The 72,089-nt window shown below is 36.5% G+C and overlaps 2 protein-coding genes across 3 annotated transcripts; one reads left to right on the top strand and one right to left on the bottom strand.

Moving 5' to 3' along the window:
• The first annotated feature begins 11,388 nt into the window (after positions 1-11,388).
• Positions 11,389-24,162, top strand: LOC110707719 (dolichyl-diphosphooligosaccharide--protein glycosyltransferase subunit STT3A). The gene is made up of 23 exons (XM_021885758.1): positions 11,389-11,627; positions 11,794-11,856; positions 13,940-13,995; positions 14,112-14,183; positions 14,322-14,427; positions 14,553-14,603; positions 15,674-15,769; positions 15,941-16,000; positions 16,079-16,192; positions 17,000-17,086; positions 17,864-17,967; positions 18,976-19,071; positions 20,039-20,159; positions 20,302-20,382; positions 20,473-20,604; positions 20,697-20,945; positions 21,548-21,691; positions 22,412-22,598; positions 22,692-22,789; positions 23,006-23,085; positions 23,189-23,276; positions 23,517-23,606; positions 23,689-24,162. Exons 1-23 carry the CDS (start codon positions 11,511-11,513, stop codon positions 23,746-23,748), a joined length of 2,352 nt encoding a protein of 783 aa, XP_021741450.1. The 5' UTR covers positions 11,389-11,510; the 3' UTR covers positions 23,749-24,162.
• Positions 24,163-24,383: 221 nt separating this feature from the next.
• On the bottom strand, positions 24,384-29,050 carry LOC110707718. 2 transcript variants are annotated; one of them, XM_021885757.1, is made up of 5 exons: positions 28,347-29,050; positions 27,115-27,936; positions 26,221-26,679; positions 25,925-26,114; positions 24,384-25,827 (listed from the first exon to the last, which is right to left on the bottom strand). In XM_021885757.1, exons 1-5 carry the CDS (start codon positions 28,755-28,757, stop codon positions 24,914-24,916), a joined length of 2,796 nt encoding a protein of 931 aa, XP_021741449.1. In that variant the 5' UTR covers positions 28,758-29,050; the 3' UTR covers positions 24,384-24,913. The 2 variants fall into 2 exon arrangements, with proteins under 2 accessions (XP_021741449.1, XP_021741448.1); XM_021885756.1 differs by having other exon boundaries at positions 27,115-27,984; positions 28,347-29,048.
• Positions 29,051-72,089: the final 43,039 nt, after the last annotated feature.

Here is a 72,089-nt window from a genome sequence, read left to right on the forward strand (position 1 = left end):
GTCTAAATATCCTACATTATCATAACGGATTATATGAATGTATTTATTAACATTCAAGTAAAAATGTTATCTTAAAATTGTATCAACCATTTGGGCATCGCCCGGACACAAAACTATCATATCATTAATAAATAAAGCCGGTCTCGCAGCCACACCACGAGACAGCGACATTTGACATTCCAATTATTCGTCAAGTGTCAAGCCACGTAGGCGAAAACTAGGTATTATTGTGACATATATGATGCTAAATAAGCGAATTTTGGATATAAATAAAGGGGAGTTTTTTTCCGAGTTTTTAGAGAGCCACGTAGGATAAAATTTTCTTAAAGCGCCATGTAATAAGATTATAAATTTTTGTGATACCAATTAAATAAGAGATTATAAATTCTTTTAGAATTAAATAATTCAATTGACAAATAAGCAAAATTAGCGAATGAGATCTTAAAATTTAAATTAATTTATTAAATATAATATTTTATCTTTTGAAATAAGGAATTTTATCTAAATATATATTGAATGAAAAGAAATTCACAATTTATTTTAAAATAAAAATATTAAATGATATACTACGTACAACGAATAAAATAACCAATTTAATCACATAAATACCAAAAATATCTGTTTTAAAAAATACAAATAAACTGTGTATCACACGGGTTTCATCTAGTATATATATATAAAGGGAAGTTTTTTCCTGAGTTTTTAGAAAGCCACGTGGGATAAAAGTTTCTTAAGGCACCATGTAGGATTAAATTTTTTAGTTATAGCCAATCAAATAAGAGATTTGTAAATTCTTTTAGAATAAAACAATTCAAATGCCACGTAAGCAAAATTGGCGAATGAGATTTTAAAGTTTAAACTAATTAAATATAAAATCTTATCTTTTGAGATTAGGAATTTTAATATATGATGAATGAGATAAATTCACAATTTATTTTAAAATAAAAATATTAAATGATATACTATGTACAACGAATAAAATAACAAGCAAATTTTATCACATAAATACAAAAAATATTTATTTTAAAAAATACAATCAAACCGTGCATCGCACGGGCTTCATCTAGTGAAACTTAATTATAATCAAATACTCAATATTTTTTTTTTTTTTTGCATGAATAGCCCTTTAAATAATAGTCTAACATAGATAAGTTTTAAGAGCCATAAATATATTTTAGAATGCTAAAATAAATAAGATAATTAAACCTCCTTATAACAAAAGATAAAAGCATCCTAGAAAAGATATAAGACTTTAAATTATCTTAAATCAAGTTTCACAACCCTATCTAAAGTTTCTACTAACCTAAAATGAAATAATATAGCTAGAGAAATATGTCCCAAATCTTTAACAAGCAATAAAACTTATTTTAAATCAAAAATTCAAAATTGATTTTTCTTTTGCACGAATAGCCCTTTAAATAATAGGCTAGCAAATATAAGTTTTAAGACTCATAGATACATTAGAATGCTAAAACAAATTAGATACTCAAACCTCTTAATAACAAAAGATAAGAGCATCCTAGAAAAAGATATAAGACTTTAAATTATCTAGAATAAAATTGAAGAATGATACTTGCTCCCTAAGCAAAAAGACACGGCTAATAACATAATTAAATAAGAAATAAATCTAACATACTTGTTTATAAAAAAAAATAAAAAAATAAAAACCTAAAACCTTGTAACTCAAATCTAGACTCTCTTAGACTTAAAAGAAAGTACCTAAAATCTCGAAGAACAGTTCGATAATGCTCGGTATGCATCAAATGACTAAAGAAAGTCTAAGTAGAGTGAGCCTTCAAATATTATAAAAGTTAAACCGTACCCGAAATAAGGTTCTGTTCACTTCATCTTGAAAAGGAAAAATATTTTCAATTAATATCAATTCAGTTTACTAATTTTAATTCTGTAAAATTAATTTTAGTTCAGTAAATGAGTTCAGCAAAAAAAAAAAAAAAAAAAAAAAAAAAAAAAATCGAAGTAAGCAAGGCCTAAGTAAAAATCGAACAAGTATTAGGCCATGTCTAGTTCACCTTATTTTTGTTGAATAGAAATTATTTTTACTGAACAAAAATTATTTTTTAAAATTGAAATTCTTTTTATTAATTATTTACGGGGTTTTTTAAACACCGCCCTCGAATCTCCAGTTAACGCCCACAAAATAAAATTCATTTTACGAATTTACCCTCATGTATAAGTAGAAATTCACCATCTCAAACATAATATCTAACTTACCCTTACTCCTTCTTCTCTCTCTAAACCACCACCACCATAAGTGAAGTTATTTTATTGCACTTCATAATCTTAACCATCATTCTTATATATACTGACATTACCCCTTATAGAAGTTCTTTGGTCGTTTTAATTTTCCACCACCACCTACTTTTACTAATCACCACCTACTTTTACCACCACCACCCCGTAGATCTACCTGATTTTCACGCGAAAATACTGAGGAGGATAAGGGGAAAGCCGTCGGAGGAGGCAAGGTTTTTTTACTTTTTTTTTTTATTTATTTTCTGGTATGGGCTGAAACGCCCTTTTTTCCGGAAAACTAAGGCGAAAACGCCTAGATATTTCGAACCACCACTGGATGTTTGAAATTTCTAGGCGTTTCACCCCAAATGCCCAGAAATTTCGAATGTCCAATGGTGGTTTGAAATTTCTAGGCGTTTCCGCCATGGTGGTTCGAAATATCTAGGAGCAACAATTACAGGTAGAAGCAATTTGCAAAATGTCATTGATAATTTTCCCAAAATCTGAAGGGTCAAAAATCCCCTTCTTCAGAGCATGAAACACCTTCTCTTAATACTTTAAAAAAGCATTTACATCTTAATACTTTAAACAAGAATGTCATTCAAAGAATCACTTTAAACAAGCATTTACATCTTAATACGAGCCCACATCATCCAAAAATTTGCACATCCCTCATTTTTTAATTGTTCTTAGTTTTTGTGCTATTGTTGTTGTTATTATTGTTGTTGTTTTTATTATTTTTGTTATTATTGTTGGTGTTGTTATTATTATAATTGTCATTGTTACTTCTTATTATTATAGTTGTTCTTATTGTGTTAGTTTTGTTGCTATTATTATTATTACTATCAAATTTTTGTAGACGCTGAAAGTGGTAAGTTGAGGTAAATTTAATTTTTTAATAACAAGGGAACAACGTAATTTCAGATTATAAATGCGGGTGTTAGCTGGAGATTTGAGGGCGATGTTTAGCGTTTCACTTTACGTAATTTTATTAAATTGAAATTATTTTTATTAATTATCGAATACTCTATAATCTAATATCATGTCATATCACTAATAAATAATGTTGGTCTCGCAGCCAGATCACGAGACAACGACACTTGGCATTCCAGTTATTCGCCAAGTGTTGGCCACGTAGGCGACAAATTGGAATTATTATGACACATATGATGCTAAGTAAATGATTTTTGGACAGATTTTTTAAGATAAAAATGTTGTATACAATTTTATTATCGCTATACTTCTAATATTTCATATATAATACAAAAGTAATCACAACTTTTAATAAATATCCTATAACTCGGTTTTATTTCCATCGAAAAATTCGTTTCAAAAAGTTCTTTAAAATAAGATCCATTTATAATATATTTAATTTAGTTAAAATAATAGAGAATCAGTAAAAATAAGTTTTAATTTGTAAAAATAATTTTGGTTTGGTAAAAATATTTTAAGTTCAGTAAAATTAATTTAAGTTTAATAGCAATAATTTTAAGTCAATAATAACATAGACATCTATTTACAAACAAAACTACAAAAAGTACACTATTCTATAAATAAGCGATAGGATATCGTATGTCTAAATATCCTGCATTATCAAAATGGATTACAAGACCGTATTAATGAACGTTTAAGCCAAAAAGTTTATCCTAAATTTTATCAACAATCCGAGCATCGCCCTGGCACAAAACTAAAAAATATTATTTAATTAAATATTAAAAAATCTATCCAAAATTCGCTTACTTAGCATCATACGTGTTACAATAACACCTATTTGTAAAAAAATAAAAATAAAAAAATTTATTGAAACGCATTTTAAGTGATCGCCTATCATATCATATCATATCACTAATATATAAAGTTGGTCTCCTAGGCCACATGATAGCGACACTTGGTATTCCAGTTTTTCGCCAAGTGTTGCGCCACGTAGGCGAAAAATAGATATTATTGTGACACATATGGTACCAAGTAAGTGAATTTTGGTTTTTTATTTAAGATAAATATGTTGTATAGAGTTTTATTATCAATATACTTCTAATTCTTCATGTATACAAAATTAATCATAACGTTTAATAAAAATCATATAAATCGATTCTATTTTTGTCATAAAATTCGTTTTAAAAAGTTCTTTAAAATAAGATCCATTAATAATATATTTAATTTTTTTAAAAAAAAATAATAGAGAATTAGTAAAAAATAACAATTTAAGTTCAATAAAAATAATTTCAAGTCAATAATAACATAGATATTCACAAACTAAACTACAAAAAGTACACTATTATTTAATTAAATAAGCGATATGACATCGTATGTCTAAATATCCTACATTATCAATAGGGATTGTAAGGACCGTATTTAACATTCAAGTAAAAAAGTTTAGGAAAATTTGTCCAAAATAACACGACCTTTGGGCGGTCTTCCAGAAATAACACCACCTTTGGATTATTCCATAATAACACCACCTTTGGGGTGTATCTTCCAAAAATGGTACAAAAATATCAGTAACCGGCTGTTGTAGGTAAAATGGCTGACGTGTCTCTCTCTTTTGCCATGTCTTTCATTTCCCCCCTTAATGAAGCCTACGTGGAATTAAATTCCACACCTAACTCTGTCTCCCTCTTAATTTCATTTCCCTCCCTTATTTCACTCTCTTTCCTTCTGTCTCAACTATAATTTCATAATTCATTTCCAAAATTCACTTCAAAAAATCAAAATTCATTTCGAAAATTCAACACCAATTATTGAGAATAGCATTGAAGTGAAGAGAAGATAGAAAAAGTTGCGATCTTTGGTTCCCTAAATGCGCAGTGATACTAAGAAAGGTACCCGTTTTTTCCCCTCTGTTGAGTTTGAATTATGATTGTTGAGTGGATTTTATGCATTTTAATTTGAATATGAAGTGATATATGTTGTTCGTATGCTGAATTATGTTGTTAATTGTAGAAGTAGGGCTAATAATTAGGTTGATTGGTTGTAGTTGTTGATTTTGGTAGTGAATTACATATTTAATGGCTAGGGTTAATTACTTGTAATGACTTTTTGTTTGGAATGTAATTGTGCTGTTTAATTCTAGGGTGTGCAATGACTGATTTTTTTTCGTATGGTGACTGTTCGATTCTGGTATGGGGGTCAATTTAAGCATGTTCGTAATGGTGAAATGGTGTATAAGGGTGGGGGTTGTACTAACTTTGATATATACCCAGATGAACTTTGTTACTGGGAGTTACTTGAATTTGGTAGTAAGTGTGGCCTTCTTATGTGGATGATTTGTTTTACCAAATTCCTGGGTTGAATCTGGAGAAAGGTTTGAGAAAAAATGAAGGGGATGATGAGGTGCTAAAGATGGGTAAGTTAGCTATTGAAAATAGGGGTATTGTTGTGTATGCAATTCAATATGAGATTGACCTCCCTGTGCACCTACATAAGCACCCTATTGTTAGTACAGTCACCAAACAAGGTGAGAGAAATGTGGGAGAAGGTGAACAAACTGGAGCTGATGTGAGCAACCGAAGCCAGAAAGGTAGTTGTGTGTTGAATGTTGTCCCAAGTGAAACTGATAAGAGCAAATCTACCCAATCCAAAACAACAGACAAAGTACTTGAAAAACCCCCACCCAAAGTGAACAAAAGAAAAAAAGTCACCCCTAAGAAGGGACCACAGACAAAGGTGGTCACACCCCCTTTGAATGAAAAAGATGCTTCCACATCATCAAAAAAAGCATCTACCACATCAGCAAAAAAAGCATCTGACCTTCCCCATAAAAAAACTAGATCTACAAGTACCTATTCCCTTAGTTACAACCAGATCACTGACCCGACAACCACATTTAAACCCCAACAACCAGATACTAGTAAAAAAGAACATGTACCCCCCTTGAAAATCACTTCTGAAACTCAAAACCTAACCCAAAACCAGTCTCTTCACCTTTCTCAATTCCCATCCTTAGAATTTGTTTCTACTGGTGAGTTGCCTGAGGTTGACACATATTTCAATGAGGATTTTGAATGGGAGGATGACAGACCAGACAGCCCTTTGAAATGGAAGGAATTAGTGGGTGATGGTGAGTCTAGTGATGAGGGTGATCCAACATATGATCCTGGGTATCAGAAGTTTTGTGAGGGTTGGGAGTTTGATGATGATGAAGATGATGTTGAGTTTGAGGTAGATGGGAGCAGAGAGAAAGAGAAGGAAGGTGATTTTAGTCTATCTGACATAGATCTAGAAGGTGAAGATCTAGAAAAGACTGATTTCATTAATGCTGAATCTGATGAGAGTGATGATGAGCTTAAAGAAGCAAGGGATAGAGTGAAGAATTGCAATTCAAGGTTACTTGAAATAGTTCAGCAGTTGCAAGAAAAAGTTTGTAAGGAGAAGCCATTTGATGAAGAGACACCAAGGGATGTTAACTTAAGTGACTGTGAAGAGGATGAAGACATTCACACACCTACTGATAGTGGTGATGAATTAGAGGGGCAAAAGGGGGAGTTAGTGAGGCCACACACTGATTTCAGTAAGTTTGAATGGAAGGTTGGTCAGAGGTTTGCTAATGCCAGTGACATTAAGGATGTTGTCACTAAGTATGCTGTGATGCAGGGCAGGGATCTAAAGTACACCGTGAGCTGGAAAAACAGGCAGAGGTTGGGAGTGAAATGTGTTGGTGAATGTCCTTTTTATTTATATTTTTCTGTGCATTCTAGAGATGCAACTTGGCTAGTGAAGAGGGTAGTTGAATCTCACACATGCCATAAGAACATGAATAGTAACAGGCAGTTGAAGTCTAGTTGGGTGGCTAAGCAGTTGCTTGATGTGTTCAAAGCAAGGCCACATTGGCCAGCTAAAGAGGTTGTAGAGACTGTAAGGAGGGCTTACAGAATGATTGTGACTAGAGTCTTTGCATACAAAGTGAAATATCATGCACACAAGATGCTACATGGCTCTATGAAAGAACACTATATGAAGGTGGAGAGGTACTTGAAGGCACTGCAGGAAGCAAGTCATGACACTGTGTTGGAGTTGGTAGTTGCTCCACAACCTCACACTTCTACCCAAATGTTCAGTAGGTTGTTCACTTGCTTTGATGGAGTTAAGCAAGGGTGGAAAGCAGGGTGTAGGAGAGTGATATGTGTGGATGCTGCCTTTTTAAAGACCTTTCTTGGGGGTCAGATCTTGACAGCAGTTTCCAGGGATCCCAATGAGCAAATGTTCCCCATTTGTTGGGCTGTTGTGGAAGGGGAGAACAACCTTTCCTGGGAATGGTTCTTTAATCACTTGAAAAATTGCCTTGATTGGGAGAAGGTGAAGGGATTGCTATAATTTCAGATGAGCATCAGGTATAAGTCTTTACTGTTACTAATTTCTTATTTGATTTCATGCTCATGATTGATATTAACTGTGTTTTTTTGTTTTTGTACATAGGCTATATTACATGCTGTCACTGCTGTTCTTCCTAAGGCTGAACATAGGCACTGTGCCAGGCATATTTTTGCCCTCTGGCACAGATTTTACAAGGGAGATGAGATGAAGCTGTTGTTCTGGAAGATAGCAAAGGCCTATAACCAAGCTGATTTCAATGAAGCCATGGATGAGTTGACTCAAATCAATGAAGAGGCTGCCCTTGCATTAAGGAGGTATAATCCTAACTTCTTTTGTAGGGCATTCCTAGAGGCAGGCATAAAAACTGATGCCATTACTAACAATATGGCAGAAACCTTTAATGCTTACATCATCAATGCTAGGACTAAACACTTAATATACATGTTAGAGGAAATTAGGGTAGCATTGATGCAGAGGTTAGTGAGAAAAAGACAAGAAATGGAAAAATGGATTTCTATGCTATGCCCTAGGATACAAGCTAGGTTAGAAAAGGAGAAGGAGAAAGCTAGTGAATGTGATGTGTTTCCTTCCTCTGTGAGTCAATTTAATGTTAGATATTACTTGGATCAGCTGAATGTAGATTTAGTTGCTAGAACTTGTAGCTGTAGAAAATGGAATATGGTAAGCATACCTTGTTGTCATGCCATAGCTTGCATTTATTTTGTAAACAAAGAACCCGAGGCTTTTGTTGATGACTATTACAAAGCGGAGACTTATAAGAAGGCCTACGGTGGTTGTATACCTCCATGTGAAGGAGAGAGGTATTGGCCAAGAGTTACATGCAATTTGGACCCCCCTCCTATCAAGATAGGTCCTGGTAGGCCAAGAAAGAACAGAATTAAGCACCCTCTTGAGAATCCTAAGAAGCCAGGGTCATTGAGTAGGGCAGGGATTGAAATGACTTGTACCATATGCAAAAAGAAGGGTCATAACAAAAGAGGCTGCCAAGACAAGGATTCTGTTGTACCTGATGAACCACCAACCAAGAAAGACACCACCATCTTCTGATGCAACCTCCACCCTAACACAGATTGCTTCATCTTCAACTCCTGCAACACACTCTGCCCACCATACTGCTACTGCACAGCCAAGTCAGCTAGGCAGGGGTGGTAGAATGATTGTTGGAGGTCAAGGTGCTAGAAGTGTTGGTCAAAGCAGCACTAGAGCAAGAGGCTCAGGTGGTAGAGGAAGGGGAAGAGCAGGAGCTAACTCTGAGTCTGCCACTGGAAGTACTGCAGAACAGGGAGCAGAAAGAGGAAGAGGAAGGAGGGTAGCAGGGACTGAATTTTCTGGTGATGGTGCAGGACAGGGGAGAGGGAGAGCTACAGGTAGGGGAAGAGGAAAAATTCAAGCATCAGTTGGATTTGGTGTGTTGTTTGCTGATGATGGAACCCCAATTGTTAGAATCAGTACCTTTCTTTTTTGTGTTGTTTGCTGAGCATTTTGTGTTGCTTTTTTCACACTTGTACATATTGTACAGATTGTTATTAATTTGTTATTTATGTGGCAGGCTTCAAGTACAAGAGCAAAAACAAGATTTGTCTCCCAGTTGTGATGTATTTTGCAGCAGTGAAGCATCATGAGATCTTCTGTTGAGGTCTCTCTTTTGGAAAGTTAGATATGCTGTTGGACTAAGTCTGTAATTTCTAAGACAGTTATTTGTAATATTTTAGCACTTAAACAATGTTTCTGGAGTTAAATTATGTTCAACATTATATGAATAGTGGGATGTGTTTGTGCATTTTGTAACAGTTGCAGGCATTTAAATGATGTTATGAATGTTAATGTCTCATTTTGTGGTGTATAATTTGTGCAATTTAGCAACTTAAATAACTGTTGTTGCAATTTACCCTAATTCCGTTTGTGCAATTTGAAACAATTTGTGCAAATAAATGCTTTTTATTTCTCCATTAAACAGTGAACATCCATTACATTACAATCTCATACAAAATCCTCATTTCTTCCCTAATCAATTAAGAAAAAAATACAATAGCAAACAACATCCAAGAAAACATTAATGCTAAGTACAATGTTTTTTCATTCCTACCACACTTCATTAACTCAATCCTCATTTCAACTATTTCATTCTTCAACTCTTTGCTTTCTTCCTCCAATTTTCCTTTCTTTAACTGCAATTTCTTTATTTTCTCATGTGCGATTTTTTGTTCAACCTGTAACTCACTAATTATGGTTTCCTTTTCCGACAACTTTAGCTCATAATCTTCCATCTCACTCTGCTCATTCACCCACCTGAAAAAATCGCCCTGAGTGTCCTACACATACATAACGTGAATTAGTAAGTAACAACAATAAACAACCCCATTGGTAAGTAAAATTACTTCTCAATCACAACTTACTGGCCACATAGGGCAGCCATAGAACTTCATCCCCAAATTAGGGCCTTTTCTCACAGTCTTAATCAAAGCTTCATTCCCACAATTGCAACGAATTTTCGAATTATCTTCCCTTTTTATGCTTGAGGATGAACCTGATGGGTTCGAAATTGACCTTCTTGCAGCCATTGATTTTTTTTTGGAAGAGCAGAGATATTGAGGAAGAAGAAGGAGGAACGAAAATAGAGAGAGTAAGAACAGAGAGGGTAGGGGGTTTAATTATAAAGGGGGTGGGTTAATTTTGTAACGGGTATAATTCCACGTAGGCTTCATTAAGGGGGAAATGAAAGACACGTCAGCCATTTTACCTACAGCAGCCAGTTACTGATATTTTTGTACCATTTTTGGAAGATACACCCCAAAGGTGGTGTTATTATGGAATAATCCAAAGGTGGTGTTATTTCTGGAAGACAGCCCAAAGGTCGTGTTATTTTGGGCAAATTTTCCAAAAGTTTATACTAAAATATTATCAACAATCTGGGTATCGCCCGGGCACAAAACTAGTATATATAAAAAGGGGAGTTTTTTCCCAAGATTTTAGAGCACCACGTAGGATTTTAATTTTTAAAAAATTATTAGAGCACCACATAGGATTAATATTTTTAAAACGCTACAATATCATTATGCTACGTAAGATAAGTTTTTTTAAAGCGCTACGTAGGATTTTAATAAAAAAAGCGTCATGTAGGATTAAAATTTTTAAAACGCTACAATACGATTATTCCACGTAACATAAGTTTTTTTTAAACGCTACGTAGGATTATAATAATAAATTAAAAAATTTATTAGAGCAACATAAAAGATTATTATTTTTAAACAATTATCATGAATAAAATTAAATAATTTATTTGGGTGATTAATGGAACCAACATTATGATAAAATTTTACAAAATTTAAATAAAGGAGAGTTTTTCCAAATATTTTATAGTATCACATAGAAAAATATTATATTTTAGCCAATGTAAAAAGGAATTGCAATTTATTTTAGATGTAAAATTTTATATTAATTATAATAATAGTCAACACATTTTTCGTGTGACTGACCATATTGTGTGCCTGCCTAAAATATATCAAAACACTGACCGGGTAACCCCTGACTGTCCGAGTAACCCCTATCGATCGAGTAGCCCTTGACCAACTGACAACCGAGTAACCCCTGACCAAGTAATCGGACTACATAATGTGACCAGCTACATATGAAAGTTTGTGAAATAAAATAAAAATTTCAAGTAGTAAGTAATCGAATATCACAAAATTTAGAAGATAAATATATATTTAATAAAATATTTTATTTGAAAAATACAAACAAACCGTGAATCGCACGGGTTTCATCTATTTTTTTTTAGGCAGATGAACCGGCCTTATTTGGGGTTTGGAGGTCTTGAAGTCTACTCATCAGGTCTTCTCATGAAAATCATCAAACTACTAGAACTCTAGTCAGTCACCCAAAACCTCTGCGCAAAATCTCTCTCTCGAGCTCCAATACTCTCGTCAATGGCGGACACTGAAACCGCCAATGGATCGTCTCTGCGAAACGCCTTCGGAAATGTGCTTGCTGTTTTCATCCTAATCTTGATCGGAGTTCTCGCTTTCTCGATCCGTCTTTTCTCTGTAATTTCTTCTTCTTCCTTCCTTTTAGATCTATTCGTAATTTAGGTCTTCAAATTCGCTTTTTTCAAGCATAGATTTGGTGAATTCTGGTTTAATTTGATTATATATACGAGTATATGTTATTCTCAAATGCAATTTGGTATAATGTGTTTTTTGTGTTTTGCAGGTTATCAAATATGAAAGCGTCATTCATGAGTTTGATCCTTATTTCAATTATCGAGTTACTCAGGTTTTTGATCTTACTTTTGTGCTGATTTTCATGGCACTATAATGTTTTTGTAGATTTCTGTCTTTTTTTGAGTGTTTTTTTTTAATTGGATTTGAGACTTGTTGAATCTTTCTTGGTTTATGCATTTATAAGTTGAACGAATCATGAAAGATGCTTAAATTATGCAAGTTAGGTCATTCGTTGCCCGATTTTTGGCAGATAGCTATTAGGAAGTGTGTTATGCATGTATGCTTCTTAATTATATCAGTTAAGGGAGTAATTGACATTTTATAGAGATAATTAGTGGGAATAAGGCTGTAGTGATTTTTATAATTGTGTTTCTTTCAATGCTGAGTTTTGCAAGTTACGGAGTAGGTTACTAGACTAGATAACCAGATTTTCCGCTGATAGCAATTAAAAATTGTATCATGCATGTACGCGACTAAAATTATATTAGTCCATAGGTTAATTGTAATGCCTTCGTGGAAGCTAGGCATCAGTAATGCTGTGATGCTAAAATTTTCTTTCTTTCTTTCTTGCTGACGGGTTGAGCCTTTACTGAAACTAATATTCTGTAAGTGATTACATGACTCAGATTTTTCATGTTATCAATGTGGATCCTGTTCATCTTGCTCTGTAGCAGATTTTGTTGCTGGGGCTGCTTTTAGTGCGGATGTTGTTTATCTACCTTTTTTTTTTTTTTTTTTTTTTCTTGAATAGTGTAGGTTATTTTGAAATACAAATTTGGGTGCCAAGCTTTAGTGCTCTCTCAGGAATATCATGATATCCTCAATAGATTAACTTTTAGGTCTTGCTCATATTGATTACTATCTTAAGGGTCCATTTGGTTTAACTTATTATAACTTATTTTGACTTATATTAAACAAACTAAGTTCAAACAAGTTTAGTTTAAACAAAATAAGTTAGTGCTACTACAGGGAAATAATACGAGTTCTGCCAAGATACTATAAGTTCAGGTAAGCTGACGATAAGTTCAGAAATTTTATGAAAAGTTAAAGATAAGCTCATATATATTCAGATAAGTTCTATTAATTTAATTTCTTACAAAGTAAGCTAGAACAAAATAGAGTCTTAGCTGTCAAATTATTGATTTAGTTGATAAGATGTCTAAAGATCTGTGTCTGAAATAGTCACTGGACGAGCTATAAGCTAATTTATGATTTATCATAATTCAACTCTAAGTTTTAGTTAATACACAATCTTTGTTTCTCCGGTCATGATATTTGCCTAGCTCCTTTGTTAACCGAAGCAGTGAACTAAAGGATTCAATCTTAACTGCAATGCTCCAGTGTGTGTGATGAAAGACACATTAACTGAAGTTAGAAACATGTATGACATGATATATTTAATTGTTCCAAGTCTCTGCAACCTACAAGCTTTCATTTTGGAAGGACTATAACAATGACAAATAATATATCCAATAGTCTAATAATTTGTGAACTTTCTATGTTTTATTGAGTAGAAGAGCATCTGACTCCCTTGAAATCTATCATGTGGACACTTATATATAGACATATAGTGCAATATATGAATTTTGTTTTGTTGTTATTTGTACCGTTTATTTAATTCAAATATGTTAGATTTGACTTTGGGGGTACTTGGCTTATATATCTTAGTGACTTTTTTTACCTGTGGTTGCCCATTTATTTTTAGTTATTAAAACCTTTGTGTTGTTTGTGGGTTGTGAGAAATGAACTAATCATATGTTTATGAAATACATGAGGAGATGGGACGATGTTTAAACTGATAATGATCACTGAATTTTTGCTGAGAAGCTAGCCATATATTCTATTGAATGAAAGCAGAATGGGAGAGTGTGACTCCAATTGTCAAAGGATAATACATTTTCTGATAATGCATAATGCATTTCAGTTCTATCAACTTAACCTTGTTTGTCTAAGGTAGTGCAATATCACTGTAGTCTACACCTTGTTTGTTACGGTGTTAATCTATATGTTCTAGACCTCTCATATAGTGTCCTCTTTGTCCTCTTTTTTCTATTAATGATATCTTTTATAGTATGTGATATTGTGAATGGCTGAAAGCTGATGTCTTACACTGTCAATGAATGGCAAATTTTCAGTTTCTCACAAAGAATGGCATATATGACTTTTGGAACTGGTTTGACGACAGAACCTGGTAATTGCTGTTATAATTGGCTAACCAATATATATAAATTCATTTATTTATTTGCCTTTTCCTTTTGGATTTGTACGGGATGTTCTAAAATATTTAATGTGATTATCCCCTTTCAGGTACCCACTGGGTCGTGTGATTGGTGGAACCGTTTATCCTGGATTAACACTGACGGCAGGTACCATGTGGTGGTAAGATTTCCATTTTTTAATCAAACTGATTCACTGAATCATGTAATCTCTGTTTATATTCTACTATTTCTGTTTCTAGTAATTTTTTTTAGTTCTTGACCTGAGAGAAAAGGAATTAACACTGTTTTGTGTTGATAGGTTGCTGCATTCTGTGAACATCCCTTTGTCTGTGGAGACTGTCTGTGTGTTTACTGCACCGGTATTTTCTGCTTTTGCATCATGGGCAACCTATTTTCTCACAAAGGTCAGTTTTTTTTCATTATCCTTAACTAATATTGTACTGTTGTTCCTCCTCCTTCTACCCTAATATAAGTGAGAGGACCTTATTATTTATTTAACTGGTTAACATTGAATAATATGATCTTTCAGGAAGTGAAGGGCCCGGGTGCAGGGTTAACAGCTGCATTACTATTGGGCATGGTAAGCCTAGGATTTTTATGTCTAATTTGTTTCATATGGCAATTATATCTACTTCATCTATTGTTTTCTTATTTTTGTACATTTTTCTGAACTAATTAGCATACTTGTATCATTCTTATGTGCATATTAGTATGTTGTTCACCATTTGATTTTGTTTAAGGAATTTGAATAGCTCCAACATACGGACTCTTAATATGCATAAAATTCGTAAAGCCGCTGTCATTTCTTTATTTTTTTGAAAGTTAATGTTTTTGTTCAATGTTCCTAATTTTGCTTAGTAAGTTTGGGAAACTTTCTTCAAATTCTCAAAAAAGTGAACCCAGTATTACTAGAACCAAATTCAGAATTGCTTAGGACAATGCAAAGAACTATGAATATGTAAATGGCATAGGCCCCTCTTGATTTATACATTGAGAAACCATTTTGGTGAAAATATATATTTTTCTGTTATCGATTTGTAGTCAGCACTTATGAATTCTTTACGTTTTTATGTTTTGAGAAAACTTCTTGAAACCATAGGTGTCTGAAAGAGAGACTCTATGGCTTTGTTCTTTTCACCTGGTTTCTTTATCAATTAAACTGATTGGAACTACTATGTTTTTATGTCAATTTTGCTAAATAAAACTGATTGGAACTACAATCTTTTAGTCCTCAAAACTCAAAAGGTAGGTTTCAACATAAATTTACTCCCAGGAATTAAAACTTTCAGAGATACCCTGTCTTTGTTAAGAGTTCAGACAATACTTCTTTGAAATCAGGAATTCTAGCTCAGACTACTGGAAGAATTGGATACATTCTTTTCATTTCTTGAGGGCAGAGTTTTAAGTAGGTAATGTGTAGAAATATAAAGAGGAAACCCTTGTTCATCTTATGTTGGATTTATTCAATTACTCGTAACCAAAAGACGAATTATAGTTTATAGCCCATGTAGAAAACCCAGAACAGAAAGGTACAGGTTTAGCTCGAGGCTGCTTTGTCCTGTATGAAAAGCATATGATGAATTTCAATTGTTGTTTTTTCATTGCTACTTCTGTTTCAGTTAAATACTTATTCACTCAGTTCTTTTGCAGGTTCCATCCTATATATCTCGATCTGTGGCTGGCAGCTATGACAATGAAGCCGTAGCTATTTTTGCATTGATTTTTACCTTCTATCTTTATGTCAAAGTAAGTTTTGAGCCCAACTTCTCTTCGCGATTTTTTTATTTTTATTTTTATTATTCTATCTGGTTTTCTCTTCGTTAATTAGTTAAGGCTTCAAACTCATCTAGCTTGGCAATCTTGGTATATATATATTTTTTTTAGTGGGTTAACATTGGCCAAACTTTTTGAGTGCAGACTTTGAACACCGGCTCTCTGTTTTATGCAACTTTGAATGCCATAGCATACTTCTATATGGTAGGTTTCCTGTGACCTGTCTTGATCGTTGCTTTTTCAATTGAGCTCTTTGATGTAAGTTATACTCTGTTTCTTTAGGTTTGCTCGTGGGGAGGGTACACCTTCATAATTAATCTAATTCCCATGCACGTGCTCCTTTGCATTGTTACTGGTCGATATTCTAACAGACTATATATTGCATATGCTCCTCTGGTAAGCATCTCCAACATTGTTGCTTTTGTTTATGTAATACCTACAGTTTAACTTGCAAAGTTTTAAAGTTGCCAGTTTGCAACTTTTTACTGATGGAATGATGTGCTGGATTTTTCATTCTGTTTTGTGTGAAAAGAAAGAATGTTAATTTGGTGTGATGTATTATAATGCTCCTGATGAGAAGTGAAGATTGAAGAGGGTACTTGAGTAGAAAAAAAAAAAGACTTGTAACATCATTTTACGGATAAGGAAGGCTGCCTCTATCTATTTGAAATTTCTTTGCTAATAGACTGACATTTGTTTTGTTCATGCTGTGTTTCTGTCTGTATACTTGCTTTTAATTACTCTTTATCTGTTGTTCTTGTAAAATTGCATAAAATTATTTCTCTTGCACAAATCATGTGACAAACACCTGAGAAGAACTTGAATATTCTTTTAGCATCAAGTAGCGTATCAACCAAGCCAATCAGTTTATATACTCTAAACCATTTTATTAGATCTCCTTGCTGTCTAAATTTAATCCAACAGAGCAAATTATTCTTTACATTTTGACCATGAAATGGGCTTAGCTTATTAAAAGGACTCAGGACTGCACTTTTAATATGGTGTGAAGTAGCAGATTCTTGTTGATATCATATTAAGGGTGAGTTAGAATAGCCTTTAAGGTTGTGTATATTTAACCCCTCTAATTCATCAAGATGGGAGCCTCTTTTGAGTCATTTGGTTGATGTTGCATTTTTTATCTTAAATTTTGTTCATGTGTATTATTTTAGAGTAAATTGGTTGTTTGAAACATCATGAATGCAGGTTGTGTTGGGCACATTGTTAGCTGCATTGGTTCCTGTTGTTGGTTTCAATGCTGTCTTGACATCAGAACATTTTGCATCATTTTTGGTAAGCTTTATATTGATGCTTACCCTTTGGTTTCTTTTTCCTGCTATACAGCGGCACAGCATACCAAGTGAATGTCCATCAGGTCTATAATTACTTCAAGCAATTAGCAGATGTTTATATGAATTATTTTCTTTCAGAAAGTGATATGGTTTTCATTTTTATTTTTGGGGACTTCCTTTTGCCTATCTATGTTGACAAACCCCCCCTGTGTCGAACCCACTTGAATAGTGGCTGGGCAGGTGAGGATTTACACAGAACCCAACTAGGCAACTACCCCAAGGCTCTAATTAGTGACGCGTTTAGTTTGAAGTTTGAACTGCCAACTGTGAAGTAAATTTAGAAAATTGCACAACTAAGTACTACCTATGGCTGTCAAGTAGAGTAACTATGAATATAGTTTGGTAGTAGAGAAAAAAAAAAGACAATATCACCTAGTACAGGTCTCACCTAAGCAGGATGTGAGATGTTTGAGTTGTATGCAAATTTAGTACAGGTCTCACCCAAACAGGATGTTAAGTGGTTGAGTTTTAATCATTGTAGTTCCTAATTTCCTATAGAGTTGAAAGTAGGATATTTCTTGCTATCAATAATTTCTAATGCATACGCACCAATCATCAATTATTTAAGATTTGTTGTATGAAGTCGTAAAAAAATTGATATGTATGACTGTATGGGTTGAAATGTTATTCATAGGCTTTTTTATCATAGAAAACCAGTCTTCTAAACTCATACCTCCATTTTCTTTTGGGATGTCTGATTCATGAAAGATGACTGCAGGTGTTCATTATTCTCCATGTGGTCGCACTTGTGTATTACATCAAGGGAATCCTTTCTCCTCAGATGTTCAAAGTTGCTGTGACTCTTGTAGTAACTGGTGGCCTGTAAGCAATCCCTTTTTTTATGCTTCTTGTTATGTTCACCAAGTTATAAGCTTAAATTATGAGCTTCCTTAAACACTTATTTTAGTCACATAAAAGAGGGGATCTGACACAATAAAATTTCAGTTCTGTTGTATTAACTCTTTTTAGTTGGTTTCTTAAGGGGAAACCATTACCCTCTTTTTTCATAATCATCTAGATTGAATCACGAGAAATTCATGCTGAATTGCTGGTGTTCTTTCTTCGTGTATTTTTCCTCAATCTCTAGCTAGGGAACCCCTCAATGAACCCGATTATATACCCTTTTTTTAGCTTCTTGAGTCTATTTCTTAGTTCAAGATCCCTCTTAGAGAATTAGTAGATATGTTCCGCCCCGAATGAGAATTGGCTAGGGTTATGAAATTTTAATCTAGAATCTGTTGATCGAGTCGATTCCATGATTATAAGTTCATGTACCACTAGCAACCACGATATGCTCTAGGAACAACTGAGCCTTAACTTGGGTATTTTAGGGGGTTGGCCAGCATTAAATTGTGTATTCTTGGGGGTTGGCCTGTCTCATGTATTCAGTAGGAGCTGTGCACTAGCCGCTAGGAAGATCAAACTTTACCTTTGAATAAAAAAAACACTTCTTGGCATTGATTGAGCTACTTGTCAAGCTTGTTGTAAAAGAGTGAGTAGACCTGTTTAGCTCTGTTTACCCATCACTGTAATTACTTGAAAACCTAACCACCACTTCATAAATACGAACAAATTAGCTGGTATTTTTTTTAGTATCAACATGTAATGCGTGGTAAATTGTTAATGACAACCTTGCATGTTCTAATGACCAAGTAGTAGTATACTTTTCCACTCATCATCCTGGATCTGTAACACGGAAGGCCCGTAGACGGTGTCATTGTACCGAATTACGCATATTTTTCCCATTATAATCGAACTTTCAACCCATTATGCTATTTTGTTTTATCTTCTAAGTTTTAACGGATTGAACAAGTATATTTGCTGTTTCAGGGCAGTTTGTTTTGCTGTAGCAGCTATACTTATTGCGCTCGTGGCTTCTAGCCCAACGATGGGATGGAGTGGGCGAAGTCTAAGTCTCCTTGATCCGTATGCAACTATCCCTGCTATATTCTTTTATTGTTTAACTGATAGTTCCTTGAATATTATATGCAGATGTTTTTCTCTCCGCTACCTTTTTATATGGTTTGTGTAAATAGCCAATAATTGAAGAAAATATTGATTAAATGGGGGCTAGTGAAGGTAAATTGAGTATCTTTTCTTGACGTGTTTCTTCATCCTAAATGTGGAAAGGATAATAATGGATTTAGAGTATTTAGGACTAATTTGTGGGATACATTCTTCTTCTCTTTTCTTCCATCCTTGAACCTGTATATTAAGTGCCTTATGCGGCCTGCTGTACTTTTAACATGACATCTGCACTGAAGCTTGAACCCCTAATGGTGCGGTAGTTATACATGCTAGACTGCTAGAGTGGAGGGATGGAAGCCCTTTGTCTTTTATAATTGGTAATATATACACCCAAGGGATTAAATCAGGAAGCTTTCCATAAAAGGTCTTTTCACTTTTAACTCCTCCATAAGTCTGAAGTCTTTTTTATTGTGGAGAACTAACTCTCGTCAGTCATATCTATGGATGATCATTCTCTTAGGATGATGGCTCTATCACTTCTCCTCGATAGAATGATCCTGAACCCACATACTTGTCATATGATTGGTAATATATGATCCTGAACCCACATACTTGTCATATGATGGCTCTATGGATGATCATTTGTCGTTTATGATTGGTAATATATATATCACAAGAAGTATATATGACCTGTGGAACCCACATACTTGTCATATGGAGTATTTAGATATTGGACACACTCAAATATGGCCTATTGATTTTTAATGTTGTGATGTTTCCATTTTATTGGAGTCCAGATTTTCTTCTGAGCATAGACAATTGTTCACTTAATGCTTCTTCTCTCTAAGATTTCTGGTTATAAATGCTGATTATGACATTCCTTTTGTTTTTGCTTTGTTTTTGGGGGTTGGGTGGAAAACTACAGAACTTATGCAAGCAAATACATACCGATCATTGCTAGTGTTAGTGAACATCAACCGCCTACATGGCCATCTTACTTCATGGACATCAATGTATTGGCATTCTTGGTTCCCGCTGGAATTATTGTAAGTTGTATTTGTATTATTTTTTTCTGCAATTAATTCTTAGTGATCCCCTTGAGCTCTCTCTCTCTCTCTCTCTCTCTCTCTCTCTCTCACATCATTGTGAAATCTTCCACTTTTCTGTAACGGTCTATGTTTCTTGTAGGCTTGTTTTTCACCGCTGTCTGATGCAAGCTCGTTTGTAGTCCTCTACATTGTGATGTCAGTATACTTTTCAGGTGTTATGGTGAGAAAATTAGCAAGAAGTTTGACTCTGTTTTTTCATCGGTAATTGTTTTAGTCCCTGATTGTTCACATTTTTTTCATCTGGATATAGGTGCGCCTTATGCTAGTACTTGCTCCGGCGGCGTGCATAATGTCTGGTATTGCTCTGTCGGAAGCTTTTGATGTTTTTGCTCGGTCTATCAAATTTCAGTTGCCTGCATTGTTAGAAACTCCCCCTGATGAGGTGGCTATGAGAATTTTTAAACATTCAAACCATTTGAATTACTTTTTATTCATCTGCAGGCTAAATTTAATTGTTTTGTGTTAACTGTCAAGGCAGGAGAAGTGAGTTCTGGCAATGCTGAGATACAAAACAATGTGGCAAAAACGGATAAAAATGAAGATGCCACAAAAGAGCGGCCTTCGAAAAAGGGAAAGAAGAAGGAAAAGGACAAGGACAAGGACAAGGAAGTTTCTGGGAGGGTTTCCTTGAGGTCCCGTGTTGAGAGAAGGCTTCTTGTTTTACCCTTTGAAGCATCTCTAATTGCCTTGTTCTTAACTGTCTTGCTAGGTGGTTTTTATGTGGTATGGTTACTTTCCTTAATTATCCTATTGATTATCATCTGCACCTTCATCACAATTCTTTTTACTGGCAGAAAATATGTTTGCAACTTGTGTCACTGACTTCATTACCTAAATTAATGACACATTTGGTAATCTTATATTTTGGGTTTCAGCATTACCCTTCCATCCAAGTGAATTCTGAATAAAAGGAACCTTTTTTTTTTTTTTTCCCCTAGTTCTTGCCATAATAAAAATTATTGATTACTTATTGATGGCTGTGAAAATTATTTTAACACATCACATAACTTACAGTAAATTTTTATTTAGGGAGTTTAGCTTTAGCTTTGAGGGAATTGTTTAGAGGCTCCAGATCAAGAGATGGTTAGCATGAGATTCTTTTGTTTACTGAACCAGTCATTGCAAATAGGTTTGTGGAATTTAAAAATGGGCTCATATGGTCATGGATGCATCTGCTGCATTGCATTTCAGTTTTATTCTGTTTACCAACCTCTGATGGCTTTGTCATGATTATTTTTACCCATTCTCCAGCATCTTTCTGTTTTGTTTTGATTTGTTTGAGTTGGTCTAGTGTATTGCTGGTTAAATGTTTGAGTGTTTTGTAGGTACACTGTGTTTGGGCGGCAGCAGAGGCATACTCAGCGCCATCTATTGTTTTGACATCTCATACACATGATGGTCTGCATGTTTTTGATGATTTCAGGGAGGCATATGCTTGGTTAAGCCACAACACTGAGGTGGATGATAAAGTGAGTGGTGTATTGTCTTCATATGATCTTTGATCACTTTGATGTTACCTTTATATTCTACCTTATAAATTCATGTTGTATGGAAAGGAATTCAATTATTATAACAATGTGATATTAGGTTTGATCTTTTGCATGTGCTTGTTAAAGTTTGGTATACTGATGTTGTTGATTTATGGTCTCTTATCAGCTTACTGTGGTCTCTTCTGTTATTACTTCATAACTGTAAGCTTTGATCAAACCAATACTATCTTAGAAACCTACTTCATACATATTCCAAGTAGTTTGTCAGCCTTTGGTTGAAGATGAATAGTAGTTTATGCAAATATCTTTTATCTGAATCAAAAGCTGGTAATCACTAAAATATAAGAGAGGCCATTCATTGCTGTATTTTAGTTATCTCAATAATTCCATGTACATTTTCTAGATAAGGGGATAAAATCCTAATAGACATATCCTTCCTGACCCCTCAATTATTCACGACCAATTATTATGAACACTTTTCAAATTGATTGCAGTAGTGCTTGGAAGACTTCATGAATTTTGTTAGCAAAATTTGTGCGATTGTGTTTGCTCATCTGTATGATCCCTCCTCTTCTGTAATTGATTAATATATGTGTCTCTGTCTGGTCTAATATTTAACAAGGGAAGTATGTAAATTATATCATAACTTGGATTCCAATTGTTAGAAGAAACAAAATCCTAACAAAAACTTCTCTGCAGGTGGCATCTTGGTGGGACTATGGATACCAAACAACAGCCATGGCCAACCGTACTGTCATTGTTGATAATAACACCTGGAATAATACTCACATTGCCACTGTTGGAACTGCTATGTCTTCTCCGGAAAAGGCAGCATGGGAAATTTATAACTCTTTGGATGTTAAATATGTCCTCGTTGTATTTGGAGGTTAGTTTGCTACTTACTGCTGTTTCTTTAATAATATTTTTTTTGGTCATCGAAAAAAGAACGGACCTAGAATTGAGATTTTATTGTGCATAGGTCTTGTGGGCTACCCCAGTGACGATATCAATAAATTCTTATGGATGGTTCGCATAGGAGGTGGTGTATTTCCTCATATTAAGGAACCTGATTATCTGGTAAGAACTTTACATTAATTCTAGCATTTAGTAAATCTAACCTAGCTAGTCTTTAACTCTATATTGTCTTCTATACGATGATCTCTCTTTTTGGGTAATTCATCCATCCTCGTTATCTGAGTAAGATGCAGATGCTCTATTGTTCATGGTTGCTTACTTTTTTTGTCGTTTACATTCCTCATTTCGCTAAATATAAAAATTTGTGCTGCTGTACAGAGAGATGGTCAGTATCGGATTGACTCTCAGGCAACACCAACGATGCTTAATAGTTTAATGTACAAGCTTTCATACTACAGGTTAGGGTTAAGTTGATCTTGAATAATTTTTCTGATATCTCTGTTGCCTCTAACCTTTTCTATTTCTTTTCTACAATCTTAAAACTTATTTTGCCTTATTCAGATTTGTAGAAACAGATGGGAAAGGATATGACAGAGTTAGGAGGACTGAAATTGGAAAGAAGCATTTCAAGCTTACTCATTTTGAGGAGGTACTGTAATCTTATGCTATTGTACATTGTATATTTTAGGGAGTACTGTAATTCAGTGACAAGGGTACCAAGAACTCAAGTAGCCCCTTACCCCCTCCCATAACCACAAAAGCTACATAATAAAAACAGGTTGAGAATTTTACAATAAAAACAGATTTTGCTTGCCATATTACCGATTATTTCTGATTGTCCAATCCTTCAAAACTGAGGATGTTGTCTGGGTATTTTGTGTATCTCTAGGCATTTACATCTCATCACTGGATGGTACGAATTTATAAATTGAAGCCCCCAAAGAACAGATTAAGAGGAAAGATCAAGAAATCGAAATCGGTAACTTCCTTCAACCATTTCTTTTTACCTTGCTGGCCAACGAAAATTTTGTTCTCACTAACGGTATTCTTGCTTTTGGCAGAAAACAAGCTCAGCTAGCTCAAAAAGAAGCAGCACTGCCAAAAGGAATCCATGGCAGTAACTTCTTTTCTATTCCTTGTTGCATACTTATAGAGTAGGGAAGTCTTAGGTCACTCAATTGTAACCCATAGGGCTTCTAGAGAGAAATCATAGAGCATTGATTGAATCAGAGAAATAGTTACCTACGACGCTTAGTCCTCCCCCCTCGCTTTTAGCAGTTACTTATTTACTTCATGAAGGGGAGAAGGCTGCTCCAATATTCTACTCTGGTTGCGTGATTGTGGTGTTTTTGGCATGGTAATGGAAATGTGTAACAGCCTGTACTAAATAGTAGACCATTGAGAGAGATTCTTAGTAATTTACACAGATAGTTGTTTTTTGCAGCTAAAATGATCCTGTTCCAATTTTGAATTTTAGTTGCATGGCTAATTTTCACTCTTTTATATGAGCTCATTGACGCAGAATAAGAATGCTATTCTATTTCAGTAACAGAACTTCAACTGAATAAATCAACTTTTTAATTTCTCTTAACTTCACCCGCTGACTTGCATCCGTTCAGGCTGTTTGCGTATATTTTACTTGTAGAACCATGGTGAGTTAAAATAATCAAATGCTACGAATAAATTTTCAAAAAAAAAAAAAAAAAAAAAAGTTCAAACTACCCAAACAAAAGTGAATTTCAGAAACTGCAATTCTTCTAAGATCAACTTTGTCCAATATAATAGTCCAATCTTTAAAATTTTCACATTTTACAGAAACAATAGTGTGGTTAAACAAGGTACATTATACAGTTTACATAGTGCTCGTAGATAGACAAAATATTTATTCTGTAATCGTCTCGTGCTGCATTTCACCTCTGGGAATCGGAACAATTTATTCAAGCAGTAGAACTCAAAAAATGACAACTTGTGTATATATATATCATGCCACTACACTTGGACAAGTATCTCCAGGAAAAAAACATGAATACAAACATTTATTCTAAACCACCCCACTTACAAAAATAGAGCTATAATTATTTACATGTGTCAATAAATAATAAAAAAATAATCAACAAACATTATTAGCACAAAATTATTTCAACTGTGTATCCTCGGCAACTTACTGTAAGCTCTGATTAGCAATCCAGGCTGACTTGTATTATGTGGTAAGAATAAAGTTTCCGCCCATAAAGATAGTTGGAAAACTTACAAGGCAAACCCAGATTCTGCAGTTGTTAGGGCAGTTTAACTCAGTTTTGTGGGCAAACCATAGGTTTTCTTGAGAAACTTTGCTGCCACTTCATCATCACGGTGACAAAGTATTCTTAGAAGTGTATTTGGCTCGCTTACATCCCATTCCCCGGTAGTTGGGGGCATAGGTAGTCTGGATTTGGCAGAAGGGCCGTAGGTCTCTGTAACTGCTTGCTTGAATTGCTCAATCAAGGACTCAGTGTCCATGCGGAGGAGAGGAAGGATAGTTTTCAAGGTTGTTGCAAACCTGTCGATCACTTCAGAAGGCAAACCATCCCCGTTGGACCAAAACAAATCACGGAGGGACTTGAAATCCTCTTCAATTATGACGGAATCTTGTTGAGTGAAAGCGCGAGAAGGGCCTCCAGCAAGCAAAACTAACAAAAATCCTTCATATGAAGCTTTCATAACCTCGGTGATGAGACGGGTTCTTACTCTATCATGCACTGTTGTTGCAATAGTTTCTAAGTACTGCTCGAGTTCCTGAAGGAAAGGCTCAATTCTAGAAGACGAAGCCTCACCAGCATATAAACTGTCCCATAAAACATGGTTCAGCTCATGGAAAACAATTTTGTAGCTGGTTATTTCGCAAAGCTGATGGATCGCTTCAAAAGAAGCAGCGATGGATAGTTCGAACTTTGTCCCTAACCCTTTATAGTCAGTAGATCCTGAATTTTTTAGATAGGTAATGGTCTTTTTCTCCAAAGCATCAACTCCAGAGCGGATACACTGCATTGAGTTGATGCGGACACATAACTGTGATACCCCACAAAGATCTCCCACATTTGTATTTCCAACCTGTGATCTTCTCATGGAAATTTGGGACTTTTCCTTCTTCTTGAAAAACTTAGAACCAGCTGAACACCTCGTTAAGCCAGGCAAGGTAGGCATGAAATTTTTCCGAGTCCCTGCAGGTGAAAATGGAAATGAGAAGTCTGGGTTGCAGATAGTTATGCAAATGATCACCATACAAGCATAAGAGGACTATAATTCTTTATGACTTACCACAACCAGATTTGGCCTTCAGTATATAATGCTGTAGGCATCTGTCCAGACTGATAGTCAGATCAGTAATCAGGGCAGGCTGCATAGGTATTGGTAACAGGAAGAATGCTTCCAAAGTTTCATCCACAATACGGAGAACTTCAATAACAGAGGGGGCAACTCGCTCCTTATTTGCTTGTACATTCCACACCTATAGAAAAGAATAAGCCATTAAGGTTATTTTAACATGAGAAATTGAAAATGAAAACTTTTCGGGATTTGGGGGGGGGGGGGGTGGGGGGAGGGTGGTCATGTACCTCCTGTTTAAGATAGTTGTCAACCCATTCTTTCAGCCGGTCAACTCTGGTCCTTATCCATGATTTCACCAATGTCCCTATTACAGCTTCTGTGTCGTAGGGAGGCATTTCCTTTATTATTGACTTCCCACCGTCGTCACTTTCCACAGCATCTTCCACTGCAACTTGTACAAGTTGCTTTTCCAGCCTATCAGCAGCTAGGAGTACTTGAACAGCATCAGGTGTCAACTCACTGATGCGAGCAACAAATTGCTTCAGCTCATTGGCAAAGCAACCATGAAGAGTTGCAACAGCTATACCGGCCGAAAGAGGGTTCCATCTTTTAAATATAGGGCTGTAAATCTCCTTTTCATTTAGTGCCAAATCAGTGACTTCTTGTGCAAGGAGTGAAAGAACAGGTATTGGATTTTGCTGATTTTTCTTAGATGACTGCTTGCTCAAGTTGATCTTCTCCATTTTCTGTGTCATAAGATAACACACTCTATATTCAGTGTAATGGAATGAAAATATGTAAAGAAAAGAAATAGAAATGTTAAAAGACCTAGCCTAAAACATGGCAAGATATAAGAAATTTAATGTACCGGTAGCCACAGGGTGAGACTCTCCTCATGCGAGGAAAAAACCATAAGAGAAATCCATTATTTAGACTACCAACAGACGAGAGATGCAAAATAAACAGATTAATTTGAATTTTTTTTCTGCAGACAATTACATCTTCAAAATTGTAATCACAAATGTTTACTTCTACTGTTAAGTTTTAGTTTAAGCGCAGACTTTCCAACAACTCAGTGTCTCAGACTTATTGGTTGGCAGCAATTGACTAGGTCAGGCAAGAACTTATGCAGATAAGCTGGCTTTATGTCAGATATATAAAAAGAAGTTCTAAGTGTTAACCTGAGCGAAAGCAGTCCGAATAGATGATCTGATGTAGGTTTCAACCCTGTCATGAGCCACATTAACTTCTTTCTTCTTCTTCTTGCGATACTCATGAGAGATATCCTCTACCAGTATTTTAGCTGAAATAACCGCCAAAGTAGCAACACTTTGCATCAACTCAATGTTATTACTGCCAAAAGTATCATGGTAAGTCAGCAACTGCTTCTCTGCCCAACCCAAAATTGCACTTAATGAAGAACTCAAAACCTTGGAATAGTCGAGATCTTTCATAGTCTTGGCATCATTTTCAACTTCTATTAAAAGATTGCTCGCTGCAAACAAGAGGTCATCCTCAATTTCACCTGTCTCCACATAACGATGAAACAGAACCCACAAAAAGCAAATGTTATGCAGTTCTTGATTCATCCCAAGTATCACCCAAGTCTTCTTAATCAATTCCAATACCTCGTCTACATCTTCAATAATAGAAGTCTCATCATCTACATCAAAACAAGCCTCTAAAAGCACCTGATATATCTGAAGATTCAACGGGAATCCATCTGCCCAATGGCACATATTTGAAGCCTGATCATCAAAGGATCTGCATGCAAGAGTCATTACAACATTTCGAAGTACCTGCATAAACTCGCTATTCTTTCCCGTTTCTAAAGGCTTCTCCGAGGCCCCTTTGATTATCTGCCTCAGCCGCTGGGCAGAAGTGTCTGACTTATCCAAGGGAACATAAGGATGCAGAAGAAGCCCAGCTTCAAGTAACTTCAAGCTTCTCTTCTGAAATGCCTCAAACTCTTGCTGATTCGGAAAATCAGACGGTTTCAATTGCTGCAATAGCTCCAATGGCATTACAATCGACTCTAACCGTCTTCCTAGCTGATCAATACAATTAATCAGACCAAGAGAGAAAATCATAATTAAACACCCAATCAACCATTGCATCAGTAATTAGCACACTATACTACTATAATTCAACTAAAAATTACTACTTTCACACACTATCTCAACCATTAATTCTTCACAAATTTATTGTAATCCAATAATCAAAAACTAAATGCAAATATTTCAAAACCCTGATCATGGTAAACTCGAACAATTCTTATCAAGCTTAACTCGAATACTCAACTTAATTCGGCTTATTAACATCCCTACATCTAAAACATTTCACTACCATAATTCAAATTCTATCAAAAAAATTCAATAACAAAAATTCAAAGTTCCCAAATTAATTAACATACCTGACCAGCAGCAATTCTAAGAAAAGCCCTACGAACCCTAGAATCAGTCTGCTCAGAAACTTTCATTTGAACCCTAATCAACTCTCCAACAGTTCCCCCAGATTTTCTCTCTCCTCTTTTCTTACTACTACTGCTACTACTTATCCCAAGTGCCTTCTTCACTTTACTCGCCGCAGCTGACGTCACTGACCGTTGCAACGACGGCGATGACGTCAGAGATGACGTACTCCTATCTCTCTCCGTTGACGAACTTCGCTCCGATTGAGGGATATAAGTCAAGGGCTTTGACCCAGTTGAGCTCCGACAAGCTCCGATTAAGATCTCATACGCAGTTTCTCGGAGCTCCGATTGTGTAATTCCAGCACCCAATTCTCCAATTGGACTCCAGAGAATTTCCATTGCATTTACCATGAATTTTTCTTTCTTTTTTGTGGGATTTTTGGTAGTGAAATTGGGTAAATTGAAATTGATTTTCGTATTTTGGATTGAATTTTTCTGGGTTGATTGGAATTTGATGAATGAGTGGGAAAATTCGATGCTTTGCTTTGAAGAAATGGGAGTTTGATAATGGAGATTTGGTGGGGAAAGAGAGAGAGAGAAAAGAAAGAGTGTTGATAGAGAAATAGGGGGGTTTAAGGAGGAAAGTGATGAAGAAGGAAGGAGAGAGTGGAAAATGAAAAACAGAGGAATTTTGAATTATTCCAATTTGAACACCTGGATTTTCTTAAGAATGTACTGTCTTTCTGGCCCTAGTTTGATTTGTATTTGTATTTTTTCAAAAGTCCACCTACAATATAATATTTGTATTTTTTTTTTTTTATGATCGTACATATCTTTAAATTTGAAAATTAATGGTAAAATCTATTAACTACTACTAAAATAGAAAATTGCTGACATTATTCTCACCTCAAACTGTATTACAGTCATAAAAAAATTTCCCGCCTAATGCACTTATAACGTCATATATATTTTTGGATTTATTTAGGAATTGGTTATTTTTAAGTATGCATATGGTTTGATTAGATCAGATTGGCTTTCATTTTTATATTTTGTTACTTAGTAATTTATGATGAAAGATATGTTTTTATGATCTAATTTATAAGTATGTACGAGGAAATAAATAATAGAAACAATTTATTTCATTCTAATAATTTTTTAATTTGTGCATCGCACGGGTCTAATCTAGTTTGTGCGCTAAAAAGTGTGAAAAGAATATGTAATTTTATGCACTAAAGAATTTTGGGCGGGGTATACAAGTTTAAGGGAGGTAATAAAATTTCAAATAAATTAACTAAAATAAATAAAAATGAATTCATTTGAATACATTTTTAGTGCACAATTTTTTCAAATTAATCACTATCTTAAGCATAGGGTTATTAAGTAAAATCGCTACAAAAAATAAAAGCAAAGATTCTAATTTTCTATTACAATTGATCTATAAGTATTGCCAAATTACTAGAGTAATAGGTGAACCAAAAAAATTATTGTAATGAGACGGATTGTATGTAACTCGTACACCACTAATTTCCTATATTAGTCAAACCGCTAATAATAGGTAAAATATGCATGCTACTTAAGTAACGTTACTATTTTATCAAATTCGCGCGCGCTACCTTGAATATTAGTTTTACAAGAAGAAAAAAAAACGACGTGGTATAATTTGATGATTTACCCTAAGCAATTTTAGTATACCTATATTAATCAAAGCAATTTTAGTAGAATTTTTCTTCTTCAATTTTAGTATACTTCCAAATACCACAAATAGGTAAATCATCGATCGTGCAAAAATCTACATCTTTTGTCCAAGTCTCAAATGTGATGCAAGGCTAAGCAATTTAATGGATTAGATAGGATAAGAATGACTTTAAAGAGCTTTTGATGTTTTAGAGATTCTTGTTTAGGCTATGTTGCTTGCTGATTCATAAAGATTAAATAAAGAATCTTTTAAATAAGATTTTTTATTTTATTTTTTTCTAATAAAAAAAAAAAAAAAAAAACCTTTCTTTCCGTGCCAATTATGTTTTCAAGTGGGAGACAACCCCAAAGGCCAAAGCTGACCATTGCTTCATTCCAATATTAATTTATTAGTGTGAGAATGTTGACAATTGCGGAGGATTTATTTATTTATTTTATAAAGTGAAGCATGATAAATACTTCGTATTATTAAACCTAGTAAATTCAGAATTATGCACGTCAAAAAAATTCATGAAAAAACGAAGAAAATTTGTCGAATTTGGAAAGGGAAAAACAAAGGAATTTGTGAATGAAAGGAAGAAATTGCTAAAATTAGCAAAGAGAGTGTTTGAATTTTTTTTTTTTTTTTTAAATTCAAAGAGTGTTTGGATTTTCGATAAATAGTAGTTGTTGTAATTGGTAAAAATATCATTTATGACATGAATTAATTAATAATTTAATACTTATCGTGCATGACCAATTGTGGTTCTTAAGTAGAAAATTTACTTATCTAGTTATCCAGTACTTATCCTCCTCCCTCAATCCATACTTCAAAGGCTTAATGTATGTAGCTTATTTAGTTTGCCTACTACGAGAGGTCCTGGTCCATTAAAGACATACGGTTTAATACCCCCAAATAAAAATATTACTCATATATATAAAAGGCAATTATATTAGTTATACACTAAGAAACCCAATCACCAACATACACAACCAAGTTTGTACATATTTAGTTGTAGAAAAATAATGTTACGTGACTTATGAATAATAAAAAGGAATGTCCCAAAAAAAAAAAAAAAAAAAAGTTGTTTATGATATAAAAACAAATTTTCCCCACATAATTAACGAACTACCTATAAAGTAGTTTGACATTATCTTATGTATGCCAAATTATACCATGTCTTGAGTAGATAGCATGACTAGGCACATCAACAACTGACTTGACTGTATCATCCTATGAGCAACAAGCTGCATGATAATATATTATACTTAGCTAGGTTTTGATTGGATTCTTGTAACCACCCAATTAACTAATTAAAATGTAACACGATATTATACTAAATAATTATGATAATACATTTTATAATATAAAGTTCTAAATCATAATTCCGAACTTCAATTTTATATTCTTTTAATAGTTTGGCCAATTTTGTGAATCTATATGCTACATCGTTTAATGGTTGTCACATGCTCTTACTAATTAGTATTGTTATTAACACTAGTTTGGTGCAAAATTTCTTGCATATTTTTGGATAACCACAAATAATTATATTTGATTAAGCCAGATGAATCCACCTGTATGCTAATAATGAAAGCTTTTGTTGCCCAATCTAATCATCATTAAATTACTTTTTGTGATGAACCAAGAATCTTGAACTTTGCTAGCGTAATTTATATTCTTTTACTAAAGCTATATAGAATAATGTAACATACTTAAATGAAGGAGGAAATAATCAATTAACCAATTTTGGTATTCTTAAGTATGTGATAAAGATATTGGTGGGAAACACACATTATGACTTTGATATCATCAAGTTCAAACTCGTTGGCCTTTTGATAAACGGGTCTGGGCCACACCCGTCACAAGTGTCTACTATACAAGTCCAATGAGGTTCCACCTCAAAATCATATGGCAATAAGGGGAGTAGCTCCTTAGCCTTATAAAGTGGACACGACTTTCTCTTTTCTTCAATGTGGGATACACATCCCAATATTCCTCTTCACTTTTATACTCTTTCAATGTGGGACAACACTTCCACTCACATATGAGTTTGCTCATGGGCTTAATACCTTTTACCGATTTCAACTTAGTTTAGCAATGAAAATCAAAGAAAAAAAAAATGGAAAAATACATGTGATAGATGATGTGAGTATTTTTACAGCAAAGAGGAGAAAGGTAGAGCGTGAGATTTATTATATACAATTTAGTTTACCGTAAAGGAGGGATAGTTGATGATAAAAATTAAATAAAAGTTGTCGTAAAAGAAATATCGTAAAAGTGAGTCTGGACTTTTAAAAACGAACGAAAACGAAAAACGAGTAGGATTAAAAAAAAAAACAGAGGGACAACTATGATATCCTTTATAAATCTCAAATTTTCCTTCGGTTGGTAGTTATGGACTTTAGACCTCAACAATTTGAACGAGTGAGGAATGCCTTCAAGCCATAATTGGTACTCCATAATAAACCTCATGCATGGCTCGTTATATAATTATATAAATGAGTACGTAATAAATACGACTTCATGCTATAATTCATGGTCATTTGGTACATGAAATGTGTAATAAATACTCTCAACGCATCCTTGAGTTTTAATTTGAATGAGTTGCCTTAAATGATGTGGCGTCTATAAAGCATTTGCTACTTGTATCATTTGGATGATAGTATATTTTACATGTTTATTTACTTGTGTTAAGTAATTTAGAAACGAGAATTAGGCTATGGCATTGGTTGGTGCTTTTATCTCTCTTTCTTATCAGAGGTTTAATCCTCATCTGAAGTTTCTCGATATTAAAAAACGAAGAAAGTATAATTATGGAGTTTTGATTACAATACTATATAAATATGTGATAATATTTGGACCGTACCATTCAAGGAACTGAATTTTTATGAGCTATATGGACTAGCTACCTAATCTTTTGTTGCCTTTTGAACATAGTGCATAATAATAATACCTAGGCCGCTTTGTATAGAGCTAAAGGGCTTGAAGGCCCATAATTTCTAGAGATTTTGACACTGAAAGCCCATATACTGAACTACGTTTGGGCCGATTTAGCTAGCCCGAGCAAGGCTTAGCCCATAAGTAACATGCAACATAACATGGAGTGTTTAAGATTCCTAAAACAAATGAAATACTTCGTATGAGACTGAAGAATGTTATTAAATCATTAGTGATTAGGGGATTTTGCTCCCACCAATCGGAATGCGCCACGTGGGCCAATCAGGTCCTGCCAAGTGTCCCCCAGTTGGACATCTCAGGGCTTGCCACGTGGCACACGCTTATTCGTCTACCCTGGACTTATTATGTCATGACACGTGGCATACTCCATGCCTAATGGAGAAGCCGGTCACCTAGGCCCAACTTCCGAGGGAAGCCCAATCAACCCAAGGTTAACCTAAACCTAGTTTGGCACGTTTCCCGAGGTTATAAATACCTCCCTTAATCCTCATTAAGGGAGAGGACGCGAACAACGCAGATTACACACATTAAACACTCTCACCTAGAGAGACCCAATCACTTTAATTTCCGCATTAATTACTCCTTAATCAAGTACTAACTTGACCGTCGGAGGCGGATCTCCAACCATCCGGAGCATCCGTTTGTTTTGCAGGTACAGGCGTGCGGTTCCAGTCTCGGAATTGTAACTCTCCCGCAGGACATCAGAAAACCCCGAAACATTTTGGCGCCGTCTGTGGGGATCGTACTTCTGAGATGGCACCCACGTTTGTACCGGCTCCTGAAGAGAGACGTCCCCTGGACGATCCTCTAGTTCAGTCGGACCACGATACTGAGAATGAATTTGAAGTTGAAGCTCACACAGCTTCAGACGGGACCCTAAGGGCCCGACGTACCCGTCATACCGAAAGGAGGGAACGGGAACATCTTCAAACTGGAAGCGAGCCAGCAGGCGCACCGCCTGTTCGGCAGCAGCCGACTGATGGGTCTGCTCCCATCACAAGGAACGAACTCATGACCTTCATGAGGGAGTTCAAGGGAGAAATTCAAGAGTTGATCAACAAGAAGCCGCCTGCTCTGGACAAGGAGCAGTCGGCTAAGAAACCCTCCACTTCACGGAAGAGGAAGCCAGTTCAAGGGCGAGAGGCGACCCCTCATCCTAAATCTAGGAAGTGGGAGCCACCTGCCCTTGATTTCACAAAATACCGTTTTCCTACTCCAGGAAATAGGAAACCTTTTTGTCATATTCAGGCGGACGGGTCGAGGAAAACATACACAGACGCTCGGCTACTGCTAGAGCAGAAGAAGAGTGACCGATTGTCAGAGTCGGCCTCTACTTCATACTTCCAAGACAGTCTGCGAAATACCTCGATGAGGCATACTCAGTCGTATCATGAGAGTCAGTCAGGCGGCACCTCCCGTCAGTCCGGCTTTCATAGCGACCAGGCGGTACCAAACTTACCGTTTGTACCGCAACAACAGTATTTTTTACAGCCACCTCCGTTTGGTGGACATGCAGCAAAAAATGTCCAACCTATGGATTGGCAGCTACGGTTGCCTAGACTTGGTGAACAGCCATCGGCCTTCTCCAAGGAAATTACTGAAGCCGCTCAGCCGGCCAAAGTGAAAAATGTATTAGTAGGCGCCTATGACGGCACTACTAACCCAGAAGACCATCTGATGGCATTCACCAACCTGATGTACCTTCAAGGGTTGGATGATCCCACTTGGTGCAAGTGTTTCCCAGCGACTCTCAAAGGAATCGCACAACAATGGTTCGTCAACCTGCCGACTGGTTGTGTAAATAACTTCAAGACGCTTGCTTACTTATTCACCTCCAACTTCGCCATGAACATCCCTGCGAAGAAGACGACCCTTGATTTAGGAACAATTCAGCAGGGCGAGAAGGAGGGGCTTCGTTCTTACATCAGGCGGTTTAACCTGATGAGAATACAGATTCAAGGGTTACCGGATGAAGTAGCCTATACTGACTTTTTCAGAGGTCTCAAAGACGGGTCGACCTTCAAATTTGATTTGGTCCAAAAGAGGGTGGCGACTCTTCAAGAGGCCTTGATTGAAGCGGAAGCCTATATACAGGCGACTGATCTTTGTAGTACGGTAAAACAGTCAGACGGGAGAAGATCCGACAAAAGAGAAGGACGACAGAAACAGTCGTCAAACAAAGACGAGAAGAGAAAAGAGGTCTGGGCGGCTGATTCCTCTAAACAGCCGGCCCAGAAGAAGAAAAAAGAATTCAAACCATACTCCCCAAAGTATGCGTTTAACAAGGATAGCCAATTTATCCTAAAGGAAATCAAGGGACGGATCTCAATTGAGAAGCCGGTCCCCATGAAGGGTTCTGCAAACAACCGGAACCAAGAAGAATTCTGTGATTATCATGAAGATGTTGGTCATCACACCAATGAATGCATCAGTCTCATGCGGTATCTGGACCGCCTGGCTGAGCAAGGTGATCTTGACACTTATGTCAAGAAATCTACGGGGAACACTTCCTCGAAAAAGCAGTCGGCTAAAAAGAATCAACAGGCCGACAGCTCCGATACAGATGATGCAGTCGTCTACACCATTGCAGGCGGCTTCTCAGGAGGCGGCCCCACTATTAGGGGCAACAAAGACAATATCAGACGGTTAGATGTAAATTCCGTTCACCAAGAACGGCCCTCCAAATATTCATTTCCTGAGATTGTCATCACTGAAGAAGATCTAGGAGGGGTAAGAGGGCCGCATGACGACCCTATCGTTATTGAATGTAAAGTGGCCAACCAGAGAGTTGGCCGAATCCTCATAGATACCGGAAGCTCCTCAGATCTCATCAGTAGCAAATGTCTGTCGAAACTAAAATATCAGACTGATTGCATACATCCGGCATCCCACCCTTTAGTAGGGTTTGGAGGAGGAGTCGTCCACTTAGTGGGACGAGTGGATTTACCCATCCGCCTGGGCGAAAAAGGGGAAGGACGACACATGGTAGTCCGGTTCCTGGTAGTAGAAGAACTCTCGGCCTACAACATGATTCTGGGACGACCAACCCTGAATAATTCCAAGGCTGTTATAATCCCATCTCTTATGTTGCTCAAGTTTGAGAGGGATAATGGAACAGTCAGGTCCCTAAGGGGAGATCAGAGGATGGCCCGAGAGTGCTATCTCTCGGATGTCAAGCCCACTGTTATGGCCACTGGGTCGAGCGGTGGAAAAATAGACCTTGACAATGTCAAGGAGAGTGCGCCTGTTCAAGAAGCAGGCGGCAAGAAGAGAAAGGCATCCCAGACAGGGGCCGCAAGAAAAGACAGAAAATAGCAATCATTGGCAGAGGAGCGGTCGGATGAATTCCGCCCTCAGCCGGCTGGTGAGCATACGGACCTGATCTAAGATAACTCGCGTCCTGACAGAGCAATCAAGGTTGGGACGACTGCTCTAAGGGACCTGGGTGACGACTTTCACAAACTATTGAAAGAATACAAGGACATCTTTGCATTCGAAGTCCATGAAATGCCAGGCATTAGTCCTGATCTGGCGGTACATAAACTGGCCGTGGATCCGAAAAAGAAGCCGGTACGGCAGAAGAAGCGGAACCATGGCGAAGAAAGAATTCAGGCGGCAGCCGCCGAAGTTAAAAAATTACTTGATGCAGGGTTCATTCGGCAATGTTACTTCCCAGACTGGGTTGCAAATGTGGTGCTTGTTAAAAAGCCGAATGGCACCTGGCGAATGTGTGTAGACTACACAGACTTAAACAAGGCGTGCCCCAAAGACAGTTACCCTCTGCCTAAAATTGATAACCTGGTCGACTCAACAGCCGGCCATGCTTTGATGAGCTTTATGGACGCCTACTCTGGTTTCCATCAAATTCCTTTATGGAAGAAAGATCAGGAGAAGACGGCCTTCGTCACTGATCAGGGGTTATACTGTTACACGGTCATGCCGTTTGGTCTTAAGAATGCCCCGGCCACTTTCCAGCGAATGATAAACATTGTGTTCTTTGATCAGATTGGGAGAAATGTCGAGGCATATATTGATGATATGATTGTCAAGTCTAAACTTCAGAAAGATCATCTGTCGGACCTCCGAGAAACTTTCGCCACACTCAGGCGGCACCATGTCATGCTCAATCCCAGGAAATGTTTCTTTGGAGTTGAGTCTGGGAAATTTCTCGGATTCCTTATCAATCAGAGAGGAATAAAGGCGAACCCTGAGAAGGTGCAGGCGGTCATCGACATGCAGTCGCCTCGTACCATCCGAGAGGTTCAGAAGTTAACAGGTTGTCTGGCGGCCTTGGGAAGATTTCTAAGCCGATCAGGCGACAAATGCCTATACTTTTTCCAGGCAATTAAGAAAAAGGCAAGGTTTGAATGGGGGCCGGATGCTGAGGCGGCCTTCCAGAAATTGAAAGTTCACTTGCATTCCTTGCCGAGGCTGGTCAGCCCTTTGCCCAAAGAAGTACTCTACATGTACCTGGCCGTCTCTGATCATGCGTTAAGCGCTGTTCTCCTTGCTGAAAGAGACGGCTGTCAGCTCCCGGTCTACTTTGTCAGTCACGTACTGAAAAATGCCGAGTTGAGGTATCCCTTAGTGGAGAAATTTGGTCTTGCACTCTTCATGGCTGTTAAAAAATTGAAGCCCTACTTTTTGGCACATGCAGTCGTCGTGTATACAGACCAACCTATCAAGCGGCCACTGACCATCATGGAGTCGTCAGGCCGAATGATCAAATGGGCCATAGAAATACAGAGCCTCGAAGTTACCTTCGAGCCTAGAAAAGCAGTGAAGGGGCAAGCCTTTGCTGACTTTATTGTTAAGATGACTCGTCCTCCTGACTCTCAAGTTCCAGACCAAGTCTGGAAGGTATATGTGGATGGAAGCTCTACTTCAAATGGTTGTGGAGCAGGCGTCATATGTCAGTCGCCAGAGGGCGACAGGTACGAGTATGCTCTACGCTTCAGTTTTCAGGCCTCAAACAATGAGGCAGAATATGAAGCTTTACTAGCCGGAATCCGCATGTGCAAGGCGGCAGGGGCAAGAAAAATAGACGCCTGTTCCGATTCACAATTGATAGTGAGTCAGTACAATGGCGAATACGAAGCAACCCATCCGGCCATGATCAAGTATTTACAGGCGGTCCGACAAGCAGTCGGCTCCCTTGAGGATTTCCATCTGACCCAAGTGCCGAGATCAGAAAACAACCAGGCGGATGCACTTTCAAAATTAGCATCATCCGCCTCCTGTGATACTCCTCGAACTGTTTTTTGGGAAGTAATGGAGAAGAGAAGCATCGAGGAAGACCCTATTGGAATCCTAGACAGAAGCTCAACCTGGATGGATCCAATCAGGGCATATCTGACAAACGGTACCCTGCCGGATGATCATCAACAGGCGGCAGCACTGAAAAAACGAGCAACCAGTTTTGAAATAATAAAGGGAGAACTTCACAAAAGGGGGTACCTTCAACCCTTCTTAAAGTATGTTACTCCAGAAAAGGGACGAGAGATATTAGACGATCTTCACTCTGGTTACTGTTCTTCCCATATAGGCGGTAGGACGCTTGCTCAACGGGCAAGGCGGCAGGGCTACTTTTGGCCTACTTTAGAAGCAGATGCAATGGAGATGGTGAAAAAATGTGACAAGTGCCAAAGGTTTGGCAAGCTAATTCACCGTCCGGCTACTGACCTCACTACCATTCATAGCCCACTACCGTTTGCTAAGTGGGGCATGGATATTCTGGGTCCATATACGCCTGCTACAGGCGGAAGGAGGTACATACTTGTTGCCGTCGACTACTTCACTAAATGGGTAGAGGCGGAGGCTGTAAAGGGAATCAAGACGAAGGATGTAATTTCATTCATTTGGAAAAATGTCATCACTCGGTTCGGGGTTCCCATGTCTATGGTTTTTGATAATGGTCCCCAATTTGAGACGCCTGTTCTCAAAAGCTGGTTGGGTGACCAAGGAATTGCACACTACTTTGCATCTGTCGGCCGTCCACAAGCAAACGGCCAGGTAGAAGCCTTTAATAAAATCATCTCAGACGGTCTCAAGAAAAAGATTGAACGAGCAGGCGGCCTATGGGCGGATGAATTACCACATGTTCTCTGGGCCATTAGGACGACTGAAAAAGGGGCGACTGGAGAAACTCCATTCCTCCTAACTTATGGTGCGGAAGCTGTTCTTCCAATAGAACACTACGAGCCGACTCTTCGAGTAATGCTATATGACGAAGAGGCAAACTGGGAAGCCATGCGCCTGGCATTAGACTCACTTCCTGAAAGGAGGGGCAATGCTGTCTTGCGCCATGAAATTTACCGCCTGAGAATGACTAGATCATACAACAAAAAAGTACACAGGCGTCCACTCAAAGTGGGGGACTTTGTACTTAGAAAAATGGAAGCAGTTGGAAGGGCTAATGAGTCTGGCAAACTAACTCCCAACTGGGAAGGACCCTACCGAATCTGTGAAGAGGTCAGGAACGGTACCTACCGTCTGGAAACACCAGACGGCCAACCGTTGCCTCGAACTTGGAATGCAGATAATCTTAAGAAATATTTCTTTTGAATGATATAAATAGTCAAGGGCTACTTAATAAAAGTTTGCATACTTAATATTCAATTTTGTACTAAGAGGGGCACGCCTACTAACAAACAGTCGGCTACTCTCCATACTCAGTTTTCATTTTTACTTAAGAGGGGCATGCCTACTGACAAACAGTCGGCTACTCTCCATGTTTAATTTTTATTCTTACTTAAGAGGGGCAGGCCACCTATACATTTACAGTCGCCTACTCTCCATTGAGTATTTTACTCTATCTTCAAAGCATGCCGTCTGTACCTTTACAGTCGGCTACTCTCCATTGAGTATTTTACTCTATCTTCAGAGGGGCATGCCGCCTGTACCTTTACAGTCGGCTACTCTCCATTGAATATTTTACTCTATCACCATAGAAGAGGGCCGACTGGTTACTCTCCATAGAAGAGGGCTGACTGGTTACTCTCCACCCAATAGGGGCATGCCGTCTGGATATATAGTCGGCTACTCTCCATAGAAGAGGGCCGACTGGTTCCAAAGCACACAGCCACCCCCCTTATACTTAGCTAAAAATGATCAGGGCCTGGCCGACCCTGTGCCTAAACAGGCTGCTACCCTCCTCTTACTTAGCACCTTCGTTCACCAAGAACTAACCAAGGCCACAAGCCGAATGATCAGTCCAGGCGCCAAGCCAACTGATCCAATCTTTAAACTAATACGACCTGTCCCAACATCATAGCAGGCGTCCGGCGGCATCCCTCCGGATGAAATTCGTCGCAGAGAGCAGCTCCCTTTTGGGTGGAACATTGCTCTATAAACTAATTACACGGCACCTATACGACTGTCCCCAAGGGCAACCACGTAGCCGTTTTTGAGACAAGGATAACTCTATCACTAACCAAACCAGTGGTAGCAGTTGACATCTGAGTCAGATGACCGCCTGTATTACTTGGGATAAATGCAGGGGGTACCTCTTGAGTTAATAGCCAACAAACATTGGCGAATCAAAAGGTTCAGCCGGCCTCCGCCGCCTGGTACCTTTACTACTCAAGCAGGAGTGACGGCGACTGAGTAACACCAAAGTTAACTCATAGTCACTCTCTCAAACTTAGTATGGAGCCTAAAAGGTATGAGTCGTCCGCCTGTTTTTAGCAAACAGGGGCTCTCAACCACTACTCTTACTAGGTTAACAACCTATGAGTTAAAAGCCAACAAACATTGGCGAATAAAGGGGAACAACCGGTACCCACCGCTTGATACCTCTACTACTCAGTTACTTGGTCACTCCTTAAAAATTTAGTATGAAACTAAAAAGGTGTTCATACAGCACCTGTTCACACTAGATTAAATATGGCGGGGAACAGTCGGCCTAGACGGCCTAAAGTCTCTAGCCTAAAAGCTAGTCGGCCTAAAACCACTTTCCTACTTGGTTAATTTTACAAATGACAGGACCGCCTGCCTAAAGGGGATCCAGTCTTTAAAATGTTTCGAATACCGATTGGATAAATGGCCGACTGATCGTCTAGCCTGGAAACAGACAACCAGTTGTCCAGGGGCATAGGCGGCGTAACTAACTATCCGTACCTGTCTGCAACTATCGGCCATGTAAAACAGTCGGTATAGTGTACAATTGGATATCAGAATATTCAATACTTAAACAAATTTGAAGCAAAACAAAAATATTCATTAAAAAGAAGCCGGTCATTAAAGACCGGCAAAATATTCAGAGCCCCGGCCCCCTGGCCGGGTAAATACAAACAAACGGCACGCAGGCCGGGGAAAGAAGACATAAAGCTTATGAAGGGGGCAGATCTTCAATATTAGCAGCTGCCGCCTGGTCAGCACTCTTTTTGCTGGACTCGGCTTCAGCTGCATCCTTCTTTGATGTATTACCCCCAAGCGGCACAAGCGCCACCACCGGCTGCTCCTCCTCCTCCAGTGCCTCTTCCTCAGCAGCCGCCAGGATCTCTTGATTATATCTATCAGAACACTGGCGGTACGTTTTTTCCCAGGAGGCAAAGTCGGCATTGGGGAAGAGGCGGCCCCAAGTCATGCGCTGGATTTGAGCAGAGTCTTCCATCATCTCCCGGACCAGCTCTTTCTTTTCTTGCTCGGCCTTTTCCGAGAGCTCCTGAGTAAGACTCTTCTCCTGGGTCACCAGGCGTACCTTTACGCTCGCCAAGGATTTCTCCAAGGTTTCGTATGAGGACATCTTTTGGCGAAGAGGTCTCAGCTCGGCCTTGAGGTTGTTGATGGTCGCCTCCAGCTCGCTATTCCTCTTTTGGGCCGCCTCTAACTGAGCCCGGATAGCGGCGGTAGCCTGCGCCTGATAATAAAGAATATCAATGGTCAGAACTTCATTTTGGGCAATTTGAAACATTGCCTTATCACAGTCAGAGGCGGCCATAGCTTTTGCAGCCTTTACCTCTTTGTTCTTCCGGTCAAGCGGCTTGCGAAGGCCGTTCACTCGGAGCAGGGCCTAAGTAAAAAGGGGAACAGGCGTCAGTTTCCAAACAAAAAAGAAAACGGGCGTCCTGGAATTTCAAATACTCAAAAATATGCTAAGTATACCTCAGCAAGGACCCCTGCAATCCCGTCTAGGTCAAGGGTGCCGACACCCCTGACCGCCTCCCTTTCAGCTGGAGGAACGGCTTTGATCATAGACTTGGCCACTTCGACCAAGTCAGGCTCCTGAGGGCCGGCTGCATCAAGCATAAACAAACGGATTAGACCTAGTAAAGGAGGGAGCAAGTCTAAAATTTACAAGGACAATTTCATACTTCTAGGTGGCCCAGCTGGAGTTTTAGAAGAAGTGGCCGGCTGTTTCTCAGCCGCCACATGTTTCCTGGCAGAACCAGGAGAGCTCGCAACAGTCGTCCTCCGGGCCTTGGGGTCCGGCTGTTGGGAAGAAGAAGCTCTTGGAGCGCCCGTCTAAAAAAGAAGAAAAGAGTCAGTATATGCATAAACACAACTCCAAAAAGAGGGTGAAAGGTTCGAAGCCCACCAAGGGTGCCCCCTTGTTGGGGGAGTCGGTTGAAGACTGTTGCATGATGGAGGCCCGCAACATGGCCGCCGCAGTCTTGGAGGCGGTAATTTTGCTCATGGCATCCGCTGCAAAAACAAATAGCAAAGTCAATAAAAGTCATAACAAGAAATGCATGGAACAACAGAGTATTCGACAGGCCGGCTACCTCTTGAGCACCGACTGCTGAGGCCACAGGCGGCCAAAAAGTACTCGTCGTAGAACCATTTGAAGCTCGGGACGCAGTGCAGGGGTACTTGCTCTCGTACCCCTGAAGTAGAGTTCACCTTCGACTCTACTTTGAAGAGTCCTTTATCTAGGATCTCTTTCTTAGCCTTGGGGGGAACAGGCGGCATGTTGCGGCCGCCTGCAAGAAGGGGCGGATTCCTGTTCCACCTGTTGAAGCGCTTGTTCAGCTCTGTGTCTGAACTCTCAATGATAAGGAAGGTGCTCCGCCAGTCCTTCCATTTGTTTGCTTTACCTCTCGTCATGAGGTAGCCCCTGTGGCTCGTCAATTGATACCAGCCGGTACCGCCTGCCTTAGGGGTCCGGCTGAGGTATTTCATGTGGGCGAAAGCCTCGAAGTTCGGCTCCACCCCGTGCAGTTCGCACCCGGCCACATAGCCGAGTACGTTGACCCAGGAGTTCGGGGCTAACTGCCATAACCCCAACTCATACCCATCCAAGATCCGCTGAACAACCGGATGTAGTGGGAAGCGCAGCCCAGCCTTGATGGCCGCCTCGTAGCAGCCAAAGCAGGCGCCATCATAACTGGTACCAGCCGGCCAGACGACTGTGTCTTCTGGATCCGGCACGAACACTAAAAAGTCGGGGCCCATTGTGTGGTTTGCGATAAAGCTCTCCACTTTCTCTTGCATGGCCGTGATCCGGCCCCGAGGTACCGTGCAGTAGTAGGGGGTATTTTGCTCTCGGTGAGAGGCGGATGGCTCCGCCCAATCGTCCCCCTTCTCAACTGCGTGAGAAAGCCTCGCCTCTTGTAGGCGACTGTTTTTCTCTTCTGTGTCCAGAGAAGCATGGCCAGAAGAGCTAGACTCGGAATCGTCCTCTGACGAGTCCGAAGAGGACGACTTCTCCCCTCTCCCGGAGGGGCCCGCCTCCTCTCCTTTAAAAGGAGCAGGAGAGAATGTAGAATTGTCAACTGTAAAATGGGAAGGGGTCACTTTGACTCCTCCCTCAGAACTGCCGGCTTTCAAGCCGCTTTGTTTCACTTCCACATCTGGCGCCTGGTCAGATGTTTCACTAATCGGCACCCTGTGGGAGGAGCTGTATGAGTTTGAGATCCTGGCAGTCTTTTTTGTTCTGGCCATCATGCTCTGCATAGACACAGATACAGTCGGACTTTGTATAAAGGGCAAAGATGGGTCCAGAAAAGGGCAGGCGGCACTCCTAGTCCTAGATTCAGCCGTCCCCGGTGACCGGCTGATCACTAACCTAGGTCGTGTCGTGTGCTTCCGTGGTGCCATTTCAAAAAAGAATAAAGTAAAGAGAAAATTAAGAGTAAGAGAACCGACGGTTACCTGAACGAGTGACGATTGATGAAGTTCTGAAAATCCTTTGCAGTCGGCTTGTCAGAGCAGGCGGTAGGCAGAAAGGGTCCAAAATGTCAGAGCAAGTTCAGGGGTCCGAATGTTCTCTCACAAAGTTTTTAAGTGTGAAAATGACCGAAGTCAACACTCCTTTATATAGGCGAAGTGAGAAGGCGAAGGGTCACTTCCAGAATTCAAAATTTTGGCGGGAGAATCTCTCGGCCTCTCGCCGAGTGACACCTGTAGCAGGCCGTCGCCTGTTACAGGGCGATACCTGTCACAGGTAACACGTGACCAGTCACGTGCCACCTGTGAGGGGCAAATGATTAGGGGATTTTGTTCCCACCAATCGGAATGCGCCACGTGGGCCAATCAGGTCCTGCCAAGTGTCCCCCAGTTGGACATCTCAGGGCTTGCCACGTGGCACACGCTTATTCGTCCATCCTGGACTTATTATGTCATGACACGTGGCATACTCCATGCCTAATAAAGAAGCCGGTCACCTAGGCCCAACTTCCGAGGGAAGCCCAATCAGCCCAAGGTTGACCTAAACCTAGTTTGGCACGTTTCCCGAGGTTATAAATACCTCCCTTAATCCTCATTAAGGGAGAGGACGCGAACAACGCAGATTACACACATTAAACACTCTCACCTAGAGAGACCCAATCACTTTAATTTCCGCATTAATTACTCCTTAATCAAGTACTAACTTGACCGTCGGAGGCGGATCTCCAACCATCCGGAGCATCCGTTTGTTTTGCAGGTACAGGCGTCCGGTTCCAGTCTCGGAATTGTAACTCTCCCGCAGGACATCTGAAAACCCCGAAACAATTAGTATCATGTATTTTCTCCGTTCTTTTTAAGTTGACTTGTTTCTTTTATTACGTTTCACAATACACAACTTAAACATTTAACATAATTAGTTATTTCAACTTATACATATATCTATCTACTTCCTAGAAAATTCAACTTTCTGTGTTTACGTCCAAAATTCATTAAATAAAAAATACTATGTTCCTGATTTCAAGACCTTATCGGCTTATCCTCATTCCTCAACAATTATACACGCACGCAAGGAAACAAATCTCAAGTTTCATGGTTAAGTGCCACCTCTTACTATGAACAAAATAAATAAACATACACATTAGTATGCAAAGAAATTCATCCATATTTTCATAGAAAGGAAGAAATTAATAGGGAAATAATCTAATAAAGCAAATTAAATTCATTATTTTCAATTAATTTAGGATGAGCAACAAGGAGAAAAAGGTGGAAAACAAAAATAATGAAGTAAGGGGCAAAAATGAAGAAGAAGCAATGTTTACAACCAATAATTGTAATAAGGATATGAAACAAATTGGTCAACCTATACATGGACTTCCTCATCAAGAAGTTCCACAGCCTGGTGATTTGTCTACTGAAACACATCTTTAAAGGGGCCGTCTTTATATGAAGCAACTCATAGTTGATCTCTGCAATCAACAAATTAGTTTAATACTGTAACTTTTATGGTACGTTTAATTATTGGTTAGAATTGTTACGATGGTAGTACGTAATTATAGTGGTATGGTATGTAACTTTCAGGTGTATGATGACTTGAGTTGTATCTTTCAGATTTTTTTTATCTTTTTAATTTGTTTTGTAGCCTTTCTTTTTCTCCTTTATATGATGACATGAAGTTACATACTTTAGGTTTTTGATATTATCTCTAGTTAACACCTTGTGATAGAATGTTCTAACTTGTATTATTTTTCATTACTTTTATAAAGACGAATTGAAGAATCGAAGCTAATTTAATAAAATGATACTTTGTACAATAATTGGACCTTTTTTGATCTAGATTAATATCTTTTATTTAGAAGTTGTAATAAACCTTAATAACAAATGTATCTGAAAGAAGCATATTTATAACTTAAAACATTTGGCTTTAAGACATTATTTATCATAATTCACCAGATAAACTTAAAAAAATAGTCATTACATAATATGTAGTATATCAAATTAGTCATGGATATTTCATTATTCTATTTTTTTTTTCATAACAGTTTCCTAACTTTAAAAAGTACGAAGTATTGCAAACGTTAACTCACAACAATAACGAACAAGCTCTTAGCTATGACGCGATCTGGTGGTACCCCCCCCCCCCCCCCCAAAAAAAAAAAAAAAAAAAAGAAAAGAACCTGATAAGTTACTCTATAAGGCCAACAACCTCTCACATTGTACAATTATTCATGGCTGATAATCGGCCATCTACATTTGCAAGTAGGAAAGGCGATGTTTGTATCAATTATACAACCTTCCAACAAAGCTTATAAATTTGGGTCAACCTCCTTAATTAGTAGCTAGGCAAGATACTTAAGATTGTCTATGAAGCTAGGAGCCACAAATAAGTGTATTTTTGTGGACCAAAATGTTTATATTTATTGGTGCAACCCTAATTAATTAAGACAATGTTTATACAAATGTATTCATCACTTGGTTTATAATAAACTTGGCCATGTTTATTTATTAGCTCTATGAGTCTATGACCACATACATTTTTGGTATGAGAAGAAATTAAAGATCTACAATTGATCTTGTCTCTAATAATAGAAGATCGACTTTAAGATTTTAAAGCATATGAATGTATATGTAGAATGAAGAAAATGATACTTTGTACAATAATTGGTCATATACTACTTGTGTATTGGTGTATGATAGATTATGCACATATTTTGGTTACGTAAATAATCTTTTGTAATTATCATTGAACCAACATTCCGGCCTTAAAGGAAGATACACTTAATTGGTAAAAGAACATATATATGTTAATCACAAGCTCGATCTTACACGAGTTCGTAATGTGAATGAATATACGACGTCGCATGTTGTAAGAGTATATATGGAAGCTAAGATATATTGGAAGGTCTTCCATCTATATATGCTTATATACTCAGCTCAAAATAAGCAAATTATTTATTATAAAACATGGCCATGTTTGTTTGTAGTCCTCTATCGATCCTACCTTGATCTTGTCTCTATATAAGACGACTAAAAACTTTAAAACATATGAGTGTATATATACTTTGTACCATAATTGGCCATATACTTGTGTATCCTCTAAGTAAGGTACACTTAATTGGCAAAGGAACATATGTTAATCACAAGTTCTTAATACGCGAGTTGATTGTATAGTATGTCGTTATGTGCATGAATATACGACGTCTAGCACTGTCAAAAACCGAACCGAACTGGTGAAACCGAACTGTTTCAACCGATCCGAATGAGAACCGAACCGATTAAAAACCGATTTTATGAAACCGAAAACCGACCCGAACCGCATGTTAGTAAAACCGAAACCGAACCGATCCGAGTAAACGTTAAACCGTTTAAGAACCGAACCAAATCTAAACCGAACTGAAAGGAAAACCGAACCGAAAATGAACCGAACCGTTTCTAACCCGAAACCGTTTAAACTGGCATAAAAACCGTTTACACCGAACCGTTAACAAACTGCAACCCGTTTGCACCAAACCGTTTATAAACCGAACTGATTATAAACTGAACCGCTTATAAACCGAACTGTTTATGAACTGAATCGCTTATAATTCGAACCGTTACAAACCACTTCCTATAAGGGGTTTTTTTGAACGACTCGATAAAAAACCGATTTTTTGAAATAAAAAACAGACCCGAACCGTAATTTAGTAAACCTGAAATAAAACCGATCCAAATAATGTTAAATCGTAGAAGAACCGTACCCGTTAACGAACCGAACCAGTTATAAACTGAACTAAAATAAAATTGAACCAAAAAAGAACCAAAGTGTTGTAACCGGACAAAAACCGTTAACAAACCGCAACCTGTACCGTTTACTACCCGAACCGTTTACAACCCGGACCGAATTTAAACCGGGATAAAAACCGTTTACACCGAACTGTTAACAAACCGCAACCGTTTGCACCGGACCGTTTACTACCCGAACCGTTTACAACCCGAACCGAATTTAAACCGTTCAAGAATAAACCGAAACCGAATCGAACCGATAATTATTTAAACCGAACTGAAACCGACCCGTAAGACATTGAACCGATTTCAAACCGACCCGATTTTAAACCGAACCAATTTCAAACCGAACCGAAACCGAACTGTCAAACCGTTTTGACAGTACTGACGACGTCACATGTTCGAGGTGTATGGAAGCTAGCTAAGATTGGAAGGTCATCTATATATGATTCAAAACTAAGCTCAAAAAGTAGAAAAATGTTTGTTTTGGCTTGAATAATCAGATATTTGGATGCAATTCTAGAGATTATAGTATTGGAATTTATGAAAAAATCCCCATACTTAGAATGTGTCAAAGAACCAACTTAACTAATAGGTTAAATTCGCGGTGGAGTTCAAGATTGGTTTTATATTCTATCATAATAGAATTTAGAACCAATCTTAGGAACCCAAAACCATCAATTTAGGCTTTAGGTTGAATTGATATTTTGAAAGTACTGGTATAATACAAAGTAAACTTTAAAACCAATTTTAGGACTCCAAAATCATCAATTTAGGCTTTTGGTTGTATTGATACTTTAAAAGTAAAATACCGAGTAGAATTTAAAACCAATCTTAAGACTTTAAAACCACCGGCTCAAACTTTTGGTTGAATTAATCTTTATGATAATATGAAATTCAATCTCTTTCATCACATAATACTTTATTAAATTGCTTCATATCTTCACTTTATTATTAATTAATTGTTTAAAATTTAAACTTTTGGCCTATAGACTATCTTGTTTTAGGCTTTGTGACATCTAATTATGCGATTAATCCAATATGAAAAGAGTAAGTGCACTAATTTTTCATATGCGAAATACTCCCTCTGATTTTTTTATTAGTAACTAGTTTAGCTCTCGTACAATGCACAGTTTTAAGCAAATTTATTGTGAGACTTGTTTACAATAATATAAGTTTACTAAACTTTTTTATATGTGTGTATTTTAGGAGAAAGTATTACCAGATAAAAAATGCCAAATAAATTTACTTTGTTGGAAAAAAATATATAAACAACAATAGACACACTTATCTAGAGTAAAAATAGTCAAAGAAGTAACAACTTTTTTGTCAAAAAAATAAAAAAAAATAAAACCTATAAAAAAAAATTATAATTTAGGCGGGAAACTTTTTTATGATACAGTGACATATATATAATGGTGACATCAACAATATTTTATTTTAGTTATAGTTAATAGAGATATGAACGGCTACCAAAACATCGGAGAATTTTGATTAATGGTCAAACTTGTTGGTAATATCTACTCCGTAGTAGGCTAATTTTGGATCATAGAAACATATATATACTACAGTCTTAGGGATGTGGCGGTGTTTGTTTTGGTCAGTCTGCCAGCCCAACCCAACAACCGGCAATTTACCTTGTTGTTGTCCACTCTTTATTTTAAAGAGACAAATTTGACTACCCATTTACAATATTTTGCAGGAAATATCAGAAAATAAACATGTAAATTTTTAACGATAGCAATAATAGTATATACATCAGTAAGTTATCGTATTATTATAAACTTAACAGTAAAACTAGCTATGAAAGACTACTTTTTTGGCTGATTTGCTATGAAGATAATGTAGATTGATATTGACTTGCGTGAGCTGGCCTTTTGTTGAGACCTCATAAAAAATGCGCATTGCACGTCGAAGATGAATCAAGTTTCCCACATTGGAGAAGAAGATAGATAATATTTCATCCATTTTAAGTTAAATGACATAGTTTGACTTTGTACACTATTCACATGACTTGTTTTGACTTTGTTTTGCGATTTTATGTTGAGAAAAAATACAATCATGTGAAGTCTTGTTAAATTAGTCTCAACATCTATTTTTTAAATCTCAAATTTTTATAGGTTTTGCTAATATGTAATCAAGGATATTTACATTAAAAAGTGTGCATTGACAAACGTGCCTAAATGAAATGTATCCTCTAATATGAAACGGAGGAAGTAACTTTTAGTTAGGAGATACTCATCCTATTGTCTGGAATGAAACAAACTCTTAGCTAGATTTAACAAACATTTCAACTTTTATACAACAAAAGAAATTAACATTAAGCACATATAAATCACAACATATCAACTATTGCTTGCTAAACAAAACTCATCATAAAAAAATAGTCCTTCTGCATCAAATTCCTTGCCCAAATTCACTTCTAAACTTTGCAAGTAAAATTTTCACTTAAAATTGGTTGGGCATGTCGGGTCAGCAGCTTGCTTCGTGCTCAATTGGGTTGTTTAATTTCTAGAGTTGATCAAGAGAAAGTCATCTCCGCCGGACAAGCATGTGCATGTCTTTTTTATAACAAAGTCCTAATGTTGTGTTGTGTTAGGCACTTAGGCTGCCAGCGAGCCCCTATACATAAATTTTATGAATTGCGGAGTAAATTTTTGGTAAGTAAATTGGTAAAAATAAGTATGATGGTAAGCGGACTCACCCATTGTACTCATGTAGAGCTCGTGCCAAACATTAAAAAGGATGTTTAATTATGCACCAGACAATAGCCAATTGACGTGCCTCTCGAGTTATGTTGGACTTGTGATGGGCTTGGTTTCGGATCTAAATTTTCCTGTTGTGCCTAATCGGCTCAGGTGTCGACTCGATCATGCACACTCAACGATTAATCCCCCTCTCTCAATTATCTTAAAGGTGATCAAGATGACCCCGACCTGATTTTAAGAGAGCTATGGACATAAAATCCGACCCGACATGAATAATTTTCTTAGACAGGACACAGACAAACATTTTAAATATTTTAAGCTAGCTATTTTTTGGCCCGCAAAAGGCCCCAAAACCCACTATATATACCGGGTCCAATTTTACGAGTTTTGGCTAACATTATTTCGACAAAGGTCTTGACCCGGCTCGACTTATCAAGCTGACTTTTTACTCGACCTGATCAATGATTACCTCTAAATTATCTCTAAAACCTTTGGCGTCATTGTTCTTTTACCTTGTCCTGTTATTATTGACTGCGACTGTCAAATCATTTCTATATCTTAATCAAATATATTTCTTGTCGGAATGATTAGTCTCTTGACAGTACGTACAAGATTAAACTTTTTTTTCTTTCTTATTTTTGAGGGACAATAGTAAAAGTACAGTGCAGTATTATTGATATGATCATCGATCATCCTAGTATTTATGAGTTTTGTATTCTAGTAATCCAAAATGAACTTTATAATAGTAGCTTGCTTGTACTCTATATTTTCACTAACGTTAACTAAATAATTTCAACTTTTGAGATTTTTTTTAAAAAATCTTAAAATCTCTAAAAGTTCTAGACTTCAAACATTGTATATGTCTTTTCATCTTTAGCAAACCATATTTTAGGACCAAATAATAATGGTAGAAAAGGATTGTCAAAATTGTCATATACTTCGTACGTTGTATAAAGAGTTTTGCCGACTTCTGTTACTATCACTAATTATTGACTTATTAAATACCCTGACCTAGTAAAATAAGTACTGTAATTTCTAAAATTACCTTTATTTATTTATTTATTTTTTTTTTATTTTTTTTAACCTGTTATGAAGTACTACGTATAACATTGATATTCTATTAGAAATCATTGATTTAAATTTGTAATGTATAACTTATGAAATATGTGTTCTATCATATTTGCAAAAATTATTATTTAGCAAGCATATTGGATTAATCTCTATATCGATCTTCCAACCAAATACATCTCTTACGTTAATTAAGTTTAAAACATCTAAAGCAGCACTTTGATTACATGTTTTTGACACTTGTTGACACGCACATGAGTTACGCATGTTGTACAGAGTTGTTAAAACCACACCCAATTCGGTCAGAAAAATATCCAATTTAGATTTTAATTTGACTCGTGTGGACATAATAATTTAGCATGACTCAACTTTAAAAATTGACCCGATCCGACCTCACCGAACCTGATCCAAACATCCGAATTAACACCTCTTTAACGGCTACACGCGCTAATGTGCGATAAATGATGATCGTGTGTTTGTGACCACATATATGCATGCCACACTTAGTAGACTATAGCGAGTTAATGGGATTAAGGGACTCGATTAAGCTAAGTGATTTTATCAAAAATAAATAATACTCTGTAACAAGTTTTTTAAACTAGGTGAAATATATCTTATCTCCCTATCACATGGCCTGGCCATAGGTTAAGCTAATGTTATCCTAGTTTTGACGTTCATAATGCACCTAACCATATCTTTAATGCATTGATCAAACCTTACAAATTAAAGGTGTTCTTCTTTTCCACTCTCTAATCTAATAGGGCTATTAGGTCCAAGTAGCTAGGAATTGATATATATGTTAACTAGAGATGCTATATAAGCCGTGTTGTGTCAAATATTTATTCATGTTACTTAATATATGTGATCATTGACGACACTAATATAATTACCCTATTCGTCTAATTAATCATGTCGAATTCTTGACATTCTCCGACTTAAGTAACCAAATGATAAGGAATGCTATCACATTTAATTAGTTTAAGACTCGAAATATTGTTTCAAGACAATTTTAATTTAATGATCATGATAAATTATTGGGAAATTCTCAACGATGACCCTCAACTTTTGCTACGCACCAATATTGACCTCCCTTTTTTTTATTATACAAAATGACCTTAGTTAAAAATTCCATTTCACTCATAACCTTATTTCATTAAATATTAACTATGTTAGATTTCTATTTTTTTTAAAAACAAAAAAAAAAAAACAAAAAAATTAAAAAAAATTAACCTTAACCACCAAAAACCAGCCACAACCTGCCAGCCACCATCTCCCTTCCAGAGAAACTACCCAGGTTCCATCGATCGCCGCCGACACTACCCAGACTGCCGAACCCAAACACGATTTAGATTTTGTAATTTGAACTAGGAGCGACCACTTCAATGGAATGAGCGCACGCTCTGAAGGATCTGATTCATTGGCTGAATTGGAGCGTTAGGCGCAGCTTCTTGCAGTAGCTCTGCTGTGGGCCGAGTGCGATGGTGGCTGTTATGGTCGAATTGGAGGTGCTGGTGGTTAATTCGGCAGCTGACAGTGGTTGTCTCGTGGGAAGCGGCTGCTAGTTGGTTGCGAGCTGCTGTGCGAGGGAGTTGTTGCGCTAGGGTTGTGCGGTGATGGGCTGAAGGTGGAGGTAGGGAGACGGTGGCTCCGGTGAGGGTGGAGGTGTTGCTGACTACATCTAGTGGTAATGAGGGTGAAGGTGGTGGCTGGGTTGGTGGTTTTTATTTTTTTAGTTTTTTTATTTTTAAAAGCTAACCATAGTTAGTATTTTTTAAAATCAATAACACTCATTAATGTCATATGTGAGATAAATTTCTTAATTAGGGCATTTTGTTTAATAATAATAAAAATAAAAAAAAAGAGGTCAACGTTGAGAATTTCCCTAGATTATTTCTGTATGGTGTCAAAATTTTGGATTTGTTGTATCAATTCAAGCCTGCTCAAACATTGTTTCATGTATTGTCAATGTGTTAAATAGGTAAATTAAAGAATAAAATCAGATTATGATACGTCATGCATTTTTATTGCGCTATATATTAGAATTTTCTTTACATATTTAAAATAAGCGAGCAAATAAAGTTGTATCAGTTTAAAAACAGTATAACAGATGACTTTGGACACTCATTAAAAATATTACTACTATATAGGAGACACAAAAAGTTTGAAAGAACAAAAGGGGCGGACCACTAAATTTGGTCCGGAAATGGGTAAAATTGTCGATTAAATTGGAAAATGAAAGCTAAGGGCCAAAAGAGACTCCATAGTTAAAGATTGATAGCTAAACAGAAAATGAAATGACATTGCTTTTCAATGCATGTAATTATGTGCGTACGGCTTGCAATTGCATGCATGCCGACCATGGATATTTAGGAGTATTCGGAGTGAATTTATAGCTTACATATCTATCCAACTGGAAGTGATTAAATAATTGAATAATGTTCTTATAGAATGGAAAATTTGACAATCATAGAAGTTTCATTTGTCAAATTTATCTTGCTTTATTTAATGGTATTTGGTTCATAAAGTGGTATAAGTCGATTCGATTTTGAAATGAATAGGTTTTTCATTCCTTTTATTTAAAGCGAGAGTACAAAGGTTTTAGTTCAATAATAATCATCAATTCCTATATAAATAGGGAGTATATATACTTAGTTAGTTTATGATAAACGGGTCTGAGTCACACTGGTCACGAGTGTTCACTTTATAGGACCAAAGAGATTCCACATCAAAACCATATGGCAATGAGGGGAGTAGTCCCTTAACCTAATAAAGTGGACACAACTTTCTCTTTTCTTCTATGTGGGATACACCATACACGTCCCAATACTCATCTTCACTTTTACACTCTTTCAATTTATGACAACACTTTTACTCACATGTGGGTTTGCTCATGGGTGCAACAGTTTAATTAAGTGTAAACTTAGGTTAACCTAGACAGTACATTTGATATTGTTTGATTTGTAGACTTGGAGCATTTTACTGATTAAACAAGGCAATTTTATGATGCCTCAACTACCACCTAGTAACAATAAGATGGTTAGCACAAACGTTAAATTAATCGAAGATCTCATCTCCATGTTTCCATATATCAATCAATATGCATGCACTTTCAGCACATCAATCACCTCATAATGTGAATATTATGTACTTCTATATATATAAAAAGTGAATATAGGGTACTTCGTATTAATTAAAGACTTAAAGTGCATAATTAAGTTAATAAGTATCTTAATTAGCTAGAAAAAAGCTAAGAGCGAGCCGTCGTTATGGATACATAGAATAGAAAATTTGTGCAATAGTTTTTCAACGGTAAGAGGGTTGTGCTTGCGCTATATATATAATCATGGTTGTAGTTTGAAAAATGACAACCATGATTTATTAAAAATGAATGGTTAAAATTTAATAATTTTTTAATTATTTTTAAATGTTGATATTAATTTAAAATCAATTTCATTATTTCTTGATAAAAAAATTTAATTTATTTTTTCTAATTATTAATTTTAATAATAATTAAAACTGAATTTTATAAATAAATTTGAAAAAAAATAAATTAGAATAACTCATTTCAAAGATATACTACCTCCGTTACTTTTTAGTTGCAACAACGAAATTTTTTGTATCTTACAAATAATACCCCTTTGTTGCAACTAAAAAGAAACGAAGATAGTATAATGAATTCCTAAAATAAGGAAAATGAATTTTAATTAATTTTATCATTTAAAAATAATTCAAAAATCATTAAATCACAACCATCCAATTTAAAATTGTGGTATTCATTTTTCAAATGACTAATGTAGAAATTTCACCAAAAGGAAGGTGATAATTTCTTTTGTCTTCCCTTCCTTCCCTCAAAATCCTAAACACCCAAAATTTTACGGCAATAAAGGTAGTAGCCTCTTAGTTTAGTCTTATATGAAGTATATAAGGTAATTTGCTTTTCTCTTCGGTTCTTTTATCAACATGGGACACTTAGCTCGCATGCGTTGTATTGAGATATAATGCTATATATCCAAACTAGCTGTAACATAGTGAAAAGGTTATGAGTAATTAATCAACAAAAACATTAGTTGAATATCTCATTACCATCAATAATCAATAATAAGCACATCTAATAATGTCAATAACCTAACATTATTAATTAAAGTGCATAGTTAAGCCATGGATCTTAATTAGCTAGAAACAAGCTAAGAGACATCATTATGGATATAGACTAGTAGAAAAGAAAGACGTACCATGTAATAGTTCTTATGTGAGGGTTACGTTACTCATATAAATATATAAAATATAATCATATAACTTTTATAGTCTTATTTGAAAATGATTGAAATTAAGAAGGTGAAAGCTTTTGTACACCATCAAATTAAAATGACGATAATTTATTATTATTATTATTATTATTATTATTATTATTATTATTATTATTATTATTTTCTTATATGGTAATTGACACAGACAAAAGCACCAAAGTCTTTACCAAAAGCATGATCTTTAACCATCATAAGTTTCATATCCCTTTCCATACACTGTTACCTTTTTATTTTTATTCTTTATTTGTCATATTTCCAATTTTCCATACACCAAATAATTACAATAATGATAATTTCAGTGATGTCTTTATGTCACTCTTCTAAATTGGTCGAACACAAAGCTTAGGAATGAAAAATTATTTATTACTCGTATATGCTGAAATTGCAGCATTTTCATGACCACGTGAAATTCAAAAACTCACCTTGTAATTATGAAATTTGAAAAATGTTTAAATTTTGATAAATATTACATACGCAGATACACTCCATTAGCGTAACCTCAAATTCTGCTACCTTCTCTTTTCCATGCTCATTTGCATCCAATCTCTCCCCTTCTCCTTAATTAAGTATAGGGTTGTTAAATTTTACAGAGTTTAATATGTATTTTGGGTTGAATTGGAAGCTATAGGACAGTTTTTATAATCATTCCATATCTCATTGGTATCAAATGAATTTTTTGAATGTCTCAAACATATACATATAATGAGATGAAATTCACATTCCTTAATAATATTAAAAAAAATAAAAAAAAAATAAAAAAAAAGTATACTAATTGAAGTTAAAAAAGGTACGTTTAAATGAATAATAACTTAACGTGTAGACAGTAAAAGTTGACCCAGCCAATTCTATTGCTTCCGTACGGGTTGGATATCTTTTAATCGTAGCTAGCCTCAAAACCCAAAAAAAAAAAAAAAAAAAAAAGTATTTTCTATAAAGTTTTTTTTTTTTTCCTTGCTATAAACTTTTTTTCTGAAAGATTTTTCTTGCTATTACTTGAAATAACTGATATCGTATGCAACAATTTTCGTTTCTCTAAAAATAGACTTGGCCTATAGCATTACTCAAAAAAAGAAACACACGACCGAAAGTGAAAATATATAGGAGATGTAGGGGTGGGACTTCGGTCTGGCGGTTCGGTTTGACCTCGGTTTGAGTCGGTTTCGGTTTGGAGCGGTTCGGATTGAAACGGTTTAGTTTAGCTGTCGGATCGGTTTGGTTCGGTTTGGGTTAGTCACGGCTCGGTTTGGTTTCGGTTTATTTCTTTGCGGTTTAAATTCGGTTTGGGTCATAAGCGGATCGGTTTATAAACGATTCGGATCATGTCGGTTCGGTTTGATACGGGTCGGTTTAGGCGGCGGGTTTACCCGGGTCAATGTCAGTTCGGTTTACAAACGGTTTGGATCAAACCGGTTTGGTTTGAAATGGGTCGGTTTAGGGGCGGGTTTACCCAGGTCAATATCGGCTTGGTTTATAAACGGTGCGAATCATGTCGGTTCAGTTTGAAATGGGCCGGTTTAGTGGTGGGTTTACACAATCCAATTGGTTCGGTTTATGAACGGTTTGGATCATGCCGGTTCGGTTTATAAGCGGTCTGGGTCATGAATTCATGATTGTTTTAAAGATCGCGTCATGACCATGATTTAATGAGTTGATACTTAGAATACGATAAATTGATAATTAAGAATGTACAAGTATTCAATTAGATCGATCAACAAGTGTTTTAAACTTTTAAGTTTTAATAATCATATATGTTTATCGATTATACGGTTTATACCGTTATACGTACATACCATGATACCAACGAGACAATGATAGTATGATACCAATCGTACATTCGTACCATATGATATACTCATATACATAATACATATACTGATATACATTAACAATGTCGTATTGAATCAATTTCAATTTCCAAACTTTGCATTTCTTATAATTTATAAGTTAAACGAGATTAAATGGATTAGTTATTTACTTATTTAGTTTGTTACTTTATTTAGATTACTAACTCAAACAACTTGATAAGTTAAATGGACGTAATCACAAAATCACTAAAGTGGTGATGAAATCATTATGCAATACTAATGTACAAATAGTCAAATACATAACAATTAAATTGAATGCCCATGAAAAACAATGGTTAGATTTCATTACTTTATTAGTTATTAGTTTATTACTTATTAGTTACTAGTCTTATTAATTAGTTTATTACATTTAATGTCACAGACTCACATATATAATGATTTATGTTTACCGGTTAAACTTAAAGAGGATGTTCAGTTTAATTATGAGTTTGATCAAGTAGGTCGAACCACAATGACATACATTAGATAATTTAGATTCTATTCACAGTCAACTTGATAGCGTGCGGTATATCAAATCTACTAACAGTATTGCCAAATTAAATGTATATAATAGCAAACTAGCTAGTATGGTCGGATCAATATCAAATTAAATATATTTTTCATGGCAACAGACATGCTACGTACATTGAGAATAGTTTCGGCTATTGTTTAGTTAACGGTTAAACATGAAAGATAACAACATCTGTACAAAAAATCATTCGTTCATTGTCGAAATCTTTTGTAATGCTCTAAACTAAACTCATTCAGACATCGGACCCAAAAAAACTTACTACATTAGGATGATTTGATGCATGATGTAAAATCTAACCACCCAAAAAACTTAAAACCCTAAACCCTAAACCGATCATATATATTAATATATAGTTGATTAATTATATACATATAGAGATGATAGATATTGATGTACATTAACTATGTCGTAAACTCGTAATGAATCAATTTCAATTTTGAAACATTTGCGTTTCTTACAATTTATAAGTAATAAATTACTTACAGTAATAATAGATTAATAGTAGTAGTATTGTAATAATAATAATATTAACAAAAAATTATACTAACAATAATAATAATAATAACAATAATAATAAAAATAACAATATTAATAAAAATAACATTATTAATAACAATAATAATAAAAATAATAATAATAATAATAATAAAACCTCAAAAGTCAAAAATTCAAAATAATAATAATAAAAATAAATAATTAACAACAATATTTAATATGTTTAAAAAAATGAACGGTAGTATCAAAAAAAAAAAAAAATTAAATAAAATAATAATAAACGGTTAAAAAGACCTCGAAAAGAACAAAACAAAACAAGACCGTTGGATGTATGAAGATTCTAGATCCTTAATTACTACCAAAAAAAAAAATTGAAATGAACGGTGAGATATTGAGATTGGAAATGGACGGTTAGATTAGGGGAAGAAGTTTTAACCTAACCTAAACCTAACAACAGCAGTAGCACGCCTCATTTGATCATTTCATCATAATCTAAACGACTCTCTCTCTCTCCTAACTTGCTCCTCTCCATCTCTCTCTCTCCTAACGCCTCTGAATCTCCTAACTTTCTCACACCTCTGAATCTCCCTCTTCATCATCTCTCTGCATCTGAATCTCCTTATTGGCGAACGGTAAGGTATTTTTTCTGTTTTCTTTTGCAATTTATGTAATTGATTAATTTGTTCTTTTTTATTTGAAGTTTTAATTTTTTTTTTTTTTTTTTTTTTTTTTTTGTGTAGATCTGTCTTATTCCTTCACGGTATAAGGTAGTTTTTCTTTTTTCTTTTGCAATGTATAATTAATTAATTTGTGCTTTTTTTTGTTTTGAAGATTTAATTTTTTTTTTCTTTTTTTTGTTTTTGTAGACCTGTCATACTATACTCACGGTATAACCGTATAAGGTATTTTTTCTTTTGCTATGTATAATTAATTAATTTGTGCTTTTTTTTTTTGAAGTTTTATCTTTTTTTTTCTTATTTTTTTTTTGTAGATCTGTCATACTATACTCAGTTACTCACGGACTCACGGTATAACCGTATAAGGTATTTTTTCTTTTTTTTCTTTTGCTATGTATAATTAATTAATTTGTGCTTTTTTTTTTGAAGTTTTATTTTTTTTTTTCTTTTTTTTGTAGATCTGTCATATTATACTCACGGTATAAGTGTATAACCGTATAAGGTATTTTTTCTTTTTTCTTTTGCTATGTATAATTAATTAATTTGTGCTTTTTTTTTTTTTGAAGTTTTAATTTTTTTTTTCTTTTTTTTTTTGTAGATCTGTCATATTCTACTCACGGTATAAGGTATTTTTTTTATTCTTATTCTAAGTTTCGATCTTTTGTTCATTAATTGTTCTGCAATGTATATTTCGTTATTTTGTGCTTTTTTTTTTGTGAAATTTTATTTTTGTGTATATGATCATGATGTTGAGTATATGAATTTGATGGGGGTTTTTATGGTTTATACTATATGATACTTGTATAAAAAAAAACATATATTACAATTCAATGTAACATGTAGTTTTAGTTAGTGTTATGTTGTGTATTTATGTCCCAAATCCCAATTTAATCCAAGAATTGTTTGTGGGAAGTATGATATGAGGATTTTTTTTTTGTTCAAATTTAGTTTTTGTGTGTGTGTGTGTGTGTTTTTTTTTTTTTTTTTGGAAACTAAACTCCAAGTAATGGACTATAAAATAATTGTGCATTTGTGCCTAATGTCATACTTTGTACATTCTGCCTAAGTCCAACATTTATTAAATGGGCCTAGTTTGTCTGAGGCCTCTATTAGTTTGTTACCATTACCTCAGGAAAGTCCAGTGAAATGTATACTTGTCTGATTGGCTTAAAGTTAGTACATAAAGTTAGTATACTTGTATGTACTTAAAATGTATACTTGTATGATTGGCTTAAAGTTAGTACTTAAAATGTACACATATGTCAGTCACATGAGACAATGCATGCTTAATTGCTCACTATTAGTAGAATCTGTCACTTAATTTGGTACTTATAAATGTTGTTTTTTTTTTGTTTCAGTCATGTCTCGCGAGTATGATGAATTTGACTATGAGAGGCAATCAAATTTTGATACTGTTAGCTCTCAAGCTGCCTCTGTCCCGCTTGATGATGCTAGTAATACCGGCACTATCAATCCTTCTGTTAATAAACGTCAAAGAACCGCAGGTATATGGAAGCATTACACTTTTTTTGTAAAGACGATAGGTAATGAAAAGGTAGATTATGCTCGTTGTAATTTGTGTGGCAAAGAATATAAAGCACCTGGTAAAGCGGGTACTTCAACTTGTAGAGCTCATATTAATGCATGTTTGGAAAAGCATGGTCTCCAGTCCGGTAACGAATCACAATTTGATCAAAAAACTTATTTACAAAAGTTTGCTAAAGCTATAATCTGCCATGCATATCCTTTAAATATTGTAGAGCATGAATACCTTAGGGAACTTCATGCATATTTGAATCCTAAGGTGCAGCATGTTTGTAGAAAAACTATGTTAAAGTATGTTATTGCTGAGCATGATAAATATAAATCCTTGTTGCATGAGTCTTTGGCTAATGTTTCTGGTAGTGTTAGCTTTACATGTGACTTGTGGACTGCATGTACTAACCGAGGCTATCTCACTTTGACTGCTCATTATGTTGATAACAGTTGGTCTCTTAGGTCTAAAATTTTAAATTTTAGATATTGTGGCCCTCCCCATACTGGTGTTGAGGTTGGAAAGTTTGTGTTTAAACTGATTAAAGAGTGGAACCTTCAAGGTAAGGCTTTTTCAATGACCGTTGATAATGCTCGTTCTATGGATGTTATGGTTGAATATTTGAAAAAAGAATTAATGCAATGCTCTCCTCTTCCTTGTAATGGGAAATTCGTTCATGTTCGATGTTCAGCTCATGTTTTAAATCTTATTGTTCAAAGAGGTTTAAAAGAAGTTCATGAAAGTGTTGAAAAATTGCGTGAGGTTGTTAAATATATTGATGCTTCTGATTCTAGATTAACTCAATTTGAGAATGCTTTGTCTGAGTTAGAATCTGCTTTTAATGGCAAGTTATGTCTTGATGTTGTGACTCGTTGGAATACCACTTATACAATGCTCCGAAAAGCCTTAGAAGCTAAGGATGCCTTGATTCTATATACTAGTAGGTTTTTGGGTATTTCTTATAGACTTGATGCTGATGAATGGGATACCATTCAAAAAATTTGTGATTTCCTTCAGCCATTTAATGATATAACTGTGTTATTTTCTGGTACTGAATATCCCACTTCTAATTTGTATTTTGTTAGTGTTTTAAAAATTGAGTACGCTATTACTCAAGCCTTTAAAGACCCTAAACTTGCACCCATGGCAGCAGTTATGCTTGAGAAGTTTGAGAGTTATTGGGAGGATTATAGTTTGATACTTTCAGTTGCTATTGCTCTTGATCCTCGTTATAAGTTGTTTCGAGTGAGACATATGTTGAACTCGTTGTATAATGATGAGGCATGCGACGAAAAGATTATGATGATTAAGGAAGCTTTTTATGACCTTTATAAATTTTATTCTACTGCATCTAATACAAGCTGCAGAAATCCTGCCTCTTCAAACACAGCTCAATCTGAAAATTCTAATCGCACGTTGAGATCTCAAAATATGTTCACGGTATTTATGTTATACAATATACTCAATATTAATGGTAGTCTTCTATTTTTATTTATAATGTCATAATTTAACTTTTATAATAAAAAATCTGTTTCAGTTGCGTGAGGTTGATGACGAATGTGATGATTCAACTAGATGCCCTCTGGCTGATCTTGAGGCATATTTGAATGGACCTCGTTCGCGATTAATTCAAGGGGAACATTTTGACGTTCTCAAGTATTGGGAATCTCAAGCTTCTTCTCTTCCTATTTTAGCTAATATGGCAAGGGATGTTTTGGCCATTCCTATTACATCGGTGGCCTCTGAATCTTCTTTTAGTTTGGGTGGTCGTATTTTGAACAAATATAGGGGTAAACTTTTGCCAAAGAATGTTGAGGCATTGGTTACCACCCAAAATTGGTGCCGTGGTTATCAAGCGGATGTTGAGGAAGACGTCCTCCTTATTGGTAAAGAGATTGAAGCCGAAAGTGCTTCATCTGCATAACTGGTATTTGTGTCTCATTGTGGTTTATTTTATCTTGAAAAATCGTTGCCCTTGTCATTTATTTTCAGACTTGCTGGCAGCATTTTTCAAGACTTTTAAAATCGTTGCCCTTGTCATTTATGTTGAGACTTAAATAGTTAAATGTATTTTGGTACTTGCTGGCAGCATTTCTCAAGTTTTTATTAAAACAACCATTGCTCAGTGATGTAAATCTGAGAGCAATTTTAAAAAACAAAAGCTATAATTTTGAAGTTGCTTGAACTTGTTATGAGCTGCTGCCTGCTGGTAGTGCTTTTGCCTTTTGGTTGTTGTCTCTGCTGAGTTGTTGCTGCTGCTGTTTCTTATGCTTGCTGCTGTTTTGTTGCTGTTGTTTCTTATGCTTGCTGTTTTAATTTTTCTTGAATCATCGTTGCCCTTGTCATTTATGTTGAGACTTCAATGTATATGTACTTGCTGGCAGCATTTTTCAAGTTTTAAGTTAAAACAGCCATTGCTCAGTGATGATACGATAAACGTAAATCTGAGAGCAATTTTGAAAAACAAAAATAAGTTCCTGCTGAGTCCCTTCTGCTTATATTATTCTTTGCTTCTGATAAGTTGCTGATCTGTTATTGCGTGTGCTGGTTCCTGCTTGTTGCTGCTATTTCCTCTGCTCTTGGGTGCTGTGCTGCTGCTTCAAGATTCTGCTTCAAGATTCTGCTCCCAAATCACTCACATTCTCACTCCTCCCTTCATCTTATCATGTATCATTTTTTGCAACCCTAAACTTGATGATATTTCAGTTGATAAATCTGAAATCTAATCTGGGTAGTAGTGATAGTAGTTTCATTATGTATTGGTATATGTATTGTGAATTTTAATCAATGAAAATGGTGACTTTTTTTAATTGCTTGTTGATATTACTCTAATTTTAATGTTATTTATCTGCTGGATTTGTGGTAATGTTATGAAATAATTGTGGCTACAGATTTGGGATGCCTCCGTATTTATTAAAATTCTTTTACTTAATATCTGGTTTAATTTAAGAAAAGCTAAAAAAAATGTGTTTTATAAACATTTTAGTCCTCCCTTTTACAAAATACTTGTATAAGAAAGTTTTATAAAGTGATAATGTGAATGATTGTACGCCTTATTGACTAGTACAGTAATATTCTAATGCTTATGCCACTTGTGTAACGCAATCTCATACATCTCCAATCTTATGTTACCTTTGAGGCTTTGAGTGTTATTGGATGATCATGAATATCAAGGAACAATGAAGATAATTTATGTGGACTAGCATTATTACTGGAATGAAAATGATACAATTATACAAATGATATATCTTGTAATTAAAATAAATAAGTAATCTAAAACGATATTAATAATGTCGTTGGCCTAGATCTAGGTGATATAAACCTTTTTATAAACCTAAGCCGTTTGATTAGATCTACATTTATTAACATTAATTGTATTTACTATTTAGCCACTTAGGTTGTAAATAATTCAATTTGAATTAAGCAGTTTGTAATCGGATTAGTTTAAACAGGTTGCGATTCGAAAACAGTTCGATTTTAACGGTTTAACGGGTTATGGCAGTTCAGTTTAGACGGTTAGCGGATTATAACGGTTCGGTTTATACGTGCGGTTTAAACGGTTTCGGTTCATAAACGGGTCGGTTTAAACGGTTAGCGGGTTACAAATGGTTCGGTTTAAACAGTTTTTTTTTCGGTTTAAACGGTTTCGGTTTATAAACGGTTCGGGTCATTAACGGGTTTATAAACCATTCGGTTCGGTTTCGTTTCGGTTCGGATTTACGCAGTTTGGTTTGTTATCGGTTTACGGTCCGTAACGGGTTGACATTGAGCGGTTCAATTCGGTTTCGGTTTGATATTGAACGGTTCAGTTCGGTTTTCGGTTTGTATTTATCGGTTTATAAACGGATCGGTCCGTGATGGTTCGGTTCGCTAACGGGCGGTTTCACGGTTCGGTTTGAAAAGTCCCACCCCTAAGGAGATGCAATCAACTTTCCAAATATACCTAAACATGCACTCCAATATACATTAAAAAATCCTTATTCAATTGAAATTAACAACACTAAGAGCACTTACAGCAATGAAGTTTTTCTTATTTAGAATATTTTTTTTCGCCAAAATATTACCCCATTAATGAATTTCCCCATAAAATATCTAGAGAATTTGAGAATTTTTTCTCTCGGAGAAAAAATTCTCACTTTCCCTCTTACTGAAATTTGCTGATAAAGGGTGGGGTTGGTGAGAGGAGCGGTGAGATAATTTTTGAGTTTGTTGTTGGTGGGATGAAAAAAATTCTTTCATTAAAAATCTGATAAGGAAGAGAGGAAAAGGTAGAGAAAAAGTGAAGAGGGAAATTTTTTTTCTTCTTTAGTGAGAGTGCTCTAATGAAAACACCATAGATTCCATTATCATGATTTCATCAAAGTGAAATTGATAATATTATGTCGTATTTCCATTTCCATGTGATTGATGATTTGATGTCTTTTAGAAAGAAAAAAACAAAAAAGTAACGGGCCGGGCCATTCAAGAAGTCATGCAGAGTTTTTTTTTTGGTTTTCTTTTTTTTTTTTTTTTTTGGTGATTTGTTTTAACCACCTTAATTAGTCTCATGGTCTAATAATGATGATGCATGACTATACTTTAAACCATCTTTTTGGGGTTAAATGTACGTGGCTTAACCGGAGAACACTAATCAAGAGTTCTATGCTTAAAAAGTTATCAAGTAAAAGATTTTTAAGAGATATGAAAGAGACTACCATCTCTCCATGCAATAACATGTAGGCCCTAAAGGATTGAACATAACTTCAACATGGTTTGATTTTTTTGTGTAGTTTTTCTTTTACTTCCGTACTTTTGGGCGGCTCAACGGCTCGCCACCAGGTACTTTTTGTGTATTTTTCTTTCGTTGGACCATTTTCGATCGGTGTACGTATAAATTACATTATAGATGTTTTAGAAATAGCGAGCATGATGTTGGTATCCATTTCATTAGAAAGCGCAATTAAACTGCTCTATTTTCGATTACAGGTCATTGTAATTTGAGTCGACAAAAGTTTACTAAATAACACTAATGTGTAGATATACTCGTAGTGTGTAAACTTCAGAAGCAATCTCCTATATACGTATACTCATTTCTAAGAAGTTACACACTTGAATATAACAGCTAATATACTAATAATAAGTAACAGTTTATAAACTAAAGGGTTGAAAGATTGAATATAAATTTTGTCATTATTGACACATACAAAGAAAAAGCCCCTTGCTACTTGCTAGGGTGACAACTCGAAGTCTCAAACCGAACTCGCTTATATCATATATCCTATTTACATACAATTATGAACCAATTGAACCCTTAGCCCAAACTTATATTAATTACTACATACGCATTTTTAATTTCATTATCATATGGTTAATTTCCGCGTAAAATGATTAAATTTCCCTAGCAAATAAAATTTATTACCGTACATCAAACTCAAATGAAAACCTACTTCACCGACTATTAATTGAAACTTACCAAGAACATTCTCCTCCTTACTTTTCCGGACACTCATTGTACTAATCAAAAAAAGAACAAAATCTGCCAACTATCCCCACTATCTTGCAAACATTTTTATTTGTTCTTCAAATTTTTTTTTTTTTTCAAGTATAAGTTAACCAAATTATCCTGTCGACAGCCGCAAATCTTGAAAATAAAAAACTTTGAATGTTAAGTTGACGTACCATGAAATCATAATCAATATGCATAATAATGTTATACAAAATTTATAAACCCCTTTTATTTGGTAAAGGGTCTTAATAAATAAATTAAGGGGGACCTAAAATTTAAAAGTTGCCTTTTCAGGTTAGGTTCTAGCCAATCAGATTGCTGTGTTAATTCCAGGTAAATGTGTTGACTTTTGACTAGACGAGAAAACATGCATCACTATTAACTGTCCTCATATATATGCCGACTGTCTTTACTTTTTATTTTTTCATAGTTAGTCTAGCTAGGAAAATGGAAGATTGGCAAAAAGTTCATATTCATTTTGACATGTGTTACTTCCGGAGTTACGTTAAGAATAAATCAAAATATACTTCTTCCGTTTTATAATATCGTCCTAATTTCTAATTTTATGGTCAAATTTTAAAAACTTAGTCAAAAATATCATTAATAAGGAATACAAGCGAGTATATAAATAAAATTTAGTCTTGTGACATATTTTGTCTCATTATATAGTTTTTAAATATATAACTTATGTACAACTTTTGTTCATACATATTTAAAAATATTAATAGTTCTTTAAAAAAATAATAAAAAATTGATAATAAAATGTATGTTTTGAAAACCGTGTAAAATAAGATAAACTTGTATTATGGGATGGATGCAGGGAGTACTTCGTAACTTCGTATCTGGAGGTGTTCAGAAATCTGAGTAGGGTTCGGTGAGATTGGGTCGGGTCGGGTCTATTTTAAATTTGAGTCATATTAACTTATTGTGTCCATATAATTTGAGTCATACTAAATTATTGTGTTCATGTCAGTATTTCCTCATAATTTCTCTAGAATTATTTACTAGAAACCCTCTAGAGAATTCTTGAAATTGGAATTTGGAAGCAACTAGAAGATATGGTTTGTGATTAATCTAATATATTATGGCTACTAGAATGATGAAGGAAGTTCTGGAATATAGCAGCTTCAAGCCATTCCTTCCAAACTTCATCTTCAATTATAAATATTGGTCATCATGGGCATTAAATCAAGATATATACACACAAGAAGTCATACGTATACACAAGCCTTCTTACCTTTCTAATATCCTTGTATACAATAATCCACCTTCTCTCTATGAATTCACTAATCCCTTTTTGTGCTAATTCTTCGTGAGTTTCTATATTGAGAGTTTGCTTGTACTACTTACCCTTTCGAGGGTTCGAAATCTAACATTTTATTCTCCTATTTTCATATAGTAGATTATTTTTGGATGCTCGTCATTGTGGGTTTTTTTCCACTATTAATAAGGATTTTACCCATGTTAAATATTACGTGTTCCCTTTACTATTTGTCTTGCCTTTATTTATCTTCCTATAGTGAGAGTTTGTTTGTACTACCCACCCTTTTAAGGGTTCTTATACTCTCATATTTTCATATAGTGGATTATTTTCCGGATGCTCTTTTTGCCTATTTTGAGGAATTTTTCCACGTTAAATATTATGTGTTCATATCTTAATCTCTACATTTTAAATTTGTTTCTGCTATACACTCATCGACCCTAACAATATTCATCACCATAGAAGACGTAAGTCTCCTAACTAACCATTAACTTGAGTTAGGTTGACGTGGCTGATGGAACAATTTATTATTCGTAGCTATCTACTAAAGAATTTGTACACTTGTATGTGCTAAAGGCCTATCATTATCATATAATAAAGTGAATCGCTAAACATCGCCCGCAAATTACCATATAAAGCCCACAAATATGACTTGGTGTGACCATTATGCCCATTTTCTAAAATTGAAATAATCTCGGTTTAAAAAATGTGGAGCCGTACTGGCTCGCCGGGGGAGACCGGAGGGCAGGCCGGAGATGCGGGGGACGCCGGAGGTACGTCGTCGTCGACGGAAAACGAGGTAAGTCACCGTTAAAATTCACGGTTTACCGTCGGAGTGGCTCTGGCGCCTAGGATGGACGCCCAAACCGTAGCCTGGACGTCCAAGCCAGACGCCAGAACCACCAGAGTGGCGTCCAGCCCAGACCACCAGACTGGCGTCCTGGCCAGGCGCCACTCTACTGGCTGAGGTGGCCCTGCCAGGCGCCAGTCCAGTGGCTGTGGCAGCCCTGGCAGACGCCACCCTTATAAATTAATTTTTTTTTTCTTTTTTGATTTTGTTGTTGTTTTTTAACTATTTATTTTTTTTTTTTAAAAAAAATCGAAAATGATTATTTTAAAAAATTCGAAATGGGTTTTTTTTAAATTAATTTTGAAAATTAGAAATAGGTTTTTTTAAAATTAAGTTTGAAAATTCGAAATGGTATATTTTTAAATTTAGTTTGAAAATTCGAATTGGGTTTTTATAAAAATTAAGTTTGATTATACATAATTATGCTTTTTTTTTGTGTTAATTCTGTGTAAATATAGAAATTAAATGTATTATCCGTTAAATGTATTTATTGTAATATATAATTGATGCAGGATTATGGTGGAGACGGAAATGATTACAGTGGGATATTTGGACATGATGGTCCATTCGAAGAAGCTCAACAGGCGATTGATTGGGTAAAACAGGTTGCAATTGCAGCTGGATTTTGCTTGGTAGTAGTAACTCATAAATCTCAACGGGATGGTAGAATGGATCGCATTTTGAGATGTGACCGTTATCGCAAAAGAGAAGACAGAGATTTTCGTACAGCCACTCGGTTTGATACAAAGCGGAAAGGTTGTGGGTGTGAGTTCAGAGTAAAGGTTCGACAACTACGGAGTCGTGACGGTTGGGAAGTGATTGGTTACTCTAAATGGGGGTATCACAACCATGAGATGATAGTATATGAAGAGGGTCATCGACAGCTGAGCGGCTTAAGTCCTGCTGCGAAAGTAGTTGTGAAAGAAATGAGTGATGCTCAAGTCAAGCCTGCTAAAATATTAGCATCTGTGTTAGAGAAATTTCCAGAAGACCATCCAAACCGAAGACACATCTACAACGTCAGACAGCAACTCAGGTTTGAACGGTCAGAGGGAAGGAACCCTATACAGCAGCTGCTACACCAGGCACAATCACGTGGTTACCTGTTCTGGTTTGATTCTGATGAAGATACAGCGGAGGTGACTCATCTTTTCCTTGTGCATCCTGATTGTGCTGATATGATCAAGTCTTGGCCATTTGTGATTTTGATCGACTCAACGTACAAGACAAACAAGTACAAGTTCCCACTGGTTGAGATCATGAGGATGACTCCAACGAACCAGAACTTTCTGATTGGTCATGCAATCATCAAGGATGAGACGGCTCCAAGTTATTATTAGGTGTTGGAGAATCTGAGAAACTACATCGGGCCTAATGTTCATCCAGCAGCCATCGTCAGCGACTGTGAGGGAGGTCTCTTTGCCCCCATAGCAGAGCTGTTTCCAGAATCGAACCACTTATTGTGCACATGGCACATCAACAACTGCGTGAAAGTGAAAGCCTACAACCTTTTCAACAAGAATTTGGAAATGGCAGAGAGATTGGTGAATGGTAAGTGGCGGAAGATCCTACAGGCTACCACAGAGGAAGCGTATGAGAGAGCATTGGCTAACTTCAGGGATTCGTACCAGTGGTGTCCGGCACTGGTGGACTATGTGATGCAGCAATGGGTCCCTCACAGGGAAAAGTTTGTCAAATATTGGACAAACCAGGTACTTCATTTCGGGAACACTACAACATGTAGAGTTGAGAGCGCTCATAGAGCTACCAAGGACTGGATTGATTCATCGACCGCTGCTTTGGATACACTGTTCGATAGACTTAACAAGTCAATTGAAACTTAGAAGAACGGCATCAGGAACTCTCTAGAGGACTCCAGACGACGACATGGTACGATGTATAGCCATTTTATATTTAAGATTCTCCATGGTCGTGTGTCGCACTACTGCTTGGGGTTGATTCTCACTGAGCTGAACAGGATGAGGGACTTGGCTGACGAAGTGTATGCTCGGTGTGGGTGTGCTATTTCAGTAACTCATGGATTACCTTGCGCATGCACCATTCACCGCGTTATTACAGAAGAAAGGGCGTCGTTACATGTTGATCAGGTCCATTCATTCTGGAGGACGCTTGTTATTGGTGAGCATGCAGACACTCAAACGGCCGACCGTGAACAGGAGGAGTTGGAGCAGTTTCGTTCGATGTACGACCGAGTGTCCTCCAGCCATCCTTCTATTATTCGTGACGCTACTCATGTACTTCATGACATGTTCCACACGTCTACCTTAGATTATGAGGAACCCGAAGGAGTTGACCGTCCTCGAGGTCGACAACGGTGGAACAGGAGTGCGTTTGAGTATATCCGTGGTCTTGGTCGTGGTCGTGCTCGTGGTCGGACATCGTCATCTAGTCGTAGTCAATCTTCATCGTCTGTGAATATGCCCCTGAGAACTAGTACGCTTTGGTTGTTTACATTGCACATAGTTTTAAAGTGTTACTCCTGCCTTCTTAACTGTCTATAATTATATGGTGAATAGGAAGAAACGATGTTGATCAGTTTCCGTACAAGGAAAGGATACCTGCGATCATCATGCCGTACTTGGAAGGGTGGAATGATGTAGTCGGAGATGGTAACTGCAGATTCCGGGTCGTGGCTGATGTTTTTCAAATGGGCGAAGACAACTACGGTTTGGTGCGTCAGTTGATGTACAGAGAAATTGCCTCTAACCGAAATGTTTATCGTCACGTGTACAGGGTCCTGGGTACCCTAACACTAGGGTTCGGGCCGAAAGGCATCCAGTTCACCTGCACATAGTTTTAAAATTTAATAACATGAATATAATATGTGCAAATAATAAAATGTAGAAACAATTTATAAACGTTACCTCTAAGGGGGACAGCCTGTCCAGCAATAACCGTATCGATCGGAGGCGGTTAACGGACTTCTTCTCCGAGCGCGGACTCCACGCACAAGCACGCGGCATCCCCTCATCAATAGGAACCGGGTCACGATGTGGTCGCAATGCAGGAAAGTACTCGTATATCCAGGTCTGCAATAGAGTCAGACACCCAGTGATACCTGCCGCGTCAGCCCGACTCGCAAATCCTAGTTGGCGATACAAATACGCCAACGTAGCCGATCCCCAGGAAAACTGGCCTACACTGTCGGGGTCACACGCCTCTACTATGTCGCGTGGCCTGAGCTTGTTTCCGCCGCTCTTATCCGGAAACAAGGTACATTCGAGGAGTAGAAAAACATAAGCACTCAGCTGTGCGTCGTGCGTCCTACGTGCACTGGGGTACAAACACCGCTGCAACACGGATGCGATCTTCACACCTCCGTGTTCCCAAACACCTAGCGCCTCGGTGTACAGTGCAGCCCTGTCCACCGCCAACAACTCCGCCAGCAAATCTGCCTGATCCGCATCAGCCACAGCACAAAGTCGTTTACCCTCAACACGAATCCCCAGAATGGCCTCGA

This window comes from Chenopodium quinoa, unplaced genomic scaffold, assembly GCF_001683475.1.
Source record: "Chenopodium quinoa cultivar QQ74 unplaced genomic scaffold, ASM168347v1, whole genome shotgun sequence".
In the NCBI taxonomy this organism is placed as follows: Eukaryota; Viridiplantae; Streptophyta; class Magnoliopsida; order Caryophyllales; family Amaranthaceae; genus Chenopodium; species Chenopodium quinoa.

Coding starts and splice junctions, on each gene's coding strand:
- LOC110707719 (XM_021885758.1), top strand. CDS start 11,511: ATGGCGGACACTGAAACCGCCAATGGATCGTCTCTGCGAAACGCCTTC. Junction 20,160..20,301: donor TGGTTCCCGCTGGAATTATT/GTAAGTTGTATT, acceptor TGTTTCTTGTAG/GCTTGTTTTTCACCGCTGTC. Junction 23,607..23,688: donor AGATCAAGAAATCGAAATCG/GTAACTTCCTTC, acceptor TGCTTTTGGCAG/AAAACAAGCTCAGCTAGCTC.
- LOC110707718 (XM_021885756.1), bottom strand. CDS start 28,757: ATGGTAAATGCAATGGAAATTCTCTGGAGTCCAATTGGAGAATTGGGT. Junction 26,680..27,114: donor TTCGGACTGCTTTCGCTCAG/GTTAACACTTAG, acceptor CTTATGACACAG/AAAATGGAGAAGATCAACTT. Junction 25,828..25,924: donor GAAGGCCAAATCTGGTTGTG/GTAAGTCATAAA, acceptor TTTCACCTGCAG/GGACTCGGAAAAATTTCATG.